Source organism: Saimiri boliviensis, chromosome X, assembly GCF_048565385.1.
Source record: "Saimiri boliviensis isolate mSaiBol1 chromosome X, mSaiBol1.pri, whole genome shotgun sequence".
NCBI classification, from domain to species: Eukaryota; Metazoa; Chordata; class Mammalia; order Primates; family Cebidae; genus Saimiri; species Saimiri boliviensis.
This window is the reverse complement of record NC_133470.1, coordinates 63,483,333-63,555,421: the sequence shown is the minus strand read 5'-3', so window position 1 is coordinate 63,555,421 and position 72,089 is coordinate 63,483,333. Positions and strand designations below refer to the sequence as shown.

Here is a 72,089-nt window from a genome sequence, read left to right as displayed (position 1 = left end):
CCTGCCTGTGGAGTCTGCATATCAGATTCACTCTCTTCCCCGAGTTCTGGCCAGGAGGCCTCTCACCAGGTTCAAGTTGTAACAAATTTTAGCTGGAGACTTCTTTCTTCCTGTGGTGTTTCCCCATGCCTCTTGCCACCCTCTCAAAGGATCCCTGTGGTGCCAGGCAGGCTTGAGGACCCAGCAAGCTTTCAGGGCCTTTCCCACTGCTTCCTCTACCCCCGTATTTCACTTGGCTCTCTAAATAATGTCAGAAACTTCTCAGGCAAAGTAGACCTTCAATTTCCCCAGTGGAGGTGTATGTTCTGGAGTGGAGGATCTCACTTTTTCATTTCTGCAGTCTGGGCACTTACAGTATTTAGGATGTCTCCTGGGTCAGGCAGGAGCAGTGTGCTTCCTTCAGAGGGTCTGTGGGTCCTCTTGGGATTCCTGGCTTGGTCTTAGAGTCATTCTGGAGCTAAAATTTATTATGTGAGCCTCTGCACACTGCTCTGTCCATCCAAGTCCGAGCCGCAATCTAGCCCTGCCTCCTGTCCTCCATGATGATCGAATATTCATTGCAGCACTGTTTACAATAGCAAAGACATGGAACCAACCCAAATGCCCATCAGTGATAGACTGCACAGGGAATATGTGGCACATATACACCATGAAATATTACGAAGCCATAAAAAACGATGAGTTTGTGTCCTTTGTAGGGACATGGATGAACCTGGAAACCATCATTCTCAGCAAACTGACACAAGAGCAGAAAATCAAACATCGCATGTTCTCACTCATAGGTGGGTGTTGAACAATGAGAACACATAAACACAGGGAGGGGAGCACTACACATTGCGGTCTGTTAGGGGGAAATAGGGGAGGGACGGTGGGGGGTGGGGAGTTGAGGAGAGATAGCATGCGGAGAAATGCCAGATACAGGTGAAGGGGAGGAAGGCAGCAAATCACACTGCCATGTGTGTACCTATGCAACAATCTTGCATGTTCTTCACATGTACCCCAAAACCTAAAATGCAATAAAATAAATTTTTTAAAAAAGAAAAACAATATGAGGAAACTTTGGGGTGATGGATATATTTTTTATCTTGATTTAGAGATTTTATGGAAGTATACGTATATCAAAAACTTTTTTCCCCAAAAAGCTCAAATGTAAAAAAAAAAAAGATCCTGGCACAGTGCCTCACACCTGTAATGCCAGCACTTTAGGAGACTGAGGTGGGTGGATCACCTGAGGTCAGGAGTTCAAAACCAGCCTGACCAATATGGTGAAACCCAATCTTTAAAAAAAAAAAAAAAAAAAAGCTCAAACTTAAGCATATGTCAAAACTTATTAAAATTTATACATACATGTAAATATACATATAGTTATATATATATATATATATATGTATTATTTATACCATCTCCTGGGCATATTGCAGCCTAATTAATGCATGTAAAATTGATTTATACAATATGAAAAAACAAAATTGACAAGGGTTTAATACCTGGAATATACGAGAATCTCAACTCTATAGCAAAAAAAAAAAAATACAATTTGAAATGTTCAAAAGATCCGAATAGCTATTTCTCAAAAGAAGACGTGCAAATGGCCAACAGGTATATTTCAAAAAAAGCTTAACGTCTCTAATCATCAGGGAAATGCAAGCCAAAACCACAATGATATATCATCTCATCCCAGTTAAAATGGCTTTTATCAAAAACACATGCAGCAGCAGATGAAGGTCAGGATGTAGAGAAAGAGAAACACTCATACACCATTGCTGGGAATATAAATTGGTGCAGCCACTATGAAGAACAGTATGGATGTTCCTCAAAAAAAACTAAAAATAGAACTGCCATATAATCCAGCAATTCCACTACTGGGTGTATATCCAAAAGAAAGGAAATCGATATGCTGAAGAGATGTCTACACTCCCTTTTTTATTGCAGCACTATTCACAAGAGCTAAAATATGGAATCAAACTAAGTCCCCATAAACAGATGAATGGATAAAGAAAATGTGGCATATGTACACAATGGAATATCCTGTCACTTACAGCAACATGGATGGAACTGGATGTCATTATTTTAAGTGAAATAAGTCAAGCACAGAAAGACAAATATTGCATGCTCTTATTCATATGTGGGGGCTAAAAAAGTGGATCTCATGATGATAGAGAATAGATTGGTGGTTACCAGAGGTAGTTTCAGGTTCCTGGTTAACCTGGTGGTTCCTGGTTCCTGTAGTAACCACAGAGGTGAAGAGAAGTTGATTAACTGATACAAACATGCAGTTAGATAGAAGGAATAAGATCTAGTGTTCAATAGATAAATAGAGTGACTATAGTATACAATAATCTATTGTACATTTCAAAATAGCTGGAAAAGAATAATTCAAATGTTTCTAACATAAAGGAAAGACAAATATTTAAGGTGATGGCTATCCCAAGTACACTGATTTTATGTATACAAATTATATGAATACATTAAATTATCAAATGTACTCTGTACTATTACACATCAATAAAAATATTTTAAAATAAAATCTAAATTCCTAAGAAAAAAATTACATACAAACATGGACAACAGATGGATTAGAAAACTAAAAGTGAAAGGTAACTGCTTTGTGTTGCTGCAACAGAATACCTAAGACTGGGTAATTTATAAAGCACAGAGAATTATTTATTGACATTCTGGAGGCTATGAAGTACAAGTTTAGTGGGCCCCTATCTGGTGGGGGTCTTCTTGCTGCATCATCAAATGTCAGAAAGTGGAAGAGAAAGAGAGCACATTTATGTAAGAGAGGAGGAGAGAGAAAAAGCAGAGGAGGAGGCCAAGGTTGCTTTTTTAGCAAACCCACTCTTGCAATATGAGCCACTCTCATGATAACATGAATCCATTCACAAGGGCAGAGCCTTCATGTCCTAATCACTTCTAAACAGTCCCACCTACCAAAACTGCTGCTCTGGGAATGAAGTTTCCAACACATGAACCTTGGGGACACATTTAAACCATAACAGTAATACTATAACTTTAATGGGAGATGGAGAAAAAAATATTTGTGACCTGGGAGTGGAGAGTGAATTGGGGGAAGAACTTTTTAAACAAGATGGCAAAAGTGAAACCATAAGGCAAATCTTTTATTTATTTGAATATGTTAAAATTGTTCAACTCAAGGATTTCTATTCAGCATAGAACATCACAGAGAACATTAATAGGAAGATGATAAAAGTGAAGAAAATATTTTCAATGTCTAAAGCTGACAAAGAATTGATACCTAAAATATTTAAGAACTCTGGCAGATTACAGCAAAAGCTCAGCAACTCCAGTAGAAAAATGGGCAAATTATATTTATAGGCAATTTACATAAGAGCAAACCTGAAAGACTGGTAAGCATATATAGAGATGCTCAACTCATCTGTAATCATAGAAATGTAAATTTTTAAGAAACAATGAAATATAACTTTATTAAGCTGACAAAAGTATTTATTTATTTATTTTTACAGAACCAAGGTCAGAAAAGATAAATTGGCAAAATTTAGAAAGCAGGGTTATGCCAAGTACTGGTGGAGACTGGAAATATAGGAACTCTCATGCAAGTAAAAGTGTACATTTGTACTATTATTCCAGAGAACTAACTGAAAGCAGGCAGTTATATTTGAATCATGCCCCATGCCCTAGCAATTTTGTTCTTGATTCGGTATCCCAGAGAAATTCGCCTATGAATTCAGGTACAGGTATGTTCACTGCAGCATGGTTTGTGGTAGTGGGAAGCTGGAGATGCTGGGAAAGTGGATGCATATTCTGGATTACCAGGCAGTATAAGAAAGCAATGAGCTAGACTGGACATACGAGCATAGCAACATGGATGAAGCTTTTAAACACAGTGCTGAGGGAGAAATGAGATATAAAACACAATGCCATTTACAGACACTGAAAAATATGCACCCAAGATCATACTTAAATTGCAAGAATACCAAAAAATTAAAATATATGAATCAATGTTTTGAAGACTGTTGGGAAGATGGCTGACTAGGAACAGCTCAGGATTTCAGCTCCCAGTGAAAGTGCAGAGGGTGAGTGGATGCCGCATTTCCAGATGAATTTTTATTGCCCACAGACAAGGAGATTCCCAGGCGGAGGAACCCCACGGGTCGCCAGTGCGGCTGATTTGGCCAGTGCAGCTGTTTCGGCCCCCGCATATGTTTTTGCCCTCACGGCTGCTTTGACCGCACCCTGGCACGGCAGTTCTCCGTACAAAAGACATTAGTCTGGGTGCCCTCTTAGCTGGTGATTGGAGCCCTGAGACAGCAGAGTCGCCCATTCATCTGAAATAGTGAGCCAGGCCAGGAGATTCCTAGGCAAAAAAACCTCCAGGAATCTCAGTGCCGCTGTTTCAGCCGGCTCAGTGAGTTGCAGCACAGGAGATCCCAGTGACTTTTCTTTTTTTTTTTTTTTTTTTTTTTCTGAGAAAGAGTAGCACACATTTATTGGCTTGTCTATAAAATGGCATGTAACAGTGGTTACTATTAAAGTGCCCTTTCCCTTTATTTTTCTTTCTTTTTATTTATTTATTTTTTTATTGCATTTTAGGTTTTGGGGTACATGTGAAGAACATGCAAGATTTTTGCATAGGTACACACATGGCAGCGAGATTCGCTGCCTTCCTCCCCTTCACCTGTATCTGGCATTTCTCCCCATGCTATCTCTCCCCACCTCCCCACCACACCATCCCTCCCCTATTTCCCCACAACAGGCCCCAGTGTGTAGTGCTCCCCTCCCTGTGTCCATGTGTTCTCATTGTTCAACACCCACCTATCAGTGAGAACATGTGGTGTTTGATTTTCTGCTCTTGTGTCACTTTGCTGAGAATGATAGTTTCCAGGTTCATCCATGTCCCTACAAAGGACACGAACTCAACATTTTTGATGGCTGCATAATATTCCATGGTGTATATGTACCACATTTTTCCTGTCCAGTAAGACCTAACACCATAAAAACCCTAGAAGAAAAACTAGGCAAAACCATTCAGGACATAGGCGTAGGCAAGGACTTCATGACCAAAATACCAAAAGCATTGGAAACAAAAGCCAAAATAGACAAATGAGACCTAATCAAACTCCACAGCTTCTGGACAGCAAAAGAAACAGTCGTTAGTGTGAATCGGCAACCAACAGAATGGGAAAAAATTTTTGCAGTCTACCCATCTGACAAAGGGCTGATATCCAGAATTTACAAAGGGCTGATATCCAGAATTTACAAAGAACTAAAACAGATCTACAAGAAAAAAAAAACAAACAAACCCATTCAAAAGTGGGTGAAGGATATGAACAGATAATTTACAAAAGAAGACATACATGAGGCCAACAAACATATGAAAAAATGCTCATTATCCCCGGCACCTTTTCAACAGATGACTGGAACACTAGGTCGTTCAACTAAAAAAAAAAAAAAAAGACTCCGAGTCAGGGAGCCAGGTGATCAGGCTTGGCTGGTCCCACCCCACCCCCACCAACAAAAGCAACAACAAAAAAAAACAGTAATTGAAAACGCTCTGGGTTCAGCGTTTCACAGCAAGCACAGCTGAACCCGGGACAATCCAGCTTTGTGGGGGAGGGGCGTCCAACATTACTGAGACTCTCCACCACTACGGAGGCAGTCTGCCATCGCTGAGGCAGCCCACTGTTGCTGAGGCAACCTGCCACTACAGAGAGAGTCTGCCATAAGAGAGGCAGGTCACCATTGCCAAGGCATTTCTAACTACACCCATATAAACAGGACTGCAGGGAAGATCACATGGCAGCTAGGAGGAGCCCACAGAAGCTCAGCAAAGCCTCTGCAGGCAGACAGTGACTAGGCGGCCTCCTAGCTGGGCAGGGCAGCCCTGAAAGAAAAAAAAAAAGGGCAGCAGCACAACGGAAACTCATAAATAAAGCCCTAACTCCCTGGGACAGAGCACCTGGGGGGGGGGGGGAAGGGAGTTTGTGAGTTCTGCTGCAGCAGACCTAAACGTATCTGCCCAGCAACTCTGAATGAACAACTGAGCTCACAGCTCAGGACTTGAGCTCCTATAAAGAACAGTCAGTCTCCCCAAGCAGCTCCCTGACCCCCATATATCCAAAGAGTTACCTCATAAAGGAGAGAACAGACTGACATTTGGCGGGCATCCTTCTGGGACAAAGATAGCAGAAGAGGAAATGGTAGCAACCCTAACTGCTCTGCAGCTGCTGCAGGTGATCCCCAGGCAAGCAGGGCCTAAAGTGGACCTCAGGAGTCCTACAGCAGAGGGGTCAGACTGTTAGAAGGAAAGCTAAGAAAAAGAAGTAACTTCAGCATCCACAAACTGGAAGCTCACTCAGAGACTCAAACAGAAAATCAGTAACTACAAAGACAACAGATGGAGAAACCCACAAAGATGGGAAGAAACCAGCACAAAAAGGATGAAAACTCCCGAAACCAGAAAACTTCTCCTCCTGAAAGGGATCACAACTCCTCACCAGCAAGGGAACAAGACTGGATGGAAAAGGAGTGTGATGAAATCACAGAATCAGACTTCAGAAGGTGGGTAATAACAAACTACAGTGGGCAAAAAGAACATGTTCTAACCCAATGCAAAGAAACTGAAAACTTGAAAAAAGATTTGATGAAATGCTAATGAGAATGGACAACATAGAGAGGAATATAAGTGAATTGATGGAGCTGAAAAACACAACACGAGAACTTCACGAAGCATGCACAAGTTTCAACAGCCGAATTGACCAAGCAGAAGAAAGGATATCAGACGTCAAAGATCAACTCAATGAAATAAAACAAGAAGGCAAGAATAGAGAAAAAAGGGTAAAAAAGAATGAACAAAGTCTCCAAGAAATGTGGGACTAGGTGAAAAGACCTAATCTACATTTGATAGGTGTACCTGAATGTGATGAAGAGAATGAATCCAAGCTGAAAAAAACTCTTCAGGATATGATCCAGGAAAACTTCCCCAACCTAGCAATACAGGCCAATATTCAAGTCCAGGAAATACAGAGAACATCACAAAGATATTCCTCAAGAAGAGCAACCCCAAAGCACATAATTGTATGATTCACCAGAGTTGAAATGAAGGAGAAAATACTAAGGGCAGCCAGAGAGAAAGGTGGGGTTACCCACAAAGGGAAGCCCATTAGACTCACAGCAGATATCTCAGCAGAAACCCTACAAGCCAGAAGAGAGTGGGGGCCAATATTCAACATCCTTAAAGAAAAGAACTTTCAACCCAGGATCTCCTGTCCAGCCAAACTAAGCTTCATAAGTGAAGGAAAACTAAAAACCTTTGTGAACAAGCAAGTACTCAGAGATTTCATCACCACCAGACCTGCTTTACAAGAGCTCCTGAAAAAGGCTCTACACATATAAAGGAACAACCAGTACCAGACACTTAAAAAACATACCAAATGGTAAAGGCATCAACACAATCAAGAATCAGCATCAACTAACAAACAAAACAGCCAAACAGCCAGCTAGCATCAAAATGGCAGTATCAAACTCACACCTAACAATATTATCCCTAAATGTAAATGGACTAAATGCCCCAATCAAAAGACACAGACTGGAGAACTGGATAAAAAGCCAGAACCCATCAGTGTGCTGTATTCAGGAAACCCATCTTACATGCAAGGATACACAAAGGCTCAAAATAAAGGGATGGAGGAAGATTTACCAAGCAAATGGAGAGCAAAAAAGCAGGAGTTGCAATTCTCATCTCTGACAAAATAGACTTCAAAGCAACAAAAATCAAAAGAGACAAAGAAGGACATTACATCATGGTAAAAGGATCACTGCAACAAGAAGAGCTAACGATCCTAAATATATACGCACCCAATACAGGAGCACCCAGATACATAAGGCAAGTTCTTAAGGACTTACAAAGAGACTTAGACTCCCACACAATAATAGTGGGAGACTTTAACACCCCATTGTCAATACTACACAGATCGACAAGACAGAAAATTAACAAGGATATCCAGGACCTGAACTCAGACCTGGAACAATCAAACCTAATAGACATTTACAGAACTCTCCACCCCAAATCCACAGAATATACATTCTTCTCAGCACTACATCACACCTACTCTACAATTAACCATATAATTGGCAATAAATCACTCAGCAAATGCAAAAGAACGGAAATCATAACAGTCTCTCAGACCACAGTGCAATTGAGTTAGAACTCAGAATGCAGAAACTAACTCAGAAACGCACAGCTTCATGGAAACTGAACAAGTGATTCTTGAATGTTGACTGGATAAACAATGAAACGAAGGGAGAAATAAAGATGTTCTTCGAAACCAACGAGAATGAAGACACAACATACCAGAATCTCTGGGACACATTTAAAGCAGTCTTTAGAGGAAAATATATAGCAATAAGTGCCCACATGAGAAGCAAGGAAAGATCTAAAATTGAAACCATAGGATCAAAATTGAAAGAGCTAGAAGAGCAAGATAAAGAAAACTCAAAGCCTAGCAGAAGACAAGAAATAACTAAGATCAGAGCAGAATGGAAGGAGATAGAGACACACAAAAAAAAAACCTTCAAAAAATCAATAAATCCAGGAGCTGGTTTTTCAAAAAGATCAACAAAACAGACAGACCACTAGCCAGATTAATAAAAAAGAAAAGAGAGAATAACCAAATTGATGCAATAAAAAACGATAAAGGGGATATCACCACAGATACCACAGATATTCAAACCATCGTCAGAGATTATTACAAACAACTCTCTGCACATAAACTAGTAAACCTGGAAGAAATGGATAAATTCCTGGACACTTGCCACCTCCCAAGCCTAAATCAAAAAGAAGTTGAAACACTGAATAGACCAATAACAAGGTCTGAAGGTGAGGCAGCAATTAAGAGCCTGCCACCCAAAAAGCCCAGGTCCAGATGGGTTCACAGCCAAATTCTACCAGACATACAAACAGGAGCTGGTACCATTCTTTCTGAAACTATTCCAAATAATCCAAAAAGAGGGAACCCTTCCCAAATCATTTTATGAGACAAACATCAGGCAATATCCATGATAAACATAGATGCAAAAATCTCCAATAAAATACTGGCAAGCTGATTGCAACAGCACATCAAAAAGCTTATACACCATGATCAAGTAGGCTGCACCCCAGGGATGCAAGGCTGGTTCAACATGCGCAAGTCTATAAACGTAATTCACCACATAAACAGAACCAAAGACAAAAACCACATGATTATCTCAATTGATGCAGAGAAGGCCTTTGACAAAATTCAACAACCCTTTATGCTAAAAACCCTCAATAAACTAGGTATTGACGGAACGTATCTCAAAATAATAAAGGCTATTTACCACAAACCAACAGCCAATATCATACTGAATGGGCAAAAACTGGAAGCATTTCCTTTGAAATCTGGCACTAGACAAAGATGCCCTCTCTCACCACTCCTATTCAATATAGTACTGGAAGTTCTAGCCAGAGCAATCAGGCAAGAAAAAGAAATGAAGGGTATTCAAATAGAAAAGGAGGAAGTCAAATTGTCTCTATTTGCAGACGACATAATTGTATATCTAGAAGACCGCATCGTCTCAGCCCAAAATCTCCTGAAACTGATAAGCAATTTCAGCAAAGTTTCAGGATACAAAATCAATGTGCAAAAATCACAAAAATCACAATCATTCCCATAACAGACTTAAAGAGAGCCAAATCAAGAACGAACTGCCATTCACAATTGCTACGAAGAGAATAAAACACCTAGGAATACAACTAACAAGGAACATAAAGGACCTCTTCAAGGAGAACTACAAGCCACTGCTCAACAAAATAAGACAGGACACAAACAGATGGAGAAACATTCCATATTCATGGTTAGGAAGAATCAATATCGTGAAAATGGCCATACTGCCCAAAGTAATTTACAGATTCAACACTATTCCCATCAAGCTACCAATGACCTTCTTCACATAACTAGAAAAAAAACACCTTAAACTTCATATGGAACCAAAAGAGAGCCCGCATAGCCAAGTCATTTCTAAGCAAAAAGAACAAAGCAGGAGGCATCACACTACTGAACTTCAAACTATACCACAAGGCTACAGTAATCAAAACAGCATGGTATTGGTACCAAAGCAGAGATATAGACCAATGGAACAGAGCAGAGGCCTTGGAGGCAACACAACATATGTACAACCATCTGATCTTTGACAAACCTGAAAAAAAAAACAAGCAATGGGAAAAGGAGTCCCTGTTTAATAGGTGTTGGGAAAACTGGCTAGCCATGTGCAGAAAGCAGAAACTGGACCCCTTCCTGACACCTTACACTAAAATTAACTCCAGATGGATTAAAGACTTAAACATCAGACCTAACACCATAAAAACCCTAGAAGAAAATCTAGGCAAAACCATTCAGGACATAGGCGTAGGCAAGGACTTCATGACCACAACAACAAAAGCATTGGCAACAAAAGCCAAAGTAGACAAATGGGAGCTAATCAAACTCCACAGCTTCTGCACAGGAAAAGAAACAGTCATTAGAGTAAATCAGCAACCAACAGAATGGGAAAAAATTTTTGCAGTCTACCCATCTGACAAGGGGCTGATATCCAGAATTTGCAAAGAACTAAAACAGATCTACAAGAAAAAAACAAATAAGCCCATTCAAAAGCAGGCAAAGGATATGAATAGACACTTTACAAAAGAAGACATACATGAAGCCAACAAACATACGAAAAAATGCTCATCATCCCTGGTCATCAGAGAAACGAATATCAAAACTACATTGAGATACCATCTCATGCCAGTTAGAATGGCGATCATTAAAAAATCTGGAGACAACAGATGCTGGAGAGGATGTGGAGAAATAGGAACACTTTTACACTGTTGGTGGGAGTGTAAATTAGTTCAACCATTGTGGAAGACAGTGTGGCGATTCCTTAAGGACCTAGAAATAGAAATTCCATTTGACCCAGTAATCCCATTACTGGGTATATATCCAAAGGATTATAAATCGTTCTACTATAAGGACACGTGCACACGAATGTTCATTGCAGCACTGTTTACAATAGTAAAGACCTGGAACCAACCCAAATGCCCATCGACGATAGACTGGACAGGGAAAATGTGGTACATATACACCATGGAATATTATGCAGCAATCGGAAACGATGAGTTCATGTCCTTTGTAGGGACATGGATGAACCTGGAAACCATCATTCTCAGCAAACTGACACAGGAGCAGAAAATCAAACACCACATGTTCTCACTCATAGGCAGGTGTTGAACAATGAGAACACATGGACACAGGGAGGGGAGGACTACACACTGGGGTCTGTTGGGGGAAAATGGGGAAGGGAGGGTGGGTGGGGAGGTGGGGAGAGATAACATGGGGAGAAATGCCAGATTTAGGTGAAGGGGAGGAAGGCAGCAAATCTCACTGCCATGTGTGTACCTATGCAACAATCTTGCATGTTCTTCACATGTACCCCAAAACCTAAAATTCAATAAAAAATTAAAATTAAAAAATTAAAATATATCCATTAAACACATTAGAATAGCTGTATATGGAGTGGGAAAAGGAAATGGCTATTCAACATGGGAATGGAAAGGAATAACTAAGCAAGGGATGGGCATAGCTCAGACCAGTAATAATGCAAAAATAAAATACCAGAATATAAAATAATTCATCCAGGAGGCAATAAAAGTATCCAGTGTATAGATTTCAAGAACTACAAAAGCCAGATTTCTAACTCTTCAAAAGTCTGTAGAATAAGGAACAAAGGGTGGCTATGTGAGTGGCTTAGCATAGAAGATGAGCTGCTAAAGAAAATATCTATAACTAATATCCTAGAAAGAGCTAACACTGCCAAATTTCAGAATGAAGATTTCTTTCTTTTTCATGATTTTATCTATCTTTACCACTTCTGTGTTTAGATACAGAAATTATTTTGAGTCTAGAGTCATATACTTTTGGACATGGAACAATAATCCTGTTTCTTGAGCCCCTGAGTTTCGGAACTTAGACGTAAGAAAGAATTTTACACTGGGACAAATGATTGAGGGAGTTTACATCTCTGAAATCTTAAAAAGCAGAAAACACTGTAAGTTTTCCAGGTCATTTAAAAAGCTCTGATCCGTATGACATTTCCATGTCTCTATCAATCCTGACCATCATTTACCTGACTTATTCCTTAAGTGATCATTTTGTGTCTACTCCGCTAAGTGTAATATGCAAAATGAGAAATAATGTAATTTCTTTTACTTTGAAGTTTCATATAGATCAGAAAATAAAAGTAAGAAAGTATTCTTCCTTCATAGGTAATTTATCATTTTTATTTACACTTAAGGAACAATAATAAACATGGCAAGGTGCTTGGGTAGATGCTCAGATGCTCAGTGGTCATTTCTAGACAATCCCTTATTCAGGCTTCTAGTCTCTATAGTTGGCCACACATTTTAAGATGGACTGCATTTGGAAAACTCACTTATATACTACTCAGCTTAACACTAGCATAACAGTAGCAGGCACTGAAAAAGACTATCTTTCTGGATTCAATTATCCATTGATCTAACAAATATATATATATTTAGTGACTGATATGCAAGGGTGAGAATGAGGATAAAGTCAGTAGATTAGAGGCTGTGAGTATATTCCACAAGGGTACATACAGTCTTTGCCTATAGCATAGGAAATTCACAGGAAAAGGGTATGAGTGGGGCCACTAGCTTTTGGACCAGGAAATTAAATTTTTAGTAATTATATTGCTTAGAAATCCTAGAATTCTCAATGACTCTTGTGCTAGTCCCCACATTTTCTTCATAACTAAGGTAGCCCCTGCATCTCCCCACAAAATGCAAAGTATAGGACTTTTAGCAGATAGCATTCCCAATGTAAGATCTGCTGTGGTTGAGTGGCCTCAAAGTAGGTTAGGGTTTTTAAGAGTTTCAATTATTTACAAATAACACTTTTTGGTTAATTTGATAGAGGAATAAATTTGAGTCACAGAAGGCCTCACTAGTGCTCTATGCTATTAAAGCTTTGCTGATACTGGGATCCTGCTGCCAGGATTTTGGTGTGGAAGACTAATAGCGTTTGCTGATGAGCAAAGGGACTATTAAGCCAAGGTTTGCTGCACAGCGCTTTGGATTTTAATGGTGACATTTTTTTACCTCAACAGGCCAATAAATATATAAGAAGATAGTGGCATTAGCATTTCCCCAGATACAGCCTCCAATGGGTTAACATAATGAGGCAGTATAAATTCACAGTTGGTCAGTCTGCCCAGATTTCTAAACTCCCCACTTTATTGTGTGAAAATTTCCTACAGGAGATTTCAGAATCAATAATTCTCTATCAGAGGCTTTGAGGAAGCAAAAGAAGCCCTACCCAGTTTCCTGCTGTGTCTCTGAGGGGAGGCCAGAGTCATGATTAGGCCCCAACCCAGCTCGTCAGCTCAGCTGCAGCTATAATTAAGAATAAGCCATAATCTGCCTTTAAAATATCCTCCACTTTTCATGACTTCCTTGCACAACCATAACTACTTTTAAAAAATCAAATCATCAGGGGCTCAAATTAGGTCTTTATTCTGTCCTCCTATTTCAGTTATCAAATGTGTAAATCCTTGAGCTCTGCTGTCTGATTCTGAAGAGGTTGTTCAAGTGCTTCTTAATAATTTAGTTGTTTGAGGGATTTTAACACTCATTCTCCCTTGGGCACCTGCTGATATTCTGAAGTACAAACTTTGTACTCCGATCTCAGTTTTAATGCAGAGTATAGAGTTCTGAAGTTGACAAATGAAATGTGACTAAAGACCTGTGAACCTGTCCTGCTTGCCAAACTCTCAACAGAACAAGGTTCTTGTTACTTGAGCTGATTTGACACTGACTGCAACAAGGAGCCCAGAGTAGGCAGAGACAGCACATAGCCCAATTGCAGTGGTATGGGACTTTTTATTTTAACATTTTCAGTAGAGTACCCAGACAGGCTAATTAGTAGAACCATTTTAAAAAGTGGACCTAATCTCACCCAAACAGAGATAATCCAAGAAAATAATTGCTTGGGCTGAAATGGACAAACTTTACTAGTATGGCCCCAAATATATAATGATGACTCTGTACCCTTAGCCTTGACAAATACAGAGCACTGTTTCTTTCTCAACATATGGCAAAAGGCCCATGGCACTTTTCAAAGACCTGCCTTTTCCTTTTTTTCTCATTACTGATGAGAAAGCGGTTGGTATATTTAAATATGCATGTCCACATAGGTACATAGGCTTATATGTATGCACATGCACGAATGCAGTTAGTCAACATTTATTGAATGCAGAACACTATGTGGCAGGAAGTACCAGGGGAAATTAAAAAAAAAAAAAACACCTAATCTCTGCCCACATGATAGTTATAGTCTAATGGACAATTTGTGATGCATAGGAAAATGAACAAAAATTGATTACTCTAGAGATAAAAGCCTCTCTGTCTTTTGTAACACTTTTTTTTTCTTGTGAGTACAAAAGTAATGCATGTTTCCTACAAAAACTTTGGAAAATAATTACCTGCAATGCCAGTGCCCAGAAATATACACTGTATTAATGTGTAAATATACATCCTTCAGATTTGTTTTTTTCTATGCTCGTAAAATGTCTTTAAATGCATACCATTTAACAAACTGACTTTTTCATTTGACAATATGTGATAAATATTTTCCATGTCATTAAACTTTCTTCTAAAATAAAGTATTTAATGATAATATGTTTAATCATAAAATATGTGATAATTTATTAACAAATACTCTAATGCACAACTATGTGAATATATTTAACACTACTGAACTGTTCACTTAAAAATGGTTACGATGGTTTTTAAAATTTTTGAAAAACAGGGCCAGGCGCAGCATGGCTCATACTTGTAATCCCAGCACTTTGGGGCGCCAAGGAGGGAGGATAGCTTGAGCCCAGGAGTTCCAGAGCAGCCTGAGCAACAGAGGGAGATTCTGTGTCTACAAAAGATTGAAAAATTAGCCGGTCATGGTTGCACGTGATGGTAGTCCCATCTACTTGGGAGGCTGAGGTGGGAGGATGGCTTGAGCCAGGGAGGTTGAGGCTGCCATGAGCCGGACTCATACTCGCTCCACTGCACTCCAGCCTGGGTGACAGAAAAATACTCCATCTCATATACACACATACACAAAACCCCTAATTACTGAAGAATATTAGGGTGTTATAACATTTTGCTATTATAAATAGCTCCACAATGAAAAAGCCTTGAGTGTTACTTTTGTGCATGTGCATATCCCTGATTCTTTCTTTAGAAAAAATTCCTAAAATTGGAACTGTCAAGCTAAAGGAATGAACAAAAATAGAAGTGTCTTTTTGGCCAGGCACGGTGGCTCACGTCTGTAATCTCAGCACTTTGGGAGGCCGAGGCAGGTGGATCACAAGGTCAGGAGTTCGAGACCAGCCTGGCCAATATAGTGACACCCCGTCTCTACTAAATATACAAAAATTAACCAGGCATGGTGGCATACACCTGTAGTCCCAGCTACTTGGGAGACTGAGGCAGAAGAATCGCTTGAAACCGAGAGGCGGAGGTTGCAGTGAGCCAAGATCGTGCCACTGCACTCCAGCCTGGAAACAGAGTGAGACTCTGTCTCAAAAGAAATGCTTTTTAAATTTTTATTGACCCCTGTACAAACACAAAAAATAAAATGTCTTTATTGTTTATGATTTTAAAAATATTTCATACTTGTAATTTTTTCAGAAAATGGCAAAAAATATTAAAAAGAAAATGAAAGTTACCTTTAACCACACCATTCAGAAATAAACACTATTAATATTTTGGTGAATTACTGTTCAGACTTTTTTCTCTTCATATGTATTCTTATACATACTTAAAATAGGATCATACTATATTTGGTGATCTATATTTTCATATTATAACATAATAAATATCTTTCTATATCAATAAAGGCAGACATAGTAATATTTCATTTCTGTAATACATTTTGATGTACAATTATGTCAGAGGTTATGTAAATAATACTGTATTTTTGAATATTTAGATTGTTTCTAGTTTTGCATTATTACTAACAACAGCGTTTTGATGAAAAGTCTTATCTATACAGCTTTATGCATTTATGTAATTATTTTTCAAGATAATTTCTCAAATGTAGAATTGCTAAGTAAAAGGGCATACACATTTATTTTGTTTCATTTTTATTGATATATGTAATATTTGTAGATTTTGACATGCACATTTTTAAGGCTTTTGGAATATCTTGCCAAATCTTATTTCAAAATGGGTGGACCACTGTGCATTTTTACAAATTGGAGGAGTTTTTTTTTTTTAGAGAGACATGGTCTGGCTCTGTCACTCAGGCTGGAGTGCAGTGGCACAATCATAGCTCACTGCAGCCTTGAACTCCTGGGCTTAAGCAATCCTCCTGCTTCAACCTCTGAAACAGCTGAGACTACAGGCATGCACCTCCATGACTGACAAATTTTAAAAAAAAAAAATTGTAGAGACAGATGGTCTCGCCTTTTTTCCTAGGCTGGTCTGTAACTCCCAGGCTCAAGTGATCCTCCTACCTAGGCCTCCCATAGTGCTGAAATTATAGGTATCAGCCACTACACCCGGGTCATTTTTTATATAACATGGTTTTATCCATATGGATACTATTTTTGGACTTTTCTTGTTCAAAGTTAATTAATTGCCTCAACATCACTGATTAAAAGGCAGTCTTTTATCCAGTTGATTTGAAATGCCATCTTTATCAGATGGGTACTTGGAATATTTGTGTATGATTTGAGTTTCTATTCCCACCCACTATCTATTCATTCCTGTATCTAGCACTACTTCTTTAACATTTTCTTAAAATAATAATATATCACATTTCCTCCCAATTAAGTTATTCTCTAGGCACTCGAGTTCACAGAACTTACTTTGCCTGTAGTAACTGCCTACAGTGTGATTTGATATCAAGCACTCCCACCAGAAAATGTCTTCCCCAGGTTATACAAAAGTTCCCAAACAGGTTGCACATTCAAATTACAAATTACTAATTTTTTTAAAATGCAGATATTTTGACTCTACCCCAGAGCTACTGAATCAAACTCTAAATCACTCTGGTACTAGTGATTTGGAGGTTTGGATATCACTGGTTTCAAGAACAAAAGGCAGCAAGTATCTCAAGCAGGCAAAGTTAAAACACATGTGTATTTCCTGGAGTCTCTTTCAATCTCTTCTCTCCTATACTGGAAATTGGTTTATCCAATTTGTGCTAATGAACACTTTTGACTAGGCCATCAAGGAGGTTTAAACCTTAAAAGGAAAAACTATAGAACTGGCTTACTTTGGAAGGGAAAGAAGAAGCATAATGTAATAACTTCTGGAGAGGAATGAGTTCCAGGCCAGGAAAGTCAATCCAAAAAAAGTTTATTTTTGCTTATTATTCAGCATGTCTTAGGTAATATTCAGATGAACATTCTGTATTTTAATTATTATGTATTGATTTATTTGACTATCATCCGTTTATGGCAAGTGATACTGGTTTTCCATTTGTAATAGTAATATAAAATATCACTTTAATTAACATATTTACATTTTAAAAGGTAAATCCTTTTCTAAAAATCAAGAAGAAGATAAACAAAATTTTAAATATGGTTAAGAATAATTAAAATTGGGTAAACGCTGACAATGAGATTCCTGGGGTAGATGCTTGAAAGTCTAGTTGGGGGAAGGATGCTGAAAAGACAGCCAAAATAAGTTTTGTCTATCTGACAATTTTGTTCAGGGTCAGAGCTCATATTAACTATATTGGGGTCTCTTTGGTCTCCCATTTTGTTTTGTATTGGCTTATAATGCATTTATTCAGTGGACAGCATGTCAAGCAGTGCAATTTCAACTCCACATGAATAGAAAATGACCAATCTATGCTGCTGCCTAAGGCTGTTGTTCTGTTTATGACTCTAGGCTTCTTGCTGAATCAAGTTTTGAACCAAAGAAAAAAGAGTAGGAGATTTAGTTATGTGCCTTACTATGATAATATTATTGTTACTGTCCATCTTTTTGTAGAAAATTTTCTTCAAAAAATGGAACAGTAATCCAGGACTCTGGCATTCTGAGTCAGAGAAACTTCTCACTCTCTGCTCTTTGAAAAATAGATTCAATTCTATCTAAAAAGAATATTTTTTAGGTGTTCAAAATCATGCAAATTCAAGCAGTAGTCCTTCCCTCAAAAGTGCAAGTATGCCTTCCAGTATGGGAGTAACTGAGAGACAACGATGGAGAAGATAGTGCATTGAGTGAAAAGGAGCATGAAGTATTTCCTTTCTCTGTTCAGTGCTCAGACCAGTGCAGGTGAGCCACTATTCAATATGAAAGGGCTATAAGGGAGGTAGGCACTTAACATTTGAGAAACAAATGCTTCTGTTGGCCCAGTGCTCTGTGAGGAAAAAGGATCTAAAATGAAAATGCTCAATTCCACTGCCTATTCTGGGTCATGTGGGTGTGTCTCTTTAATAAGCCACTTGCAGTTCTTTTTCAGTCTAAGGTGTGCTATTTCCTGAGAGGTTGGTTTGTGGAAGTAGATAAGGTACTTAAGCACATGGTCTGAGCTCTAAAGTCAGACAGACTCAGTTTGAATCCCTGTCTCTTCTACTTAATAGCCATATTACATTGCAAGTTACTTTAAACTTTAATTTTCACAGCTGTAATATGGGTATAATAATATTTATGCCAAAGGTTTATCATGAGCCTTATGTAAGATAGTACAGAGCCGACACATTTTTAATGTACAATAAATACTATTTTTATTATCTGTTTATTATTATTTACATAGGTAGCAAGGTGTATTTTTAAATAGCATATTTTCTCCTTAAACTAAGAGTTACAGAAGATTGATAGCCATTTTCTCACAGCTGGATTATCTAGCGTGATTGAAAGTATGTAATGCAGCATTGCCAGTGCTTTCCTGAAGTCAAACACTGCATCCCTTTTCTAAATATTTCCAATTGCTCTTGTTCTGCCAAAAAAGAAAAAAGTAATGAACCCAGCCAAATAAATAGGTGACTTTGGTTGATTTCTGACATAAGGAGAGAGAGAGGAAGAGAGGCAAGAGGTGGAAGGGAGAAAGGAAGAAGGAGAGGGAACTTATATTTGAAAAGACCATGCCAGCCGGGAGCAGTGGCTCACACCTGTAATCCCAGTACTTTGGGAGGCCCAAGTGGGAGGATCACCTGACATCAGGAGTTCGAGAACAGACTGGCCAACATAGTGAAACCTCGTCTCTCCTAAAATACAAAAATTAGCAGGGCGCAATTGTGGGTGCCTGTAACCCTAGCTACTCAGGAGGCTGAGGCAGGAGAATTGCTTGAATCTGGGAGGTGGAGGTTGCAGTGAGCCAAATTGCACTACTGCATTCCAGCCTGGGTGACAGAGGAAGGCTCTGTCTCAAAAAAAAAAAAAAAAAAAAAAAAAAAAAAAAAAAAAAAAAGCAATCAAACAAATAGAGAACCATGCCCATTCAAGATTGTTAGTATAAGGTATACAGATAGAACTTCTGAGGAATGAAATTGCCAGCAGAGCCAGGTTTTTCATCTTTTAAATCATCTTCAAGAAGACATTTTTTAGATTTATGATTCATTTGAGGTCTAGTTTAGGAGCTTGGGTTGTTAGATGCAGCATGCACTTAGAATCCAAACATATCTCCCTTATTTACTAGTCACGCAGTCACAGATAAATTTTGTTTTTCCTGTTGTTTCTCACTGCTTTAGGCTTCATTTTTCTCATCTATAAAATGTTCATAACATCTTATAAGGTTTTTTGGTGAGAAGTAAATGAGATAGTGTGCCTATTTCTGGCACATAGTAGGGACACAATAAATGGTAGCTATTATTGATTTAACTCTATGCATCTTCCAAATACTTCTCTGCAGATAGCCTGCATCTGAATTTTCTGGGGATTTTATTTAAAATAAAAATACCCAAATTCCACCCAAAAATGTCTAAATCAGAATCCTACAATGGAGCCTGGAATCTACATTTTAATTAAGCATCAGATGTGTTCTTGCGGGAAGGAGGTTTTTTGGAAGCTGGAACTTTTCAGTTCAAGTGCTAAGAAGGAGAAGCTCTCTACCAAGGAACTAAGAAAGCTGGGGAATATGTTAGTATTTAATCCACTGTTCCAGAGGGCTCCATGGAAATTGTTGAGAGGGTAAGGAACAGTGTAAGTGGAGATGAAAGCAGAAGCTGACCTCTATGAAAATGGAAGTTTAAGTGGGTGTGGGGCCAGATGGACTTGAGGTTTTTATGTTGACTGAGGAGAATCAAGATAAGAAGCAGGGATGAAGCCATCTTCTTCACCAAAGTGAAGTTGTTTGATGTCAGAGGCAGTGCATAATCAACCTAGTGTACTGCAAACTTTTGTTCTTCACAATTTAAATGTCAGAGAACCTATTTATTAAAATAGATTACTAATCGGAGATAAAATGAGTATATATTATCTAAATCCCAGCCTTTTGTCTTCTCCCTATTATACTCCTCTTAATTTGTTATAGGACAATTACTTTCTAGTTGTTTTTTTTTTTCCCCTCCCCAGAGTCCAGCTCTGTCGCCAGGCTGGAGTGCAGTGCAGTGGCATGATCTCGGCTCACTGCAACCTATGCCTCCCAGGTTCAAGCAATTCTCCTGCTTCAGCCTCCCAAGTAGCTGGGACTACAGGTGCATATCACCACGCTCAGCTAATTTTTGTATTTTTAGTAGAGACGGGGTTTCAGCATGTTAGCCAGGATGGTCTTGATCTTTTGACCTTGTGATCCACCTGCCTCAGCCTCCCAAAGTGCTGGGATTATAGGCATGAGCCACTGTACCCGGCCACCACCTTGTGCTTTCTAAACCAGCGCATCTGAAACATTTATGTTTGGATATGTAAGGCACTTAATATTGCTTCACTGGCAGGTTATTTTTATATTCCCAGAAAGCATAGAATATAAAGAGAAGCCTTTCACTCCTGCTTTAATAGCTGGAGTAAAAAAAGACATGACAGTAAATCTGCTTCCAGTTCTCCTGATAATAACGTAATTAAACAGGCATGGGTACATATTTTATTTCTACTATATTTGAATATTTGCAGTAACATTTCCTATTTCTAGAATATATTTTAATGGGAGATGACAACCCCAGTTAATTAAATTACAGGGCATTTGTGGGAGGAATAATATGCCTCACAATATACCTTTTCAAAGAGATACATTGAGTTCTAGAGAAACTGGAAGGTTTTCAATAACAATGCCAATATAAACAAGACATTGTGCTGCTAGAAACAAAGGTAACTGTAATCTTTTCTACTACCGTAAAATGAATATATAAGATGCTGTTTTAAGGCTTTTGGGTTAAAAATATCTTTTATAGGTGTTAAGGAATAAAAGAGCTTTACTCTTGTGATTTGTGTGCTATACTCTAATCTTTCATTAATTTTAAGATCTCTGACATTCATCAAGTACAAACTTCCCAAAGTGACTTCCTAAAGTGATACCTGGGCCCCTGCAATGAAAGCAACACATCAACTTTAGCTTTTACATACGTTTGTTTACAAAATAACTAGACAAAATTACATCCTACTGGGCACAAAGTAAGTATCTGTTAAGTATTTGTTGAATGGGTGACTTAACTGAATGAATAAATTAAGAAATCACTGATTATCTTTCACTTGTCTCTTTCCATCTTGCTATTCCACTCCTCAGGGCAAACTGAAGCAAACATTTAGAATTCCTTCATATATTGAATTTTACTGTGAATTCCTAAAGGTACAAACTTTGGCAAAATGGTAGCACTAAGAGAGAGACGTTGGTTTTCTGGTTAAATTGATTTTGGCCAGTGATTTTTATTCAAAAGATTTTAAATGCTCCCTAGACATTAGAGGCAATACTTAAACTAAATAAATATTTTGCGGTGTCTTAAAAAAAAAAGTCGAGTTTCTTAAAGAAGTATTGTAATCTTAAAACAGTGGGTGTATCCACTATAATGAAAAACACAGTTTCAAACACATGGCAGCCAAGAAGTTTTTTTTTTTTTTATTTTAAAAAACAATTTAATCAGATCATATGGGTTTTCTTTCAAAAAAACTCTTCAACAACTTCTCATTGTTCCTAGGATAAGATCCAAAATGTCTAACATGAACTGCAAGCTAATTTGTTGATTCATTGAAGAAATATTGATTGAGTGCCTTTTAGGTATTTTAGGCTGGGAAAATATCACTGAGAAGGGGGTGGGGCAAAGCCTCAGTTCTCACTGAGCTTCCACTGCCAGAAGTAGGGGTAGGCCAGCAGAAACACTGACAGACTATAAACATATAAATAAAATGAACAAACAAAATCAACAAATAACAAGACAAATTCCTTTCTGACAAGTGCTATGGAGAAAATAAAATAGAATATTTGCTAGAGAAAAATAAGCTATTATTTCAGTTCCCCAGGTTCCCGTCTCTCATCCTATGGAATTTGTACAGGTTATTCCCTCTCCCAGGGTTCCTCTTTCAACTTCTCATCCAGAACCATCATTCTGTCTTCAGTTCTCAGCTAAAAATGGCAGCTTTTTTGAGTTAAATGTTCCTTTTATATACTCGCCATTGTACTCTTATGTCTCCTTTGCAATGTTCATTACATTTAAAAAGTATGTGTTCAATGTCTGTCTTGCCATAGGGAAGAGTCTTCTAGTGTATGGTCTACTGATATGGCTAGTGGTATGTCCCCAGCGACAAGAAGGTGGTAGATTATCAATACATTTTGTTAAAATGAACAGAAGGAAGATTGGGATGTTCTAACCAAATATGTATTTAGTAGTTGCTTTGGTAGGTTCTAGAGTGGCACTGAATGCCACTATGGGATAAATTGTTTTGAGAAGAACTTTCCTTGATATTGTAAGTAAAGTAGCTCCATGCTTATAAAAGAACACGGATGAATATGTAGAAAAGGAAAAGAAAGTATATTTGAAGCATGAAAAGAATAAGTGGCAAGCAAGGTACATTTTTTCAAATTCAGACAGATTTTTCTTTCAAAAAAAAAATGGCTCTACCCCTTTCCAATACCAAGTAACAATGTACATTATAAAATGTTGAAGACAATACTAAAAGGGGCAAAGAACATAAAAATAGGCCCAGTGCAATGGCTCATGCCTGTAATCCCAGCACGTTGGGAGGTTGAGGCAGGTGGATCACCTGAGGTCAGGAGTTTGAGACCAGCCTGGCCAACATGGTGAGATCCTTTCTCTACTAAAAATATAAAAATTAGTCAGGCATGGTGGTGGACACCTGTAATCCCAGCTACTCGGGAAGCTGAGGCATGAGAATCACTTGAACCTGGGAGACAGAGGTTGCAGTGAACTGAGATCACACCATTGCACTGCAGCCTGGGCGACAGTGCTATTCTGTCTCTAAATAAATAAATAAGACTGATAACTCCATCACATTTTATTTTCATGTATGCTTATCTAGACTTTCTTCTAGGCATATTTATACATATCTTTTAAATAAAAATGGAGTCACAGGCCAGGTGCAGGAGCTCATGCCTGTAATTCCAGCACTTTGGGAGGCCGAGGCAGGTGGATCACGAGGTCAAGAGATCGAGAGTATCCTGGCCATGGTGAAACCCCGTCTCTACTAAAAATACAAAAATTAGCTAGGCGTGGTGGCACACACCTGTGGTCCCAGCTACTCAGGAGGCTGAGACAGAAGAATCACTTAAACCCAGGAAGCAGAGGTTGCAGTGAGCTGAGATTGCACCACTATACTCCAGCCTGGCGACGGAGCAAGACTCCATCTCAAAAGAAAAATGGAGTCACACACGCTGTATTGTAAATCACTTTTTTCATTAAAAACGTTAACCTGAGGCTGAGTGTGGTGGCTCACGCCTGTAATCCCAGCATTTTGGGAGGCTGAGTCGGGTGGATCACTTGAGGTCAGGAGTTTGAGACCAGCCCGGCCAATATGGTGAAACTTCATCTCTACTCAAAATACAAAAATTAGCTGGGCATGGTGGCACACACCTGTATTCCCAGCTACTAAGGAGGCTGAGGCAGGAAAATCACTTGAAACCAGAAGGCAGAGGTTGCAGTGAGCCGAGACCATGCCACTGCACTCCAGGCTGGGTGACAGAGTTAGACTGCATCTCAAAAAAAAAAGTAACCTGAACCTATTTCCAGCTCTAGGTACTCATCATTTCTAATGGCTACATAGTAGTCCATTACGTGGTTATATTATAACTAATTATTGTTGAATGGTTATTTTTTCTGATTTGTCACTATTTCAATGTTATAAACCACACTGTAATTAGCATCTTTGTACATTCATTACATACATCTTTGTAAATCTGTCCACTTCTTTCCTTAAAATAAATTTCTGTACATTGACTTGGTCAAATAGTATGAATATGAGTCTTCTGAAACACGTTACCAAATTTCTTTAAGAAACCTGATATCGGTCAGGCACGGGTCTCATGTCTGTAATCCCAGCACTTAGGGAGGCAGAGGCAGGCGGATCACGAGGTCAAGAGATGGAGACCATCCTGGTCAACATGGTGAAACCCCATCTCTACTAAAAATACAGAAATTAGCTGGGCATGATGGCACACGCGTGTGGCCCCAGCTACTCGGGAGGCTGAGGCAGGAGAATCGCTTGAACTTGGTAGACAGAAGTTGCAGTGAGCCGAGATCGCACCACTGCACTGCAGCCTGGGCGACAGAGCAAGACTCCATCAAAAAAAAGAAAAAGAAAGAAGAAAAGAAAGAGAGAGAAAGAAAGAGGGAGAAACAAAGAGAAAGAAACAAAGAAAGAGAGAAAAGAAAGAAAGAAAAGAAAAAGTAACCTATGTTTTCTTCCACATATTTTGTGATTTTATATTTTACATTAAGCCACATAAGCTTCAAGAATACGTTAAGGAGTGGCTAATGTTACTGCCATAATCAGAATATCAGGTTTAATGGCAATTGCAGGCTATTGAATAATTCATTTCACATGTTCTAGGTAAACGTTTTAGTACATGATTATGTAAAATAAGACAAAAACCTGAGTAGAGACACAGCACCTAAATCATGTATACCTCTGCCAAAAATGACAGTATCAATGGGTCTGCTAGGAAGTTGGGCAGGTAAGTATGAAGGGATTTTTTTTTTTTAACTGCTTGGAGTGAAATACTTATATTCCAGGCTGATATAAAATCCGTCGTGCTGAAGGGGTAATTCTCTCAAGGTATATTTGAGGGGTTACTATGTGGTCGCTGGGGACGCAACAGTCAACAAAACAGAGAGCTTTACTGCTCAGAAAGGGTTAAGTAAACAAACAACATACTTTCAGATTAAGTACTTTACAGAAAAGTAAGCAGGTAAGGGGATGGGGGAAGTCGTTATTACTTTTTTCTTTTTTTTTCTTAGACCCTTTTCCACCTTCAGGAGGAAGTCCTTGTTGTAGGTAGGGTGGTCAGGGAAGGCTTCTCTAGGAAGGTAATAATTGTGAGGCTTGGATGATGAAAGCAAAGATATGAAAAGAAAATATTCCAACAAAGGTAAAGTAGTTGAGGTAGGTAGAAGTTAGCTTTGTTGGAAAACCAGTAAGAAAGCCAGCATAACTGGCATGTTATTGGAAAACAGAAAAACGGGAAAGGAAACAGAACCTAAAAACTTGGGTAAGGTTTTCCTTTAACTGTGACAATGGGAGTGGCAGGCTGTGTGGCCCATTCCCTCAATTCTTTCAGGCATTACTACCTAAGAAAGGCCTTCTTTAACTGCCCTTTTACAAATTCCAACGTTATCAGATTTTCCCACCCTTTCGCAATCACCCGCCCTTTTCGCATACTTTAGAATTACCTGCCTCAAAGTTATCAGTCTTTTAAACATTGCGAATCCGTTTGCCCCTATCGGGAACTCTTCTGTCTCCTTGCCTTGATTTTTCTTCTTGACATTTATCACTAACATACATATATATATACACATATTATCACTAACATATATATATCACTAACATATTATTGTCCCCTGCCCCCAGTAAATTATAAAGATTATGAGAACTGGGATTTTGATCTGTTTTCTTTTTATTTTTTTTCTTTTTAATAGAGTCTTGCTCTGTTACCCAGGCTGGAGTGCAGTGCCGCGATCTCGGCTCACCGAAACATCTGCCTCCTGGGTTCAGCTATTCTGCCTCAGCCTCCCAAGTAGCTGGGATTACATGCACCCGCCACCACACCCAGCTAATTGTCGTATTTTTTAGTAGAGACTGGGTATTGCCATGTTGGGCAGGCTGGTCCGCCTGTCTTGGCCTCTCAAAGTGCTGGGATTACAGTCGTGAGCCACCGCGCCCGGCCTATTTGATTTCTTAATTTTGGTCTATTTTAATTTCCTAAGCATTTACAATGGCGCTTGACATACAGTTGCCACTCAGTAAATATATGTTGAATAAAACGCGGGCTACTGTATGAACTGGACTGATTGTGTGAACTGATGTTCATACAGGTTACACTAGTATCACATTTCTCGCTCTGTGAAAGTCTTCAGGCAGTCAGACCGTGACGTCCTTCAGTTTTCAAAATGGGAAAGCAAAGGTTCCCACAATTCTCACAACGTAAATTTCTCGCCACAATTCAAAATGGCGGAGGAGGGTGGGGCCTGTCATATGCTGGGCGTCATAACAGCTTTCCTTTTCCAAACCGCCTTCCGCCTTGCCGCGTCGTCTGCCGTCCCCCTCCTCCCGCGGAGCCTTTTCGAGTAATCGACTGGGATTGGCTAACACGCTGGGAGTGGGGCTGCGATGCCGGGACGCGGCATCATCACTTCCTGTTGTGGGCAGTCGTTTCCTGTCGCTGCTTGGTAACAATGGGGAAGATAATGGCTGCCTGAGCAACGTCTCGGAGCAGGCGCTGGGCTAGAGGCGGGTCTCAACCAGCGACTCATTGGAGGCGGGCTTGAGAGCGGCGGCCAGGGAGGTGCAGAGCAGCCTCGGACGCAGCAGACGAACCAACCGAGTCGGATCCTGACCCTAAAACCTAGTAAGTGAAGACTTGGGAATCCTGTGAGAAATGGATGTAGAGCGAGAGGAAGACAGCGGAGCCGCGGCTGCCGTGTTCTCTCAAAATGGCCCGAGTGACGCGTCGTGGCAGAGGCTCAGCGCCGCCTCCGGACCCCAGGCCCGTTACTGCGGGGGGCTCCGTGGCGTAGTCGCAGCTGCCATTTTAGTTGAGTGGTATAGTCGACAGGCTCTTTGAAGGGAAAGGAGGTGGGGAGTACTTCCTTTCCGTGGCCGCGCGAGCGGCAGCCCAGGCCCTCCGGAGCCTTAGAATATCGGGGGAGGCGGTTTTCGAGTTTTGGCCTCAGGCGTCGGAATCTTAAGAGCGTCTCAGGTTTTTCTTTCTCTGTTCTCAGGAAGCTTCCTGGCCTCCCCGCGTTTCTCCTGTCGGACTTGGGTTTGGGAAAAGGGAAGTAAAAAAATCAGTCTGCCCTAAGATGCTGGGAACTCTCCGGCCTGTAGATTTCCCCAGATTTGCAAAACCTCATTTTGAGCCTGTCTGCAGGGTATTACCAATTAGGCGCCCCTTGGGGCCGCGATGACATCTTCCCTGAGGATCTGAGGCAAATGTGGTTTACTCCCTTGCTCGAATAACCCTGGCATATCCTTTGCCAGGTATCACTGGAAGGATCCCCCCAAAAGAGAGGGAAAAGTCGTTACTTGTTTGTTGTTTTCTCCTGGGTAAGGGATGGAATTGGACCAAATTATTTTCAAGTAATATCCGTTTAATCCACTAACAACCCTCCCTCATTTAAAAAAAAAAGCCTAAGGGGTCTCGACTTCTGCAGGCAGTACCTGCCACGCATGCCTTAGCTTAGTAACTAGTATTAACCGGTTGGGCTTCTGCTTCCTGAATACTCGGCCCCTTTTTCCCTTATGCTGATTAATTTCAAGATGGAGGAGACAGCCACGTTCCTTCCCTGGACAGTTTCACCATACTTATTCCACAGGTTAGTCTGGGAATCTGAGGCCTAGCAGTCTTATTATTGAGGTCATTTTTTTTTTCATTTTGGAGCAAGAGGAAGCAGTTATATCAGATTGTCATCTACCATTTGCAAGGTCCCACAATGATTTTTTGCTAGAAGTAAGGAGCCCGCATTTCCTGAATCGGAATTAACCGCAGTGCTTTGGGCTGACTGAAAGGGGGAAGAAATAACAAACATACTGCTACTAATCATTTCCTTCATTCGTCGTGATTATAGACAAAGTAACTACTTAACCACTCTATTAGGTACATTGTATTTTCTCTGGAGAACTGGAGAGCAGACAGGCACAATTATAGCACCTCCCACCACCACATGAGTTTTCTAAACTGTAAAAATACAGCTTAGGTAGCCAGAAAGACCAATCCACTTTTTAAAATACGATTTTAGGACACTCTCCACTTACTGAAAAATTGTTATAAAGATTTTGTAGCCTATGATGTTATGATGAATGTTAATACTTTAGTTCCTGCCTTAGGCTAGTGTAATGTGCCAAATAAGTCCTTGAAAGTGACTATCAGAATCTGAAAATAATTACTGGTCTGATAAGGAAAAGCCTATTTTAAACAAGCTTAAAATAAAACGTAAATTGCCTCTCAGCCTTAAAAGACATCTTTTATCTAACTCCTGGTCCCCTCAGACCTTCTTGCTCTCCCCAAATACCCTAATACTAATACTGAATTCGATTGGGTTGTCGTGTGTCTGTGTGTGTTTTTTTAAGGATGTGTCTAATTCAAAGAAAATGTGTATCTTTTAAAAGAGGAAGAATAATGGATTCTTTTTTTTTCTAGAGCAGAGAGTGAAGAAAATTAAATCCAGTTTATTGTATTTCAATACTATGTCATAACAGTCAGGTAATTTATTTTTTGTTGCGTCTCCTGGTGATTTATATGTAGAATGCATGTTTACAAATATTTATTGTTCTGTTTGGCAGACCCTGTAATTGGATGGGCTCATTGATAGATGTTAGATGGTATTGGGTATTCTTCATAAGAATGGGTACTTTTCTCAGATCTCATGAGACTTATTTAAAAAAAAAAAAAAAAAAAAGGTACTTTTCACTGAGAATTAAAAGGGTAATGTTTCTGGATACCTGGAACTCACCAGTGCTTTATCTGTGAATTTGACTCTTTAAAATAATGTCTGCAGTTTACCAATACCTGTATAGAACAAAAAAAAAAGAAAAGAAATTTGTTGCCTTCTATCATTGTTGAAATGGCATGGATATAAGTAAAATAACATTTAAATGTTCATTGGATAACTAAATGAAACATCAGTAGAATAGCTTTCAAGAGTATAACCTTACATTATTTTGTGTGTGGTGGTTGATTTTTACTTTTAAGAATCAAAAATTCATAATTGATATGTGATACTTTTAATTGGTATTAACTGCTTTTATTATTATCATCAGTAGGGTAACCACATAATTTATTGCCCTAACCAAGACACTTTTAAGGACAAAAGGAACATTAATAATTCCTGGATAACAGGTATACACCTTGATTGTCCCAGACAAACTGGGATGGATACTTAGCCTAAATTCATAACCAACTTCTGCTGAAGGCCTGTGGTGCTAGGCCATGTGCTTTACATGCATTATTTTACAATCCTCACAGCAAAGCCTTATGAGAATGTTAACTGTTTTATAGAGGAAACAGAAAACCCATCATCAGTTAAATAGGTGTAACTGATGGAGCCCTCATTTTATCTCGGGCCTGTCTGAAGCTGAAGTCACTGAACTTTATGCTTCTAGGTTTGATTGCTGTCTAATTAGATAGGAAATGCAATGAAAATGAAAGGTCGTAGTAAAAAGTCTGTAGGTTATGTTGCATCAAAAACTTGTTAACACTTAAAAGTGTCCAACAATCCTATTTTCATCTGTTATGTTCCTGTTTCAGCTATTAGTGCTCTTTGTATATAATTTGATAAACTAAATTTAAAATCAGAAATGATTTTAAGAAATAGCTTAATAATGAAGTGATCTGGAAATATTAGGCTGGTTGGATATCTTTGAGGTTAGTAAACATATAGTGAGCCTTAAATAATACAGTAGGTCAAATGAGGCATCTGCATTTATGGAATTATATTATGTGTACATTAATTTTTCCATGGCCATGGTGGATTGGAAATAGAGCAAATCACCAACCAGCCTCCTCCTGTTCTCTTCATTTACTATAGAGTGGATGACAAATTAGAAAATGAAAAGTCTTCTGTCAAACCCCAAACCAATGAGGTGCTGGAATTTTCTGCCAATGCCTAGGACTGGACAAGGTTTTTTTTTTTTTTTTAAGCTTTGTTCCTTAATGTTTTTCTTTAACACAAAGATTTCCAAAACCTATGGCCCATTAATTTCAGAAAGTATCTAGTTTACATAATAAATTGAAGTTCCGATGTCCAATATAAAAAAGCAGTAACACTTCGGTGTCCATTTTTGTTTCATTATTTTTTTCTCAACCTCAAACATGAACGTTTCCCAGATAATCGAGCAGTTCATTTCTCTTTTTATCAATTGAAATGTTTTTAAAATACACCTCAATTGGGGGAATATATTTATGAACTTGAGATTTTTCTCCTGAAATATTTGGTTGGTATTTTTGCTCTAGATTTCCTTATATTTTAATGCTCAAACCCAAGATTTTTTTTATTTTGTTTTTGAGATGGAGTTTTACTCTGTCGCTCAGGGTGGAGTACAGTGTCGCGCGATCTTGGCTAACTGCACCCACCACCTCCCAGGTTCAAGCAAGTCTCCTGTCTCAGCCTCTTGAGTACCTAGGATTACAGGCACGTGACACCATGCCTAGCTAATTTTTGTATTTTTAGTAGAGACAGCGTTTTCACCATGTTGGCCAGGCTGGTCTTGAACTCCTGACCTCAGGTGGTCCGCCCACCTTGGCCTTCCAAAGTGCTGGGATTACAGGCATGAGCCACCACGCCCAGCCCCCAACCCAAGAGTTTTAATTTCATTAGTTATAATAGTACCCACGTATTTGTGAAACAGTCTGTAGGCAGAGAGCACTTGGTGCATTATATAGATTCGTGGATTTCTTGTAGTAATTTCGCAAGGACAGGTTGGGTCGCTTATAACACTTTACAGTCTAATGGTGTTTGCATCATGATGAACATGTTACTTCCTGGAAGAAAGATATTTGTGTTTGATGTTTTAAAATTTTTCTGGAATGACAACAGGTCCCTTCTGATCTCTTGACTGTAAGAAGAAAGATGTTAACTACAATTTTCGTGTCTTGTTGACCAATGTTCTCTTTAGTGCTGTTTATAACTAAGGAGACCATATAAATTATCTAAACTGGGACACTTTTGAGAGTGAAAAGGGGAGCCATATTACTAATTACTTTAGCACAAGTGTAAACCATTACTCTTCTGGACAAATCAAAGATATATGGTCACCCTCTTCATGTTATTTTTATGTAAGCATTTTATGTAGATTCAGGAAGGTCAGTTGTTAGCATATTGGTCTTAAATACAAAATTATTTCCTCAAATAATATAACTGATTGGTATAGATAATATTTTCTTTTTTGGTTAAATGATTTTAGTTTTAAAAATTAGCTTCACTCTTTAAAAACCTGATGTTTTGATGGAAAAATTTTAGGTCTTTAAAATAGTGCCTTATTTTAAGGGGGAAATATGTTGGAAAAATGTTGTTGTTAATTTGTGAGCACCAAGATTGTCAGTTATCAGTGATTTTTACATTAACTTTTAAAATAAACACATGGACTCTGGATTTTTTGAGTCTTTTTCTTTTTGACTTCTTAGGAATAATGAGCGAAGCAAGTCAAAATGAGTTTATAGGTAAGACCAAATTCTAATTTAGTGTCATAGCTCGATAATAAAAGAACATAAAATGGGTAATTGAAGATTAAATTCGATGTCTAGATTAAGGTATTTGACTGAGATGAAATGTCATAATGGTTTCCTTTTTTAACTAAGTTGATCCTATAGATAAACAGCATTTGGCATGGTCTTCAGAGTTTTGATTGAAGTTCTTAACACTCTCAGTTTAACTGTTTTAGAAAGTTATAGTAAAAATTGTTTGAGCTGCAAGTCGTTGGGACATTACTGAGTCCTTTTATTTTTTCTCTGCTGTCTTTTTCAAGTGGTAACTATAGAAGAATGTAGTAAAAATTGTTGGAGCTGCAAGTTGGTGGGACATTCCTGAGTCCTTTTAGTTTTTCTCTGCTGTCTTTTTCAAGTGGTAAAGATAGAAGAATGTAAGTGGAAGCTAAGCTAACTGCCATTCAGATAATATTTTATAATCTCTTATTGCTGTATAGTAGCATGAGCAGTGGTGGGTGCCTTGGTAGCATTTTCTGATAGGCCACTGTTGGAAATTATCAACAAATTTTTTAGTTGGTGAAAGGTATGATGTAATAAGGAGAGTCAGTGAGACATTAACCCTGCCCTTTTTTTTTTTTTAAGAATGCTTTATATTTCTTTTCAAAAAGATAAGAGGCCGAGGCAGGAGGATCGTGAGGTCAGAAGATCAAGACCATCCTTGCTAACATGCTAAAACCCCATTTCTATTAAAAATATAAAAAATTAGTCAGGTGTGGTGGCACGAGCCTGTAGTCCCAGCTACTTGAGAGGGTGAGGCAGGAGAATCACTTGAACCTGGGAGGTGGAGTTTGCAGTGAGCTGAGATCGCACCACTGCACTCCAGCCTGGGCGACAGAGCGAAACTCCATCTCAAAGAAAAAAAAAGAAAGGTAAGATGACCGCATAAGTTTAGGTAGAACTACTTTGAGTGAAATAGTAGTGAGAAAAAAAGTGCTTATAAGCTTACATCTTAGTTATTTGTGCTGTTTCCTAAACTTAATTTTTCTTAATACCGTAACATGGCCTAGGTTATGTCTTATTTACAGTCACAGATTCATAGGACTGGATGGTACCTTGCAGATGGTTTAATCCAGTACTCTAATATTGATGGAGATTCTCAGACACAAGAGGTTAAATGAATTGGCCAAATCCACATAACCAAATTACAGCCAACACTGGATTTCAGTATCTCTTTTTTTCCTTTCACAGAGCTGAATTTCACCCTGCTACCCATGCGTAGAATAAAAAAAGATATCTGTTTGTTATCAAGTATTTCTATGTTACAAAGCCATAAAATTTTAATTAAACATTCTGTGTATGAAGAATCCCCAACACTTTTGGTGTCTACATACATGATGGTACTTTTGCTGTCTGATGTTAAATTCAGCAGTTCTTTGTGATTTAACTTTTAAAAAACTGAATGAAGTATTTTTCATTTTGGGATGGTATTTAACATTTTCTCAACACAGATCACATGTTATTAGTTCTTAATTTCCTTTATGAGGTTCTTTTTGGGTTTGGTTCATTGCTTTTTTTTTTTTTTGTACGGAGTCTCACTCTGTCACCCAGCCTGGAGTGTAGTGGTGCTATCTCTGCTCACTGCAACCTCTACCTCCCATGTTCAAGTGATTCTTCCGCCGTAGCCCCCTGAGTAGCTGGGATTACAGGTACCCGCCATCATGCCCAGCAGATTTTTGTATTTTTGTAGAGATGAAGTTTCACCATGTTGGCCAGGAAGGTCTTGAACTCCTGACCTCGTATGATCTGCTCGCCTCAGCCTCCCAAAGTGCTAGGATTACAGGCTTGAGCCACTGTGCTCGGCCTCTTTTATGAGGAGGTTCTTAATGAAGCTCTATTGCAAACAAAATGGATTGCCCTTCTCTTGTCAGTATGACACATTTTTGTGTTGATATCCATGATTTTTTAAAAATTAGCATGTCCTGCTTTAGAGCTTTGTTAATAGAATTTGGAGCTTGATTGAACACGTATGCACAAGATGAAAGTATTCAACGTGATTTAGTTAGATGATGTTATGTTACCTTAATTCCTCCCTCCCACCCACTCTACTTTTGTTTTTAAAAAGAAGTAATTTCTTCCAGATGACTTTTTTCATTTTGATACAGTCATCACTCTGTCACCCAGGTTGGAATGCTATGGCACGATCTCGGCTCACTGCAACCTCTGCCCCCAGACTTAAGCGATCCTCCCACCTCACCCATCTCAGGTCCCAAGTAGCTGGGACCACAGATGGGCATCACCATCTGCGATGGTGCTAAGTTTTTGCATCTTTGGTAGAGACAGGGTTTCACTATGTTGCCCAGGCTGGTCTCGAACTCCTGGGCTCAAGCAATCCACTGACCTTGACCTCCTAGAGTGCTGAGATTACAGGTGTGGGCTGCCACACTCAACCAACACCTTGCCCAGCCAAGATGACTTACTTTTTAAAATTGGTTTTTACACAAGCATTTCACTTGATGTTTCATAATTAAGTTTTGTAAGGTCTGTTTTATTAACAGTATTTTTGGATGCCTCATGTTTCCTTAAATGAGTACTATAATGTAATGTTTCCATCAAATATAACGTGCCTGTGTTTATACTTAGCACCGGGTCTCCTGACCTGTTAGTACTGAAGAGTATGTTTTAAATGACTTTCTGCCTGAATGTTATAACATTTTTTTTTAAGATTGGTGTGCATGAATTAGAAGAATTAAATGAGATACTACATTTGGCAGTAGTCAGAAAGTCATTTGCATAATTTATATTAATATATAATAATGACTAGTAAGAAGCCTTATTAACAACACTTTAAAATTCTCAAGGTGAATAAAACTGTTTTAAATACATCTCAGGTTTGGTATTCTTGCTGGCCTTTCCTCCCCAGAATTAAATTTATCTGATACAGTCCCATTCATTGACCAGATGGATGAGTAGCTCTTTGAAACGATTGGGCAAAATTTCTAATTTGGTTTCTTGTTTACAGGAATGGATTTGGAGATATTGGCACACAGTACTCTAAAAGAAATAAGGTTAATAAAATATGCTGTTTATCTAAGGAACAACTATTTTTTTAAAATTGCTAAAAGTTGACTTATTTAAAAATAAGTTCATCTGAGTTTGTGCTGCTTATAAAAGGCGTTTTGTCATTTTGGAATTTTTCATACAGGGAGTGAACATGCTATAAAAAGCTCATAGATTGAATAGTTTAGTCATGCCTATTGGCGTTGAAGGAGTATAGAATCTTGGGATACATTGGGATGCAGTTGTCTTAGTGAAAAATTGAGTGGATTTGGAATGCAGAACTTGGATTTAATTACCTGCTCTTTCCATGTCCTAGGTACATGGTTTTGGTAAATGTCTTTGTGCTTCTGTTTCTCACCTGCAGAGGTGGTAATTCCTACTTCATGGAATTATTGTGAGGATTAAATGAAATACAGGTGAAAGGGCTATGTAAATACATGGTGATGAGTATTGCTAATAGCCAGAGACCTAAGTGACTTCAAAACAATTGTATTTCATTGTGTACCTCACTGTGTTTTTCACTGGTAATCTCTTCATAGAAAAATGGCTGATGCTAATTATATGCTGAAGTCAAAATTTCTGACTTACGTAAGATAGCTAAAGAAACAATTTTATGACCTTCTGTTATGATGTTGAAGGATCCTAGGGGTGTATAAGGATTCTTTTTTTCCTCTTACTACTTAAACTAGAAGTATACCACAATGTTACTCACTGTAAAGTAGAATCTGGAGACCTATTTTGTTAATACGTTATTCTTTACTAATATTTTCATCCCCCAATGGAGATAGAGCTGTGTTTGATCATTTGGACTGTGGTTCCCTGACATTTTTGACATGCCTAAAGTTTAAAATGTTTGTTTGCACTTACTAAACAATGGGGGAGTTACGTCTACGTGGGACAGAACTTATGGTTTAGATTTATTCCGTTTCTTTCTTTTATGGCACTTAGATAGTGAAGGACTGCTTAAAATGAGACCAGGCTCATTGGGTATGTGAGAGTGAGATTAGTTTACAAGGCATTTGAGAGCATTGCTTGAATTCAGGATTTCCGTTTTCTTTGCAAATGTAATTACCTCTGGTCCAGGGGGCCTCTGCAGGTATTGTAGCCATAGCTTACTCCTTAAATTCCCCTATAAGGGAGGGAGTGCCTTGCCAGTGCTGAAATCTCTTGACCCCCAATTCCAGTCCATGGGAAATGCAAAGTTAAGGCAGAAAGGATGGAGGCTTTGAAATAAGTGTATTACAGGAATATCATGGGAAAAATATTTTCCTTGACTGTCTTTGATGTATATATGGGAGGGTAGAGGGAAAGGAGGAGACAGAGCAGTATATTGCTATCAAAGAGGTAGTGATTTGGATTTGTTCACATGTTACTTTGTGTCTCCTTAAAATTTTGAATTAAATACAATTTAGAAATCCTTCTTTCATGGAATGGAATCCAAGTTTATCAAGCAGGAGCTGTTTCGGATTGAAAAATCTCTGAAATCACTGTGTCGGGAAAATTTTGAATGAAGGTATAATGTTTTGTCTCTAGTTTCCATATAGGAAATGGTAGAAATTCTAAAAGGGCAAAAATGAATCTTGAAGATTCATGAACATAGGAAAGAATTATCTATCCCATGAGTATTGAACATTGTAGAGTATTGAATCTTATAGTTTTATTTTTGGAAAACATAAAGGGAATGCAAATATTGGGTTTGTAGAGCATGAACAATATATTGGGGATATTTGAAACTCTCCATATGTGAGATTTCTCTGTCTTACAAAGAAATACTTTATGCTGCCCAGTATGGTAGCCACTAAACATGTGTGACTGTTAGGCATTTGAAATAAGACTAGTGAACCTGAAATTTTAAGTTTTTTTAAGTTTAAAAAACTGATGTAGTGTAAAACGTTTTTCCGCTAAACACAACTTTATTGTTTTGGGAGAACTACATTCCATTATATCTGTTGAAAATTTATCATCCAACTTGTGGCGGTCTCTAAATGTAAAACACACACCAGGTTTCAAAGACTTAGTATTTTTTAATGTAAAACTTATAAGTGATTTTTTTTTATATTGATATGTTGAAATGATGGTATTTTGGTTATGTTGCATCAGTAAGATACATTACTAAGATGAATTTCATGTGTTTTTACTTTTAAAAATTACATATATGGTTCAAATTGTATTTCTTTTGGACAGTGCTGTTTCAGACAGACTACTAAGGGAAATGAGCTCAGTGTTCACATTGGATTTCATTCAGTCATTTAAATATCCACAATGTGCAAGGCATTGTGCTAGTGGCATTTGGCAGAGTTTTAAAGGGACTGTAATTCTGGTTCATTCCCTAAAAGAAAGTACTTGGGAAGAGAAGACGCATACAAAATATAAAACATCAAAAACATCATGGAGGCAGGAGGTGCCACTCTAGTAGCATAGACAAGTGCTATATGCGGAGACGGATGGAAAAATGGCTAGCTGAGATAGTAATCGCTTCTTAAGACAGAAGATCTCATTGACTCTCGGAGGGTAGGTGAAGTAGGAAGAGGCTAAGAGGGGGCTGAGGGAGAATAGCAGTGAATTGTGACAGTAGTAAAGCACTAGGTATGTTGAAGGAGGAGAGTACAGGGTGGGGGCAACCTAAGTGGATTGGTGTTGCCAAGAAAATGTTATGATTTTGAGTCACTGGGGCATGTAGCTTACTATGACCCTAAGCCCAGAATAGAAGACCAAGAGACTTCACTACCCTTAATAGCATTTTAGTCCAAATGGTCTTTTGGAATCAGTCTCTTCCAGCTCTCACCTAATAAGGAAACCTCTTTTTAATATGCAACTTCTGCTTGAGTATCTCCAGAGAAAGGTAGTTTGCTTTAAGAGACTGGTTGCATTTCAATTTTTTTGACAATTTTGCTAGATTGTTTTATTTAAAGGAAGAATTATTTGCTTCTGCATGTCTTTATTGACTCTAACCCTATGGTTGTGTTCCCTTTCATGTTATTCCTCTCTAAATATTTGAAGATGGTAGTTGTGTCCAATTTTAGTCTTCTCCAGACTAAGTACCTCCAGGTAATTCATCCATTTCTTTTGTGATGTTCCCAGGCTTCTCACTAGTGTTTCACATACTCTACATGTAGTCTGTTTTTGTTTTTGTGATGGGGTCTCACTCTGTTGCCCAGGCTGGAGTGCAGTGATGCAGTCTTGGCTCACAGCAATCTATGCCTCCCAGGTTCAAGCAATTCTCCTGCCTCAGCCTCCGTAGTAGCTGGGACTACAGGCATGTACCACCATGCCCAGCTAATTTTTTTTGTATTTTTTAAATAGAGACAAGGTTTCGCCATGTTGGTCAGGCTGGTCTCAAACTCCTGACTTCAAATGATCCGCCCACCTCAGCCTCCAAAAGTGCTAGGATTACAGGTGTGAGCCACCACGTCCAGCCAACTACACGTACTCTGAACAGCAGGTTTCAGTGGGGCTGTTAACCTGCTTTTATTTGAACACCATGGTCTATGAAAGCAACTTCTTATTCTCTTAGGTTTTGTACCCAGGTCAAAACAGACTTTTTAATTGAGCTTGTGTTGGCTAAAAACTTGAGGTCTCTTTCATGTGAACTGCCAAGTCAGGTTCTTTCCCTACTGTGAACTTTTAGTATGGGTTATTTTAGCTTGATAGCCCTTCATAAAGTGTCCAAGATAGGATATTTACCATCGTTTTTATTTCAGCCTATCCTCAGAATCTATTGAGAATGCAGAATATTATTTATCATATGCATCTTCTATGCTAACTCACAGCTTCGAGTTGTTTATGGATTTATTTACCATGTCTTGGGCAGATTCATCCAACTGGTTCATTTAAAAATGCTAAAGTTTACAGGGCTTTTTGCAAGTTAACATTGCTTCATAATCTTTGAGGGTGGTATTCAACAACTGTGAATCTCTTTAACTGTATTGTCATCAAGCTCCTTACTACTCAAGAGTATGGTTCTAGGTTCAGCATTAACATCACCTGGAGGCTTAAAAAAATGCAGAATCTCAGGCCCTACTCCAACCTACTGAATCAGAATCTGTATTTTAACAAGATTTTCAGATGATTCCTATTATACTGATCTATATCTCTTCATAATGATAGGAAGAAAAACCACAGATCCTGTGCAGAAATCTAGTCAGCAGTGTTACCTTGATGTCCCTATCAAAGAGGTTCTCGACCCTGGCTTTGAAAATAGAATTACCTGTGAAATTTAAAAAATACCCATTTCTGGCCAACCCCAGAGAAAACCCCCAAGTAATTCAAATGTGCAAGCCAAGGTTTAGAACCATCCCTATGTAAAGCAAATAAGGTTAAATAAAGTTAATCTTCTCAGGGGTTTCTTTGTATTTTTTTAAGTTAACCAGCAGTGAACTTCACTTCTTGTGAACATATTTTCTTCTGCATGTTTATAGTTTATCCGATAATGTATTTGCAGCACTTTTCCCTAGGTTTATTGTCAGATTTTACTGCTCTGTACTTTGTAGATCTCACTTTTTTTTGAAGATTGGATCATTTAGCATCTCTCTCCTATTCTCTATGACATCTCAAAAGTATTGTCATTAGAAATTATGCAGTCTTGGCTTTTGGTTTTCTTTGAAAAGTTGTTTTTTTCCATTCTTTCCAGTTAGAAGATGATTCTCATTGTTAAATAGAATAGAAACAAAATGGAAGTTGAGTGACACTCCTTCAGTCTCCTGTTAATATACCTGATACACCCCCCTCCATCCTCAGTACAACATCCCTTTCTTGCTTCACATTCAGTGTTTTACATCTTTCCCGTATTTTTGCAGATTTCTGTTCCTTCTGGGCTTTTTACCTCCCTGATACTTTTTTCTTTCTTTGAGATGGAGTTGTATTCTTGTCGCCCAGGCTGGAGTGCATGGCATGATCTCAGCTTACTGCAGTCCCTGTCTCCCAGGTTCAAGGATTCTCCTGCTTCAGCCTCCCTAGTAGCTGGGATTACAGATGTGTGCCACCACGCCCAGCTTATTATTATTATTATTATTATTTTAATAGAGACAGGGTTTCACTATGTTGACCAGGCTGGTCCCAAACTCCTGACCTCACATGATCCACCTGCCTCGGCCTCCCAAAGTGCTGGGATTATAGGCGTGAGCCACCGCACCCAGCCCCTGATACTATTGTTAAGTCTGTGTGCCACTGCTGTAACTGTCCTTGGCATGTGAGTTTTCTTTTTTCTTTGGTTCATGTTCTTCGAATGTCAGAACTTACCAGATGTCTTTGTCTTCTTTGGAAGATTTATATTTTTCAAGCCTTTTAACCCTGCAGTTATTTTCAGAACTGTACTGCTCCTTCACAAGTGAATTTTGTCTTAACTTTCGTATATTAGTGTTCAAACTGCTAACTGCTTTGTTAAGAACATTGGCTAAATGTGTTCTTAGCAAATTTGAGAAATTATGGCTTTTTTTTCCTTTGTGCTTTTCTGTATTTTTAAAAATCGGCTGTCTTTACCATTTCCAATGCCAGTTGTGCTATTTGAGATAACATGTGGGAAAATTTGGCTTCCTTTTTGGTGTTTTTGTTTTCTTGTAATTTTTAGTACCTGTTTTTTTTAATGCATGTTTTATTTAAGCTGCTGATTTCTAGTCTCAAATTTTCAGGTATTATAAAATAAGCATTTGTCAGAAATTTCTATAGTATAATCATATTATGATTAAGCAATCTCAGTTACGAGATTAAGAAACTCCAAAAATACTATGATTTCACCCCCACACACACACATTTCTGGACATTCTCATCTTAATTAAATAAGGATAGGATAGTTCTAAGAATAATGATCTAAGGAAAACAATGGAGATCTAGGTATGCCCATGTCTAGACTAAAATTTATTTAGGCTTAGCAAGCAGGCAGGGTTTGACAAGACAGCTTCTTCGTGTTTTTATATCTGGAGGAAGACTTGTCTTATTTTTCTCTTTAGGATTGATATGTGAACGTTCCAGCACTTCAGGTGTTAACATGTGGGTATATGTGTAGTTAAGTCATAGTACCAATATAGACTATCATTTTTCCATAAATCAAATTTTCATATTGTCCTAGGCTGTTCAGGCTGCTGTAATAGAGTATTATAAACTGGGTGGCTTATAAACAACAAAAATATATCTTTCACATTTCTAGAGACTAGAAAATCCAAGATCAAGGTGCCAGCAGGTTTGACATCTGTTGAGGGCCCACTTCCTTGTAGACAGCTGTCTTCTCACTGTAACTTCAAATGGCAGAAGGACAAAGAAACTCTCTGTGGACTGTTTTATAAAGGTGTTAACCTCTTGAGGGCCCCATCCTTATGACCTAATATCTTTCCAAAAGCCCTACCTTCTAATACTTTCACCTTGGGGGTTAGGATTTCAATGTGAATTTGAGGGGAACAGACATTTGGTCAGTAGCACATAAGTTCATGGAATTTAGTTGTGTCTGTGGGGAACATACGGTGAATCTGGGGTTGTAAGGGAAAGAATCAGAGGATGAACGTTTTTGTTTGGAGTCTCACTGTATTTTAGATTGTTGACTACCATCGTTTTTTTATTAGTGTGCAGTTAATTGATGAGTATGTGTGGAATGTCTGCCAATATTCTGGTTTCCTTAAACTCATACAAGTCGTGAATGACAAATAACAAGTTTTGACTAAGTTTGTGTATTACCTAGAACAAGAGTTGGCATACTTTTTCTGTAAAAGGCCAGATGGTATATTTTAGGCTTTGCAGGTCAAAAAGCAAAATTCAGCATGTTGTTACTTACACAAAAAAGAAACCAAATTCTCACAGTTTTTCCCGATAAAACTCAAAATGTAATAACAGTAATTGAATACAGTCTTTTGTGAGATAGGTGAGGGTAACATTTTGCTTACTTGGGATTCATAGCTAGTCTTCCTTATTAGTCATTTGCAAATGTCCATCTATTATTGCTGACTTAAATATTTCATCTTTGAAAATGTTTTTTCATACATATAGGTATTGCTATCATAATCCACAAGTGTATGATTTTAGTAAAGCATACTCATCTTTTAGAAGGTATCTATAGAATTTTGTTAGATTTTTGTCTTTTAATTTAACTTTTAATGAAGATAGGGTCTCACTGTGTTGCCCAAGCTGGTTTGAACTTCTGGACTCAAGTGATCCTCCCACCTTGGCCTCCCAAAGTGCTGAGATAATAGGTTTGAGCCACCACACCCAGCCAGATTATTTTCATATTTACTTTTTGGCATATTACCACTGCAGAGGTATCAGTTCCAGAGGGTTAGATGGGAGCTCCTCAGTTGCACAGTTAAACGGATTTTGAAATCAGGAAATGTATTTTATGCTTACATTGGGGTCTGCAAAACACTTTTGGAATTGTAGTTTGTGCTCAGAAAATGTATATGCTACAAATTTGTGTGGGAATGGAGCTCTCACTACTTTGACAGCACAAGAAGTATATAAAACAGCTTGAGGCTGGGCATGGTGACCCACGCCTGTAATCTCAACACTTTGGGAGGCCAAGGCGGGCGGATCACCTGAGGTCAGGAGTTTGAGACCAGCCTGGCCAACATGATAAAACCCTGTCTCTACTAAAAATACAAAAAATCAGCCAGGCATGGTGGCACACACCTGTAATCCCAGCTACTCAGGTCAGGAGGCTGAAGCAGGAGAATCGCCTGAACCCAGGAGGCGGATGTTGCAGTGAGCCAAGATCATGCTATTGCACTCCAGCCTGGGCAACAAGAGTGAAACTCCATCTCAAAAAAAAAAAAAAGCAAAAAATAGCTTGACATTACATGTGATACCAATGTTATTGTTGAAATGGCTTTGCTACAGTATAAGTTGTACATATAAGCATTTTTTGCTTTGCTGTTTTAGGATGGATTCTTGAGGAAACATTATAAACTCTGCAGCAAACACTAATTTTCCAAGCAATTTATTGTTTGATAAGAGTAATTGAGAGCAGTTGTCACCCAGAAAAATATTCCACCTTTGCCTTGAGTAGAACAAATCACAATAAAACTTTACCAATGTTAGCCCATCAAAATGCTGTGTAGTAGAGCAAGACAAGATTTCTGACAAAAATTCATGGAACTTGGCCAGGTGCGGTGGCTCATGCCTGTAATCCCAGCTACTTGGGAAGTTGCAGCAGGAGAGTCTCTTGAACTCGGGAGACGGAGGTTGCAGTGATCCGAGATCACGCCATTGCACTCCAGCCTGGGCAACAAGAGCAAAACTCTGTCTCAAACAAAAAAAAAAAAAAGAAAAAGAAAAAAATTCATGGAGCTTGAACTTAAACCAGAGTTCATAAGAGGAAAATTCATCATTAGTGCTACTGATTCAGTAATATGATAGACTGAAATATTTTCTTCAGAGCACCTGCTGATGAGTAATACAATAAATAACCATAAATGTTAAATACCTTATGTTTTCACAAACTTCATAAATTTGTCTAACTAGGTATTTTTCCATTCCATATATATTTTTATCATTCCAGTAGTAGCATGAGATTCTGCTTCAGGTTGTGCTGATTTAGAGTTTTCTCAACTTTGAAAATATTCTCACCTATGACTATTTCATGTAGACTACACAAAGAGGCTACTTCTGCGGTTCAGACTCCTTGAATAATCAATACTTGGCTCTTTCAATAAACAATAACTAAGTAGTATCAGTTACATTTGTTAACAAATCAAGAGCCAAAGTGAAAACCATTCCATCATTTGCCTTATTTTTTCAGTTGATTAGTGACGTTGCTTTCAGTATTCCCAACTTTTTGGATCACTATACTCACCAAAAGTCCAATATTACATTTGTTTTCTCTGGACACGTTTCTTTAGCTTCTGCACCCAAACATAATTTCATGAACTCACCATCAATAAACAGCTTTCTTTGCTTAGCCAATAAATGAGCCACTTGGAAATTTACTTTATTGAAGCCTCATTTTTATTTTTGTGAAGAAATATTTTGTGATGATATTTCACTTTACATTTTCTAACTTTTTAAACTGTAGCTTTCCTGTGAATTGGGAATATTGTCACTGGTGTTTTGTATAGTAGTGTTCAGTATATGTTATATTTAGTATGTAGTGTCTTTTTTGCATAATCATGCGTTATTTGCCACCTAATCTGATTTTTGAAAAATCCATCCTCTCCTGCACCTTTAAGTGTGACATTCAGAATCCACTTTTCTCTTCATTTGAGATGATGAGTGTGTACTCAGTTTTAATGTTACAGTATGATGGCGCTTGAAATGCTGTTATAAATTAGAACTATATCACTGCAACTTAGAGTGCACAGAGCAGCAGTGCAAAGTAAGGAGAGTGCCACATACAGTCTGTCACAACTGCTCAACTCTACCAGTATAGCACAAAAGCAGCCATAGATAGCATATAAATGAATGTGTATGGCTGTGTTCCAATAAAACTTTATTAAAATATGAATTTCATTATTTTTTCGTATGTCACAAAATAGTCTCTGAAAACCATTCTTAGTTTGCAAGGAGAATAAAAATATGCAGCACGTGGCTGGGCGCAGTTGCTCACACCTGTAAAGCACTTTGGAAGGTTGAGGTACGACACTTGAGATGAGGAGTTTGAGACCAGACTGGCCAACATGGTGAAACCCTGTCTTTACTAAAAATACAAAAATTAGCTGGGCATGGTGGCAGGTGCCTGTAATCCCAGCTACTCGGGAGGCTGAGGCAGGAGAATCACTTGAACCCAGAAGGCAGAGGTTTCAGTGAGCCTTGATCACAGCACTGCACTCTAGCCTGGGTGACAGAGCAAGACTCCGTCTCAAAAAAAAAAAAAAAAAAAAAAAAAGGCTGAATTTGGCCCAACGGCTTTAGTGTGCCAGCCTTGTCTGGCTCAAAGGCTATAGTTTGCCAACCTTTGACTTACTTTTTTTTTTTTTTTTTTTTTTGGAGACAGTGTTTTGCTCTGTCTTTAGTCTGGAGTGCAGTGGCACAATCTCGGCTCACTGCAGCCTCTGCCTCAGCCTCCCGTGTAGCTGGGACTACAGGCGTGCACCACCATACCCAGCTGTTTTTTTGTATTTTAGTAGAGACAGGGTTTCACCGTGTTGCCCAGGATGGTCTCGATCTCCTGACCTCGTGATCTGCCCGCCTTGGCCTCCCAAAGTGCTGGGATTACAGACATGAGCCACTGTGCCTGGCCTGACCTACTCTTAATGTAACAGAGCTTTTCAAGAGTTTTTGTTAGGAAATCCATTTGTTTGAGGTCTGAAAATCCATGTCTAGACCTACATTCTGGATTTTCACATAATTAAAACTGTCGTATAGAACAAATAGTGACTTCTATTTTCAAGATTAGTCTCCTTTCTGTTTTTAGATAATTTTCCACTTGTTCATCAATATGGAAAACTCAGATTCTAACGACAAAGGAAGTGGTGATCAGTCTGCAGCACAGCGCAGAAGTCAGATGGACCGATTGGATCGGGAAGAAGCTTTCTATCAGTTTGTAAATAACCTAAGTGAAGAAGATTATAGGCTTATGAGAGATAACAATTTGCTAGGCACCCCAGGTATGCTTACATATATTTAAGAATTTGTAAATGTAAATTGCCAATTTAAAAAATAATACTTGAACCTGTTTTAAAAATCTGTTTCTTTAGCCATTATGAAATAGGATTATTTAGTATCAGGGATATGGAATGACATTTATTGCTGTGTCTACTACCTGATTGTATTTACTCATCTTTGGAATTACACTATATCAGAGAGATTTTTTTTTTTTTTTTTGAGACGGAGTTTCGCCCTTGTTACCCAGGCTGGAGTGCAATGGCGTGATCTCGGCTCACCGCAACCTCCGCCTCCTGGGGTCAGGCAATTCTCCTGCCTCAGCCTCCTGAGTAGCTGGGATTACAGGCACGCGCCACCATGCCCAGCTAATTTTTTGCACTTTTAGTAGAGACGGGGTTTCACCATGTTGACCAGGATGGTCTCGATTTCTCGACCTCGTGATCCACCCGCCTCGGCCTCCCAAAGTGCTGGGATTACAGGCTTGAGCCACCGCGCCCGGCGCGAGATTTTTAACTTATGCATTATAATATGAATTTTTAGTGAACTGAATTGAAAGGAATGGAGCTGAATATTTTTGTTCTTAGTTGGCTTTATATATTTAACTTAACTAGATATGAATCCAAGTGTGAAATAGCTAATAGGAGCTTAGTTTTTAGGAAAGACTTACTATATTTTATCTCTGATTTTCTGAATATGTCCCAATTGTAATCCTCCAGAGCTAGCCTTGGATAACATAGCAATTAGAAGTTTCTGCTTAATTATTATCTTTTACCCCACTAAGTCCCATTTGATTCTACTTAAAACTCAGTATCTGTCTTCCTCTTCATTTCTCTTTAATTCTACTTACCTTTGAGTAATTACTTAGGTTTTAGAAGGTAAGATTTTAGCATTACTTTTAAGAAAAGTGGTGTGTTTTGAGCCAACAGTACCAGACTCGAATCAGAATGCCTTAGTTGGAGTTCTGGCTCTGCTGTTGGTGTGGCTTCTGGCAAGCCAGTCTGTCACTCAGTCTGTTTCTTCATTTTAAAATGCAAACAATATCTACCTCTCAAAGCTACAATTCTTAAAAATTGTTTATTTATTTTTGAGACAGGGTCTCATTATGTTGCCCAGGCTAGACTCAGGGATTCTTCTGCTTCAGTCTCCCGAGTAGCTGGGACTACAGATGCAGTACCACTGTATACCCAGCTTAGAATTGCCTTTTTTTTTTTTTTTTTTTTTGAGGCGGAGTCTCACTCTGTCACCCAGGCTGGAGTGCAGTGGTGCAATCTCAGCTCACTGCAACCTTCGCCTCCCAGGCTCAAGCGATTTTCCTGCCTCAGCCTCCCAAGCAGCTGGGATTATAGGCGCCCACCACCATGCCTGGCTAATTTTTGTATTTTTAGTAGAGATGGGATTTCACTATGTTGGCCAGGCTGGTCTCGAACTCCTGGCCTCCAGCGATCCACCCACCTTGCCCTCCAAAGTGGTGGAATTACAGGCATAAGCCACTGCGCCCAGCCTAGAGTTGCAGGTTTTTTTTTTTTTTCTTTTTTACTGTCTTGATCGAGTTATAAGAGTTGTAATTTTTAAAAGTTAGATGTTATATGCAAAAAAACTTTGTAAATTGCTTGTAATATATTTCCAAAGAAGTGAATTTTTCCCGGGTTCTACTCATTTCTGTTTTTCTCTCAGAGCTGGGAGCTACTGGGTTTTGGGGTTTTGTTGTTGTTGTTGTTTTGTTTTGTTTTGAAAAAGTTTTCTCTTAACTTTTAAAAATATTTTTAAAATAATCATCTTGTGTCAGATTACTGTGAGTCATTGATAAAGTATATGATTGTCATACCCCTAATGTCATCTTTGCCCTGTGGTATTAAATTTCAGGTGAAAGTACTGAGGAAGAGTTGCTGAGAAGACTACAGCAAATTAAAGAAGGCCCACCACCACAAAACTCAGATGAAAATAGAGGTATATTTTGGTTTTGGTGGGGAGGTGGATAGACAATGGAATGATAGGAACTTTGTAGTAATGTCAGCCAGAGTCATCCAGATTTGACACAAACTAATTTGATGCTAAGTAACTGCTCATAAAAAGAAAACTGGCATTTTCTTGGAATTTAGTGATAATATCAGCATTTTTTTTTGGCGTTACCTTTGTGATGTTTGTGTTAATTGGGACACTGAGAAATGGCCTATTTAAATGTGGTTTTCTTTGTTTGTTTTCGACCTCCGTTGAAATTTATTCCTACTTGATTCCTTCTTTATAAACATGTGGACTTTTTCACCAGCAAAAAAAAAAAAAAAAAAGTTGTCTAAACCCAGTGGTTCCTAATGAGATGTAATTTTGCCCCATATGGGACATTAGCAACGTCCAGAGACACTTCTGGTTGACACAACTAGGAATCTGCCACAGGCATCTAGTGTGTAGAGGGCAGGAATGCTGCCAAATATCCTGACATGCCTTAATGCACAACGTAGTCCCATGACAAAGAATTAACTGGCTTGAAATGTCAGTAGTACCACTGTCGAGAAGTCCTGCTCTAACCTCAGGTCTGGTGTTTCCCTCCCAGTGTCAAGTAGGGATTTTGATTGTGTAACCTGAGAGGCTACAATAATAATTGGGTTCTTGAACATGCCATTATATGTGCTATCCAAGGTGCAGACTACTTATTTGATCTGATATTTAATATCGTGTCCATTGAAAATCTTGGTAATATTAAGAAATATTCAGGTGCTTTTAAACCTATAAACTTTGTTTATATTTTTGCTATGGCTACAATAAATAGTCCTGTATTTTGAAACAACCTCAAGTGTTATCAAAGGCACATAAGTCAAAAGCCTAAAAGTAATGAAAACTTGACAAAAATGTAGCTTGAACTAAATATGACTGTTCGTTAACCACTGTTTCCTTACCTAGTTTGATTACATTAGTGTTTTGGCAGAGGGCTGAAAAAATGTCTTCTGATCATCCCACATTGGTATGCTTAGCTCTGTATATGATAAAATACTGAAAATAGACTTCCTCCAGATTCCCTTTAAAAATCAAATAATTCTCTAAATTTCTCTACTATAGTTTGCTTTTTTCAAATGGAATTAGAATTTTCCTGCCTTATAAATTTAAGCAGTGTAGTTTGTAAAAATCCGTAATTGTGAAATATGTTCAGAATTTTTAAGGTCTTTAATGCAGAGTTTCAGAGCACTTATTATATGATTGTCCTCATTTTAGTAGTTCCTTTTTCTCCCTCTCCCCCTCCTTTCTTTTGAACAGGAGGAGACTCTTCAGATGATGTGTCTAATGGTGACTCTATAATAGACTGGCTTAACTCTGTCAGACAAACTGGAAATACAACAAGAAGTGGGCAAAGAGGAAACCAATCGTGGAGAGCAGTGAGCCGGACTAATCCAAACAGTGGTGATTTCAGATTCAGTTTAGAGATAAACGTTAACCGTAATAATGGGAGCCAAAATTCAGAGAATGAAAATGAGCCATCTGCAAGACGTTCTAGTGGAGAAAATGTGGAAAACAACAGCCAAAGGCAAGTGGAAAACCCACGATCTGAATCAACATCTGCAAGGCCATCTAGATCAGAACGAAATTCAACTGAAACATTAATAGAAGTCCCACCTACCAGAGGTCAGAGGAGGGCAAGAAGCAGGAGCCCAGACCATCGGAGAACCAGAGCAAGAGCTGAGAGAAGTAGGTCACCTCTGCATCCAATGAGTGAAATTCCACGAAGATCTCATCATAGTATCTCATCTCAGACTTTTGAACATCCTTTGGTAAATGAGACGGAGGGAAGTTCTAGAACCCGGCACCATGTGACATTGAGACAGCAAATATCTGGGCCTGAGTTGCTAAGTAGAGGTCTTTTTGCAGCTTCTGGAACAAGAAATCCCTCTCAAGGAGCAGGTTCTTCAGACACAGCTGCCAGTGGTGAATCTACAGGATCAGGACAGAGACCGCCAACCATAGTCCTTGATCTTCAAGTAAGAAGAGTTCGTCCTGGAGAATATCGGCAGAGAGATAGCATAGCCAGCAGAACTCGGTCTAGGTCTCAGACGCCAAACAATACTGTCACTTATGAAAGTGAACGAGGAGGTTTTAGGCGTACGTTTTCACGTTCTGAGCGGGCAGGTGTAAGAACCTATGTCAGTACCATCAGAATTCCCATCCGTAGAATCTTAAATACTGGTTTAAGTGAGACTACATCTGTTGCAATTCAGACCATGTTAAGGCAGATAATGACAGGTTTTGGTGAGTTAAGCTATTTTATGTACAGTGATAGTGACTCAGAGCCTAGTGGCTCAGTCCCAAATCGAAATACAGAAAGGTCAGAGTCACGGAGTGGGAGAGGGGGTTCTGGTGGTGGTAGTAGTTCTGGTTCCAGTTCAAGTTCCAGTTCCAGTTCCAGTTCCAGTTCCAGTCCTAGTTCCAGTTCCGGTGGTGCAAGTTCAGAAGCTAGCTCAGATTTATTTGAAGGCAGTAATGAAGGAAGCTCATCATCAGGCTCATCAGGTGCCAGGCGAGAAGGTCGACATAGGGCCCCAGTCACATTTGATGAAAGTGGCTCTTTGCCCTTCCTTAGCCTGGCTCAGTTTTTCCTCTTAAATGAGGATGATGATGACCAACCTAGAGGACTCACCAAAGAACAGATTGACAACTTGGCAATGAGAAGTTTTGGTGAAAATGATGCATTAAAAACCTGTAGTGTTTGCATTACAGAATATACAGAAGGCAACAAACTTCGTAAACTACCTTGTTCCCATGAGTACCATGTCCACTGCATCGATCGCTGGTTATCTGAGAATTCTACCTGTCCTATTTGTCGCAGAGCAGTCTTAGCTTCTGGTAACAGAGAAAGTGTTGTGTAATTAAGATCTGAACTCTCAGCTATGTAGCTGATATAGTGATGGGCAAACAGGAATCACTTGCTTTTATGTCCACTTTTTGAGTGGTACTTAAATGTAAAGTAACAACCTGAATTGAGTCATTGCTTTCTGAAGGAATCGTCCTTTCTCCAGTTTTTGTTCCAGAATAAAAGGAATATTTAAAAGAAATATTTTAAAAGCCATGTTTTAGGACCTGAAAATCTGATTTCCATACCAGTTAAATTGGTAACATCACTGTTACTGATACTGATATAATTTATCATTATACTTGTTAATTTTTCCTTTGTTATCTAAAAAGATCTGCCTTAGCAATGGCTCCTGTCTGTTTCATGTTGATCTTTAAATTTTTCCACGCCATAGTAGAGAAGGGTGAAGGAAATTACCAGTTTAGACTAAGTTACAGTATGTGTTTCATAAGTAACTAAAACTATACCATTCCTGGTTATTAGTTGACACAAATTCAGCCACATTCTGAATATTGTTTGTTCACCTTTCAGACTTGGTGATACTGGATATGTCAGTGTAAATAACACTAAGGTTAGAATCTAAGTGTATAACTGTCTCCTAAGCCCATCACTGTGGCACACTGTAGAGTGAGCTTATAGTTTAATTGAAATATTTATCTTGTGGAAATATTAAAAAGCCTATGCTTGTGTAAGTGAAAAAAATCACATTCATTTGTTTAAAAATGTAAAGCTATTTTGTAGAGGCTCAGTACTTTTTTCCAATGCACTGTTGTATGAATGCATTAAAAACTGTAAAGTACCATGCTTAGAACTGAGAAAACTGCTTTTTGTGAGCCAACATAGTAACAAACACACCAAACAAAGTACAAAGCTGCTTTTGTAAGTGTGTAGATGTCAAGAGCAGAACATATCTATAATATTTAATGTATGCGAACAGCTACTGTGACATGCAAAGGATAGAACAGTGCAGAATCAAACTGCGTGGAAGACCAGTGGAAACTGTGTAATTTAGCTTGGATTTAGGCAAGAAGTGAAAGATGGAAGGAGTAAAGAAAACTGCTCTGAAGAATTTAAAGTTTCCTGAAGACAGTAATAATGTAGACACAAACTGGTTTCATATGGCGAGAGCAGCCTCAGCAGCTTGACCTGGTATTCTACCTGAGTAGATGAAGCAAAAGATCAGCAAGTTTGGCAGAGTTTTGGTTTAAGAAAAACAAACCACTACCACCTAGCACAAGGTAAATTGATGTTTTTACAAGTCTGCTCCTCAAAAATAAAAAGATGGAGTAAAGAGACTATAAAACCACTTTTAGCATAGGAATTGCAGTTGGTACACATGTGTGTGCTAATAGGAAAGTCTCGAATTTGTGTTGTTTTCGAGATTTATCATTTAAGGTACCAGTGCACACTTGATAGTGTTTCATTGCTATCTCTAACACAGACCTAACACCTCAAATTTAAAGAACAGTTAAAGATTAAGTGATCTTTATCCTTTTTTGAAAGTGAGTCATGTTGGTTTTTTTTTAAATTCAGATTTTAATTGTGCTGCCCATATTTGAAAATGAGACTGCTGGCTTGCTATCTATGGACATGCACTTTATGTTGGTTTCTTGGTAAGAGTAACTTCATTATAACCCCAGCACTCTTGCCTAATTTCTTCTTTGAGACTGGTTGGGGTTAGGATTTGAATGACTACAAAGCAGGTAATTGTTCTTCTGGGAAAAGCTAACAGGCCAAAATAGGGATTGAACATGTCCTGGCCTTTAACAGAGCAAACTAGCTACCCAGATGTAGTCAGATACTCTACAAAATAAACAAGTCTGCTTTAGGAATTGTCTGGCTACCTTCACTGTTAACAACTTAGCTGTAAAGATTATTTCAAAGCTTACTCTTTCGTGATTTCTTCTGGCTTTCCATCCTACCTAAGTATCAAGGAAATTAACTTGTAAATATGGTAGTTGTTTACTAAGGATATGTACTGCTCTTGCAAGGAAATAATGTCCAAACAAAGCTTCACTTATTTTTTTTAATATAAGCAGATTTCACTGTTTATGGCGCTTATGTAATACATTTTATCTTTTTAAAAAAAATTGTCCATGTAAAAGTCAGGATTCCTTTATATTTGTGAGCCTCCTTTTCTCCTTTCCCAAGGATGTAATCTACAGTTTTCAATTCTGCAGGGTAGTCCTGATTGTCTAAAAAAATCAATATTCTTCTTGGCTTAAAGTGTTCCATTAATTATAGGGGTGTTCATTTTAAATAGTTTAAAAACAATTGCAGCACATTATAAGCATAAGAGAAAGTTATTGACAACAGGTACCTTCCTAACCTCCCAAGATGTACTACTCATTTGTGAAGTATTAAAGTAAGAGGTAATACAAGCAGAATGCTGGTTATGAATGTAGATATTAAAGCTATTCATAAACACTGGAAATAGAATTTTAAGTTTTTAGCTTTCAGTGGAATGCACATATTGGACATGTGCATGTGAACACCTTTTTCAATAGCACTCATTAATTTCCATTCAATTGTATAGAATGAATACAAGTATTTTCATGGAATTTGCTACTTAATTTTTATTTTGCGATGTCCATGATACTAGTGTTGTGGACATAGAAGACAAGGTCATTCGTAGGTGTCGGATTACAATGGAGAACAAAAATCGTTTTCCCCCACCAACATCCAAACACCTATTCTCGAGGGAGCGTTTCTTGCAAAACACTTTACATTTCATTTTCTATCTTTGCACTTTTTCTTAAATACAGAAAACTGTCTTTAAGACCTACTTTGAACTTCATGCAGTAATAGGTACAAAGATAAACAATGTTGGGAGTTTACGTCATTCAAAGCATAGGGAAAAGTACCAAAACCTGAATTTTCTTGAATATTTCGGTGTTTTTAAAAATTCACTTACTAGTCTGAAACGTTTGAAATGTTTTAACTCTGAGCAGCTGACAAAGTTAAGGTTTTTTGTTTGTTTATTTGGTTTTTTTGAGACAGAGTCTCACTTGGTTACCCAGGCTGAAGTGCAATGGAGCAATTTCAGCTCACTGCAACCCCTACCTCCTGGGTTCAGGCAATTCTCCTGCCTCAGCCTCCCGAGTAGCTGGGACTACAGGCACATACCACCACACCTGGCTAATTTTTATTTTTAGTAGAGTCGAGGGTTTCACCATATTGGCCAGGCTGGTCTTGAACTTTTGACCTCAAGTGATCTGCCTGCCTCAGCCTCCCAAAGTGCTGGGATTACAGGCATGAGCCACCACACCTGGCCAAAGTTGAGGTTTATTACTATTAGAAAGAAAATTGAGCAAGTTAAGTTAAAAGTTGGCAGACTGTATCAACAGTATAGAAGATGAGCCACCTTGTTAACTTGGAATATTTGCTCTAAACATGTTAGTTATACCTCAATGGTGTTAATGGAGGTGGAGATTGAGAAAAGTGTTCACATTAGTGTTGGAATGTAGTTAATTGTATAGTTCATAAGAAAACCTTTAGTACCAGGAAATAAAGTATGTGTGTGTACACACACACTTTTTAAAAACATGATTTTTGGAATTCATCCAAACCTTAAGATTAGGAAACTGGCTGGCTGTGTTGCCTCAACTAATGTGTCCTCCTCCCCTGGAATAACATGTCTTTTCTGTGCCAAGTGTTCTCTCCTAGTGTCAGTGTCTCAAATTATATTTATGAAAGTTTATTACATAATATGCTTTGTATTTAACTCCCTGCTTCCCAAGTGTCCATGACATGCAATGGGTCAAGCATCAGCCATGATTTTCAGTTATTTCCCAAAATACCCATATAACTGGGAGGTAAAGATTGCAAAATTTCTCTTAAATGGCCAGTTTTACAGCTTGCTAAAATACGGTGGCACCTTGTGGTTAATATTTTTTCTTCTAAAGATTGAGAATGTTTTTATTTTCCCCTTTTTTTCTTTGTTCTTTTGTGAACAAAAAAATATATAATCTGCCTTATTTGATTTTTTTTTTTTAAGTTGTACCTTACAGGCTTCCCTGTCACATGTTTTACCATATTAAGTACATAGAAGCCATGTTTGCAGGGCACTTTTATTCTCCTAGTCTTACAAGACTATGCTGATTGTTACTTTCTGAAGTATTCTATACCTTAGTATGCAAGATTGTTAAGGCACATGTTAAAGTGTCAGGTGTGTTTTTTTTTCCTTTAATTCTTCAGTGTGTTTGTCATAACAGTATTGTAATTCATTGAGTTAACTAGTAAATTGTGTGCTTTTAAAAAACATGAAAAATGTAAATTGACAACAAACTTCGTTTGGAAAAATGCAAGATCCGAGGAACTAGTATGTCACTTATTTATTTTTATTTTATTTTTTACTTTTTTGAGACAGGGTCTTGCTCTGTCACCCAGGCTGGAGTGCAGTGGCATGGTCACAGCTCACTGCAGCCTGGACTTCCTATGCTCAGGTGATTCTCCCACCTCAGCCTTCCAAGTAGCTGGGACTACAGGCATGTGCCACATTGGCTAATTTTTTGTGGAGATGGGGTTTCGCCATGTTGTCCAGGCTGGTCTTGAACTCCTGGGCTCAAGCAATCCACCTGCCTCAGCCTCCCAAAGTCCTGGGATTATGGGCATGAGCCACTGGGCCCAGCCTCACTTATTAAATCAGATTTTTTAATCAACTAAAACAGCTATTGAGTTAAGTACCTGCCCTGCAAAAATTTTTAGCATTATGAGATTGAGAATTTTTTTCCTTAACTGGAACAGTTCTAAGATACCTGATACTCCTCTAACAAGTGAGTGATCTCATTTAAGTAGCCCCAGTTTGTATCTTAAAGGCTAGAGCATAGAATTGAGCTGTTTAACAGTGTTAGAACTGTCAATTGATGATCACAGAACAGTTTGTATTGGTTTTGTAGTTCTCATGTCTTGATCAAATCTGAAGGAAATAGGCATATCCTCCAACACTATAAAAGTTAGATACTTATTTTTTTATTAGGATTTATTAAAGTTCCACAAGCTGCATTATGGTTAGTTGGGTTGAGTAGTAGATATCTTAAAGACATACAGTGAAGGTGAACCCTGTCATACCACAGTGCCTCTTTATTTCAAGGTTCCTCTAGAAGTTCTTCATCTTGCAGAATTATTTCAATACCAAGGTATGGTTGAACCAGCTGCCCAGCCTTAACTCTATTTAGTGCCCCGTTACTAATGTTCTTTTAATTGGTTTGTATGTGTTTTAACTGTCCAGTGTTTGAATTTTACCTCTTGATAGATCCATTTGTCCTTGGTGCTGCTTTTAAGGATATAGGGCCACGTGATCAGGTATCAAGTTGAGTAGGTACGCAGTTGGCCTGGTGATGTATCTGTGCCTGTTTTATCTTCTCCCAGGAAGAGCTGCTTTGGTATAGTTGTTTACTTGGATTCAAAGAACAGGGCATCAATCTTGGAAAGCTTTCTGAAGCTTATAAGAACCTGAAGGGATTTGGAGGGGGGAACAGTAACAAAGGCTGCCTTTATGTCTTTGGACACAAAGCACATAAATGTATGTTCTGTAAAAACGAAAGTGATTGTTACGCCAGGGCTTCCTGACCTCTGGGAGTCTCAGAAAAAAGCAGAGAGGAGCACAAAGTGAAGTTAATTTGGTTGGCTTGCTTTATCTGGTTTCTCATTTTCTTTCAATTTAAACCTGAATATAACACCCTTCTCCAATATCTATCCAGCAGACTCCTGGTTGGGAAGCCCTGTATTAAATTTTGAGAATGTACACAGTTTTCTTTTGTACAGTGCTTTACACCTGCTAAAAGTTAACTTGTTTAATGCAAAACAAGACCTTGAAAGGTCAATCATATTAAAGCTGGTTTGATTATTAATAGTTATCTTTTAGGAAGAAGCTTTTTCCCTATGTAAGATGTCATACTGCAGATTTAAAATATAGACTATCAATAAAATGCATGAAGTGGTCATTTGTGCTTGATCATCTCTCCTTGGGTTTTTTTTTAAAAAAGGGGAATCTGCTATAAAGGGTCTGTTGCTTCAAACCAATGTCAAATAGACTATTTTTAGAATCAAATTGAATTACAGTGCAACCTTGATTTTTAATCCCCTCACTGCTATGAGTATGGGCAGGTACTGATTTATGTGTTATAACTTCCATTTTATCTGTGTTGTGTAGTTGAATGGCTTAATCGTTGAGTGGTAAAACAAAAGATTAAAGTATATTCTGATACAAGAATCCTGGAAAGATTTATGTGAGTGACATTTCAAGTAGGCATATCTTTGCTGTTTCTTGTATTCTCACCATTGCTCTGCCCACTCCCTTGCTTGCCCTCTATATACACAAAAACTTGTAGGTATGTCCATGTGCTTGTACTTTTGTCTTCCGTTTCTATCTCTAACCTCTTAAACTTATTGCTTAAGCCACTAATATGTCCTTGTTTCAAGTAAATTATCACATTGTGATACCTGGTGAATTTTATTATACTTTCATTTCCTCTGGTGCCTGCAGAGCTCTCTTGTCATTGGCATCATAACTCAGTTTCTCAATATAGTTTTGATGTGGTCAGCTCTTTACCTCATGGCCTTCCCAGGGTTTTAAGTTTAGTGTCATTCATGATTTTATTATTTGAAACTCAATACCACCACCAAAAAGTTTGTGCTCTAGACAGTGAAGCCGAAGCACAGGCATCTTAGGCCAGTGAAAAAGATCCAGACAAATTAGTCAAGGTTGGTGGTGCACAGCTGTAGTCCCAGCTACTCAGGAGATTGAGGTGGTAGAATCACTTGAGCCCGGGAGGTCAAGGCTGCAGTGAGCTGTGATCACGGTGTTGCACTCCAGCCTGGGTGACAAAGGGAAACCCTGTCTTAAAAAAAAAAGGACCCAGATACTAGAAGAGAGGATTCGATAAATCTGGGTGGATTATAAACTACTCTTAATGGTTATTTTATAAATTAAGAAAGCGAGGGTCCAGTTTCTTTGAGATCTTTTAATTTAGACAAGATTTAACTATAAGGCCTTGCGTGGATTACTAATAAGTGTATTTAAATTAACTAAACTTCTGGTTGCTGTCAGGTATTAAGTACTCTATGTAAATTATTTAATCATCACAGTGACTGTCAGGTGAAAGTATGCCACCCATTTTATAGGTAATACAACTGAGATACAGATGTTTGGTAATTTGCCCAGGTCACATATAAGTAGCAGATTACTTGTACTCATCTTTGATGCAGTTTATCTTCCCTGTGCTATAAACTTCCCTGTGCTCTTAATCCCACTACTATAGGACTTCTAATTTCTTAATATTGGGATAACCAAGCCCTAGACTAGATTGCTTATGAGGTATGATTTCTTAGAGTAAACATCAAGTTTGGCTGATTTGCCAAGAAAAACTTAAAAGGCCAAATCTTTTTTTTTTTTTCTTTTTGAAATGGAGTCTCGCCCTGTTGCCCAGGCTGGAGTACAATGGCGCAATCTCGGCTCACTGCAACCTCCACCTCCCGGGTTCAAACGATTCTCTTGCCTCAGCTTCCCAAATAGCTGGGTTTATAGGTACCCACCACCATGCTCAGCTAATTTTTGTATTTTTACTGGAGACAGGGTTTCAGCATATTGGCCAGGCTGGTTTGAACTCTTGACCTCATGCCCCGCCGCAAATCTTTATTTTCTTTGGAGGATTAATGGTAATATACTGTAAATTCAATGTAACTCTGGGCATTACCAGATAGGCCTTAGCACTATGAACAACATGAACTGTCATTTTAGCAGGTTAAGTGTACTGTGTAATCAGCCCTAGGGCAAATTGTATCAAGGTGTTTTATTTCCAAAAGTCTGAAAATAGGCTGGAATAAAAATTTGGGGAATTGTTAAATGGTCATCTCAGCCCCTGATTACATGTGCTCTCGGTTAGCTCCAATTATGATAATTTGAGACATGAGTAGAAAGATTCAAGTTGCAGCTTTTAAAAAATATGCCCAGCCAGGTGTGGTGGGTCACTCCTGTAATCCCAACAATTTGGGAGGCCGAGGCAGGCAGATGATGAGGTCAGGAGACAGAGACCATCTTAGCCAACAAGATGAAACCCTGCCTCTACTAAAAGTACAAAAAGTAGCTGAGTGTGGTGGTGTGCGCCTGTAGTCCCAGCTACTTGGGAGATTGAGGCAAAAGAATTGCTTGAACCCAGGAGGCAGAGGTTGCAGTGAGCCGAGATCATGCCACTACACTCCAGCCTGGCAACAAAGCAAGACTCTGTCTCAAAAAAAATATAAAAAATATTTATACATATATATGTTATATATATACACACACATATATATCTGTATACACACACACATGCATATATATGCCAGCCAGCTTATTGGCATGCAAGTAAATGCCCTTTAAAGTTAGTTGCCTTGGCCAGCCATCAGTATTCCAAGAATGTTATTGCTGAGAAGATATTTGGAACTCATTTAAATAGCTTTTAGAAACTTTATGAACCATTGCAAAAAGCAACCCTATTGGGTTTGTTCACTTTATTTGCTACCCTATGAATTTGCTGTTTCTAAGAATTACCTTTTTTTCAGATGAATGGAGATTTGCCATCCTTAAGCATATTCAGGAATGTACTATGCACTCTAAAAGCAATAGCAAACAAGGCATTTCCAAATAATAGATTTAATAGTATTTAGAGTAAGTAAATGGCTGCTGAGGGTAGTACTTTGAAAAGATTATTACGGCACATTCAACATATGAAGCACAGGGAGAAAGGCAATCCCCACCCACAAGGAAACAGCATTTAACGAGATGTGTAAATAGTAGGCTGGGCATGGTGGTTTAGGACTGTAATCTCACTTTGGGAGGCTGAGGTGAGTGGATCACGTGAGGTCAGGAGTTTGAGACCAGCCTGGCTAACATGGTAAAACTCCGTCTCTTACTAGAAATTCAAAAAAATTAGGCCAGGCGCAGTGGCTCACGCGTAATCCCAGCACTTTGGGAGGCAGAGGCGGGTGGATCACGAGGTCAAGAGATGGAGACCATCGTGGTCAACATGGTGAAACCTCGTCTCTACTAAAAATACAAAAATTAGCTGGGCATGGTGGTGCACACCTGTAGTCCCAGCTACTCAGGAGGCTGAGGCAGAAGAATTGCTTGAACCCAGGAGGCGGAGGTTGCGGTGAGCCAAGATGGATCCATTGCACTCCAGCCTGGGTAACAAGAGCGAAACTCTGTCTTAAAAAAAAAAAGAAAGAAAGAAAGAAAATAGCCAGGTGAGGTGACCTGTGCCTGTAGTCCCCTCTACTTGGGAGGCTGAGGCAGGAGAATCGCCTGAATCCAGGAGGCTGAGGTTGCAATGAATTGAGATCATGCCACTGCACTCCAGCCTAGGAAACAGCGAGACCATCTCAAAAACAAGAAATAGGTAAAATAGTACCAAAATCTTAAGAAATATATATATACTAGAATTATCCACCTCCATTCAAATATGTTGTAACTGCTAGATCTAGTAGGTATTTGAGGAGTAAAAGTTCATGGTTGAATAAGGGCTCATCTGAATCTCGTTTGTTTCCTCAGCTAATAGAAGATAAATGTGTATTGTGCTCCTACTATTACTACCTCCTAGGCATTCTGCTGGTCTGAGGTTTCTCTTCCGTGTCTTAGGTAGGATGTGGACCTGAAGCCTAAAATATTGCTGAGTTTCTCAGTGGACAGTGTTGGTCACTGTGGTGTACCTACTTTTTTAAATTCACGGTTTGTCTTCTACATGCACCAATGCTCTAGAATAGCACTGTCCAGTAGAAATGTAATGCATGTGGGTGGATCATCTGAAGTCAAGAGTTCAAGACCAGCCTGGCCCACATGGTGAAACCAGTCTCTACTAAAAATACAACAACAAAAAAAAAATTAGCCGAGCATGGTGGCTTGCACTTGTAATCCCAACTACTTGGGAGGCTGAGGCAGGAGAATTGCTTGAACCCAGGAGGTGGAGGGTGCAGTGAGACAAGACTATGCCACTGCCCTCTAGCCTGGGCAACAGAGTGAGACTGACTCAAAAAAACAACAACAACAACAACAACAAAAAAACCCTCCCTACCAAAGTTTGAAATCTGTTAAGAATTAGCAAAAGCAAAAGATCTTAGCTGGCTAAAGATCCTGTGATTAGAAGTTAGGAAAACTCACCTCAGCTGCAGCATCATATAGCAGCCAATAAATAGCAGTTGTGATATTTATTGCAGGAATGAGCACCCAAACTTTTACAGAGAGCTGCTCTTAATTCAGTTCCTAATATATGTTAAAATAATACAAATAAATAACTTGAAATAGTTGTATTTGAATGTTCCTGGCATTTGTTAGAAACAGCTAACCTGGATTTACCATCTGTTTTCACTTTGTAGTTAAGTACCAAGTGATACCATATGTTTAAGTGAGTTTTCCTGGGGTGGAAGGAGAAAAGTTGACAATATGAGAATAAAGGCTACCAGATCAGAATGAAAGCAAGTATTTTCCAACACCAAGTCTCTAATGCCATTCTTGAAAGTTTGTTTTGTTTTGTTTTGTTTGGCAACATGGGGTGAAATATTAACAGTCCTCTGAAGAGCCTTTGGAATTGAGGTTTTGGAGAAAACGGATTCGTTTGACTTGGTTTATACTTTCTGTGTGAGTATAACATAACACTTTCTGTGGCCTTTTTATTTAAGAATCTGAAAAACAGCCAGGCATGGTGGCTCATGCCTATAATCCCAGCACTTTGGGAGGCCAAGGCGGGAGGATCACTTGAGGCCAGGAGTTTGAGACCAGGTTGGGCAACATAGTGATACCCTGTCTCTATATAAAACAAACAAAATAATCTGAAAACCTACTTAGTAGTAGAGGCCAGATGTTGGTTTCTAGCCTGGGTGACTCCAACCTATGCCCAGTACACAAATCCAACTGTTTACTTGGAAGATACCAGAGAAGCATATCACTCAGCGTTTTTTTTGTTTGTTTGTTTATTTGTTTTTAGAATCTTGGGTGTAGCCCCATCTAGATTAAAGGCAAAAATTCAGGTAAATTCATTCATTCTGTTTTGCCTTGGCCCTGCCCTTTCCTGGAAGAAAGAAAAGAATGGAACAGTGTTTGAGGCTCTGTTAGCATGAAGGTACAGGATTGTTCCTAAAATGAGAGACCAACTCAGCAACTAAGCCCAAATTCTACCCAATTGCTCTGATGGAAAAGAAACCTTCCCCTAATAATGAAGTTGTCTTTTTTCCTTTCTTGCTGCAGTAGGCACTGAGAAGTTATCTTCTTCAGTGTCTGAATTAATCTCTTTTCCCTGCTTTTGAGGGCCAGAAGCATCTATATAATAAAACAGGAAAATCAGTCTAATCTGCTAGATAGAAATTATATTCCAAGCTTCGTTTTAGTATAGGTGCTGTTTAGTAGCTTCTGTACAGACATGGGCCCTGACTGAACCCCTTCTCTGTCTTTTTTTGTTTGTTTGAGATGGTGTTTCATTCTTGTTGCCCAGGCTGGAGTGCAGTGGTGCAATCGGCTCACCGCAACCTCTGCCTCCCAGGTTCAAGTGGTTCTCCTGCCTTGGCCTCCCAAGTAGCTGGAATTACAAGTGCCCACCACGACACCTGGCTAATTTTTGTATTTTTAGTAGAGACAGCATTTTGCTATGTTGGCCAGGCTTGTCTCAAACTCCTGACCTTAGGTGATCTGCCTGCCTCAGCCTTCCAAAGTGTTGGAATTATAGGAGTGAGCCACAGCGCCTGACCCTCTATCTTTTAAAGACAGGTCAAAACTACCCACCGGGCAAAAAAGCTGCAGAGGGCATTTTGTTCTTTCCTTCCATCTCACCCCAAGGTATTCCCTTCAGTATTATTATTGTTATGTTTGATTTTTGTTTGTTTCTGTTTTTTGAGAGAGTCTCGCTCTGCCGTCTAGGCTGGAGTGCAGTGGTGCGATCTTTGGCTCACTGCAGCCTCCACCTCTTTGGTTCAAGCGATTCTTCTACCTCAGCCTCCCAGGTTGCTGGGATTACAGGCCCACGCCACCACACCCAGCTAATTTTTGTATTTTTAGTAGAGATGGGGTTTCGCCATGTTGGCCAGGCTTGTCTTGAGCTCCTGACATCAGGTGGTCCACCTGCTTCAGCCTCCCAAAGTGCTGGGATTACAGGCATAAGCCACCATACCCGGCCGGTATGTTTGATTTTGAATACCTTATAGGTTATCTGCCCAGCACTTAACCTATAAGATATTGGTTCATACCTGTTCAAAAATGCCAGTTTATAAACCAAAGCATAGAAATGAGTGGGCTAGGTTCCTGACTCTGACATCTTTGTGGATGACTCAAATATCTACCCATAACTGTTCCAAAGAGGTACCATAAGACACAAGAAAGTATGCTGCAATTTATACCACCCACCCTCTCCAGTACTACAAACTCTTTGTTCCCACTGAAAGGTTAACATGAACTGCCAGCATGTCCTTGAAAGGCAAGGGAGGTAGAGAGATGGTTACAGATTGATGAGTAGGTCATATACCAAAATGTGTTGACTACTTATTAGCTTCCAGGCTTTTTACATTTGTCCTCTTATGTTCTATTCATAACAATTTGGGGGCAGTTGGATATTTGCATTTTATCACAGAATCAGAGGTTAAGTGACATGTTTCAGGTCCCACTGCCAGTATTGATCATTCAAGAAAATATTTTAGCTGGGCTCAGAGGCTCACGCCTGTAATCCCAACACTCTGGGGGAGTGAAGTGGGAGGATTGCTTGAGGCCAGGAGTTCAAGACCAGCCTGCACAATACAGTGTCTTTACCACCCCCCCCCCGCCAAAAAAAATGCTTGGAATCTATGTCTCAAGCACTGTTCTAAGTACAAGGGGTACTGTGGTCAACAAGACCAAAACCCCTGCCATCATGAAGGTTACATTCTAATAGGGAGACACAGATAATTTTGTAAATACAAATTCAGATAATGCTTTAATGCTGGGGAAAAAAGAAAATGGGGTGATGTGATTGTGATTGAGATGGGATAGGGTGGTTGGAGAAGACCTGAGGAAGTGATCACAAGCTGAGGCCTGAATAAATAGATCAAGGCAGAAACTTCCAACCCCAGGGAATGAGCTCAGCTCATTATTTGGAAGGAAGAAAGGGGGCAGTGTTGAAGTGGGGAACCAGTACAAGATAAGGCAGAGGCCAGTTCATAAGGGTTATGTAGTCCAAGAAAGGGAGATGGAATTTTATTCTGAGATGAGAAGCTGTTGGAGAGTCTTAATTGTAGGAGTGAAGTGCTCTTACTAATTACTACTAAGCGGCAAAATCAGGGCTAGAAGATAGATCTGACTCTAGAGCTAGTGCATGACACCACAGCAGAAGACTTTCCCATACCTATCCTCTCTTTCCCCGAGTGGAAGTGCAGGGAAGCTGGGCACACAGTACCCTGGAGATGGCTCTGCCTTGCTGTAGGCTTGTGACTTCTCTTTCCAGGTTTTCTTCCTTTCCTAAGAAACTCAGTTTGTGAGATTCATGTAAACCGTGATGTGGCTCTTTGTGTTATTTTAGTCTAATCTGGTTTGAATAATGTTTTTTATGTAAGACAGGGTCTTGCCCTTTTGCCCAGGCTGCTCTCAAACTCCTGGGCGCAAGTAGTCCTTCCACCTTGGCATCCCAAAGTGCTAGGATTATAGGCATGAGCCACCGTGGTCGACCTGTATGATCTTTTTTTGCCATCACTGAGAAAATTCTCAGATAGGACCCAATATCACAAATGACACAAAACAAGCTTCTCCCTGATAACTGGTCCAGCATTGTTGTTTTGTTTCTTTGCTAATAACTGTAGGGGTCAGGGTTGCCCACATAATGAAGAAAAGGGACACCTGACTTCTTAATTTTTTAAAGCGTTGATTATACAAATCATTTTCATTAGATGCCTCTTGGTGATTTATTTACTTGTTAGTGATTTTACTGATGGGTAACCTAAATTCAACAAGTAAATTTAACATATATATTGGAACAGTTAATATGTCCAATCACCCATTCCAGATGCCTATATCCAGGCAGGTCTGCATTGCAAAACATCCTGAGAGAAAAGTGGGAGATTGGATTAGCTATTTCCAGTTATTGTGAGGATTTGGGGTCCCAATCTTGGTGATTAGGTTCTTAGTTCTAGACTTCAAACATAGGTGCACAAGTTCTGAGAAAGCTGTGGGAGCTAAAGGAAAGACAATTACTGACTACAGCATAGGTCAAGCTACATGGAAATTAGCTCCTTTTCTGCTTGTTAGGATAGTATACATTGCTTCTCTAGTCTAGATAAGTAGGTCCATCTTACAGTCTTACCTCATCTCTCTTTCATGCCACTACTAATTGTTGGGGTGGATCTGATGGTGATTTCATAGCCACATTCCCTCTGGATCCCAGGGATTTTTTTTTTAAGAGATGGGGGTTTCTCCCTGTTGGTCAGGCTGGTCTTGAACTCCTGACCTCAGGTGATCTGCCTGCCTCGGCCTCCCAAAGTGCTGGGATTACAGGTGTGAGCCACCACACCTGACCTAAGTCTAGGGATTTTTAGTGCTGCAGGTGAGTGCCCATGGAGCCTCACTCATCTGCAGAGGTGTCTTCTCAGGCTAAGTAACAAAGAGGCCCTAGTTCAATTGGTGTGAAAAGAGCTACCTGGCCTCCTGAGTTGCTATGATATGGACCTTAGTTTTATGTAGGACACTAACCTACGAAAGTTAACTCCTGGGGGCTTCCCTGCCCACCCCCCTCAAACGTCCCTCTATCTTTGCTCCTTCAAAAAATCTATTCACCTGGAAATCCAACTTAATTATTCGAATGTGTCTGGATAAGGACACATGGCCCCAGGAACTTTGCTTAAGAGGCAATATAAGGGTCCAGGACCTTTACAGAAATGAGCAATAATCAACTGAGCAAATGGTCCATAAAAAGTTGAAATGGGAACCTACATTTGTAGTGAAAAGAACAAAGGTTTAGGAGCCAGTCAGACTTAGATTCATAGTCCTTTTACAAGCTGTATGGTTTTAGATAACACACTTTCTCTTGAGTCTCCCACTTACCAATTCTGCAAAGTGGGAGTAATGATGCCTACTTTGTTGGGATGCTTAGAGACCACACATGTAAATTTCCTAACACTTTCATGTTAGAGACATTTTATTGAACTATAAGTAGTAAGGTAGAAAATCGGTACTACCCAGCATGGGAGGAGGTGGCTGGGCCAACCTCCAGTGGCTGTGAGGTCTGTACATCTGATTTTCAGACATTTTTCAGACTGAGTGTGTGAACTGGGACACCAGCTTTAATAAGATGAAAACAAGCTGGACACAGTGGCTCACACCTGTAATATCAGTGCTTTAGGACGCCAAGGAGGAAGGATCACTTGAGGCTGGGAGTTCAAGACTAGCCTGGGTAGCATAAAAAGACCTCATCTTTACAAAGAAATAAATAGCTGAGTGTGATGGCGAGGCATGAATGGCCATGAGAAACAGACCTTTCGGACACCAAACCAGGAAGGAAGGGGTGATTTATTTGGCCGGGCGCAAGGCGACATAGTTGTCTTAACAGCCAAGCTCTTCTAACAAAGAGAAGCTCTGCCTTTATATAGGCTTAGAACTCTAGATACTACATGTGAAAAGGTCTTGTGTTTACAGCCTTAGAAATTACACATAAAGGATCTTGGGTTTACAGTTTTACAAATTACATGTGAAAGGGTCTTGGTCCATGGAGTAGGCATGGGGTAGGGGTTTGATCTTGTTTAGGTAAAAATGCCTTCTGGAAAGATTCCCCCATACCATTCCTGCTATCTATAGAAAGGCGATTAAGGAGGTGCCGGTCGACCAGCCTTTACTTCTATTGAAATACAGCGTGGAAGTCAAGAGTAGGTGATCTTAGATGCTTGGGTCTCTTTCAGTGGCACATGTCTGTGATCGCAGCTACCTGGGAAGCTGAGGTGGAGGATCACTTGAGCCCAGAAGTTTGAGGCTGTAGTGAGCTATGATCACACCACTATACTCCAGCCTGGGCAACAGAGCAAGACCCTGTCTCTTAAGAAAAAAAAAAAAAAAAAGATGAATACATCTAGCCAATGGTCTTTGGATACCCAAGAAATTCTACCAGGTTTATGTGAAGAAGACAGGCAAGGAGACAGACATATTTGCTCTAGAATAATACTTGTCCATTGTGAGACAGTAGGAAGTAAACAAGTCCATATAACAGGTCCTTGCTTTACTAGGTAAGTATACTAGAATTACACCTAATTGTCTGCGAAGCAACAAATCAATGGCTGAACATTTGTTGCTATGGCAACCTTTTTTGCTCAACATCTAGCTGCTTTTTAGACACTACAACAGGAACTAGATAGACAAATAATTAGATGTATCAGGCATAAAACCAAACAAAAAAAATATGCTGGTGAAATAGGATAATTGGCGCACACACACAAAAATCTTAAAATGGTTCTTTTAAAATGTGCGTGTGTCTCATTTTTGGATTCTCTCTTTCAGTTCTAATAGTAGTGTCTGGTCCTAATATCTATTATTTCTATATTTTTTAGAGTTTTCTTTGCTTCTTATGGGCCAATCTCTCTCATTATTCCAAACTCCATGACAGTTAATATTGTTTTACATTAAAGGTTTCCTGTTCAGCTGGGCGTGGTGGCTCACGCCTGTAATCCCAGCACTTTGGGAGGCCGAGGCAGGTGGATCACAATGTCAAGAGATTGAGACCATCCTGGTCAACATGGTGAAACCCAGTCTCTACTAAAAATACAAAAAATTAGCTGGGCATGGTGGCGCATGCCTGTAATCCCAGCTACTCAGGAGGCTGAGGCAGGAGAATCGCCTGAACCCAGGAGGCGGAGGTTGCGGTGAGCCGAGATTGCGCCATTGCACTCTAGCCTGGGTAACGAGAGAAACTCCATCTCAAAAAAAGAAAAAAAAAAAAGGTTTCCTGTTCAAATCACACACACACACACACACACACACACACAATGTGCACGTGTCTCAACAAAGGTTCCATACATGCTGAGTGACACCAAAAAAAAGAAAGCTTGGATACAGCTAGTAAAAATTGAGAAAGGAAAAAAATATGAAAAGTATAGATTTTAGGTCCGTGGAAAGCTCTTGTCAGAAATCAGGAACTCTCAGAATCTTACCTAGAATTTCTCCTGTAATTGGGGGGTCTATAATTTGGAGGTCCTCTTTACTAGGAACGGCAGCCTCCAGGTATCCTTTATGAACCTTCAGAAAATTTTTTATTGAGGTAGTGTCGTGCTCTGTTGCTCAAGCTGGAGTGCAATGATGAGATCATAGCTCACTGCAGACTTGACCTCCTGCGCTCAAGCAGTCCTCCTGCCTCAGCCTTCCAAAGTGTTGGGATTGAAGGCATGAGCCACCATGCCCAGACTACCAACCTTTCAGACACTGTTTCTAGGAACCTTCCATTTTTAATCAGCATGTTAAGGTCTAAGTTAAACTGAGATTTTCCTTTGTTCTTCTAAAATGAGTGAAGCTACTCCTAGGTCAGAGATACCCTGCAAAAAAAAAAAAAAAACTACTAAGGCAATTCATCCAAAGGGAATGCCTCCTCATACTACCTCATCCACCACATAGAGCCCTGCTAATTTTTCCTCAACATGTGTGGGATGTTTCAAGACTTTACCCATCAGAGATCATAGCTGAGAAAAAAAAGCACTATTTGACCCTTTATTCTTCTCCAACACTGTTCAACTTTACCAACCCCATAGTATTGTTCCTTTAAGTAAAATTGTTTTTCTTTTGATTACAGAAGAAATTTCCCCATGGTTTACACCAATGACTCATAAATCTATATCTTTAGGTGTGATCCCTCTCTGGAGCTTTAGTTTTTCCTAGTTGTTTGTTAAATATCTCAACCAGAATATTCTGCAGGCACTTTAGATACATGGAGTATCTTCTGCCTATCTCAATAGGTGGTACTGTGTAGTGTTCAACAGTGGACTTGAAGTGCTAGGCCTAGCTAATGAGTGGGCCATTTCTCAACAGAGATCATGAAATAGGCAAGAAGCTTCTATGATATCTTGAACATGACTGAGCCAGAATTGAGTTAGGGAGTGGAGGCCCAGCATGGTGGCTCATGCCTGTAATCCTAACACTTTGGGAGGCCCAGGGGGCAGATCACTTGAGGTCAGGAGTTCGAGATCAGTAGAGATGGTGAAACCCCATCTCTACTAAAAATATAAAAATTAGCCAGGCATGGTGGCAGGTGCCTGTAATCCCAGCTACACGGGAGGCTGAGGCAGAAGAATCACTTGAACCTGGGAGGTGGGGGTTGTAGTGAGCAGAGATTGGGCCATTGTACTCCAGCCTAGGGGACAGAGTGAGACTCCATCTCAAAAAATAAAATAAGTTAGGAGGCAGGTTAGAAGATCTACCCTAGGGCCGTGCACAGTGGCTCATGCCTGTAATCCCAGAACTTTGGAAGGTCGAGGTGGGGCCATCACCTGAGGTCAGGAGTTCAAGATCAGCCTGGTTAACATGGTGGAACCCCATCTCTACAAAAATACAAAAATTAGCTGGCCATGAGTCTGGGTGACAGAGTGAGAGTGAGAGAAGGAAGGAAGGAAGGAGGGATGGAGGGAGGTAAGGAAGGAAGGGGAAGGAAGGGAGGGAGAGAGGGAGGAAGAGAAAAAAGAAAAGAGAAGGAGGGAGGGAAGGAAGAAGGAAGAAAGGGAGGGAGGGAGGAGAAAGAAAGAAAAAGAAAATCTTAAAGTTGCCAGGAAATCTGAAAAAAAAAGAAGAAGAAGAAAATCTACCCTAGTAATATATATTACTGCCCCCTGGGCCTCCCAAAGTGTTAAGATTACAGGCATGAGCCACCATGCTGGACCTCCACTCCCTAACTCAGTTCTGGCTCAATCATGTTCAAGATATCATAGGAGCTTCTTGCCTATTTCATGATCTCTGTTGAGAAATGGCCCACTCATTAGCTAGGCCTAGCACTTCAAGTCCACTGCTGAACACTGCATAGTACCACCTATTGAGATAGAAGGAAGATACTCCATGTATGTAGCCATATTAAGTGTATGGCTATTAAAAAAAAAAAAAAAAAAAAAAAGTTGAGCTATCAGAGTGAGACAGGAAAGAAAGAGAAAGAGTGGGGATGGCGGGAGCCGGAGCTGGAGCCGGAGCTCACCGCGGAGCGGCAGCGGGGGTCCAGGCCCGAGCTCGCGATCCACCGCCCGCGCGCCCGCGCACCACGCACATCTGCTCCACCCTCCACCTGCGGCTCAGCCCTCGGCCCGCAGGATGGACAGCGGATCGGGGGGCCTGGGGTCTGAGGACAATGCCCCGACCACTGAGGCTCTTTTTGTGGCACTGGGCACGGGCGTGATGGCACTTAGCCATCGGCTGCTCTACGTGAAGCTGCTCATCCAGGTGGGTCATGAGCCGATGCCCCCCACCCTTGGGACCAATGTGCTGGGGAGGAAGGTCCTCTGTCTGCCAAGCTTCTTCACCTACACCAAGTACATTGTGCAAGTGGATAGTAAGATAGGGCTGTTCCGAGACCTGAGCCCCCGGCTGATGTCCAACGCCCTCTCCACTGTGACCCAGGGTAGCATGAAGGTTTTCCCTCCAGATGAGATCGAGCAGGTTTCCAACAAGGATAACATGAAGACTTCCCTGAAGAAAGTTGTGAAGGAGACCTCCTATGAGATGATGACGCAGTGCGTGTCCCGCATGTTGGCCCACCCCCTGCATGTCATCTCAATGCGCTGCATGGTCCAATTTGTGGGACGGGAGGCCAAGTACAGTGGTGTGCTGACCTCCATTGGGAAGATTTTCAAAGAGGAAGAGCTGCTGGGATTCTTTGTTGGATTAATCCCTCACCTCCTGGGCGCTGTGGTTTTCTTGTGGGGCTGTAACCTGCTGGCCCACTTCATCAATGCCTACCTGGTGGATGACAGCTTCAGCCAGGCCCTGGCTATCCGGAGCTATACCAAGTTCATGATGGGGATTGCAGTGAGCATGCTGACCTACCCCTTCCTGCTAGTTGGCGACCTCATGGCTGTGAACAACTGCAGGCTGCAGACTGGGCTCCCACCTTACTCCCCGGTGTTCAAATCCTGGATTCACTGTTGGAAGTACCTGAGCGTGCAGGGCCAGCTCTTCGGAGGCTCCAGCCTGCTTTTCTGCCGGGTGTCATCAGGATCATGCTTTGCCCTGGAGTAACCTGAATCATCTAAAAAACACGGTCTCAACCTGGCCGCGGTAGGTGAGGCCTGACCATCTTAGGACACCTGCAAGACGACTCCAACCCAGCAACAACCAGATATGCTCCAGCCCAGTCGGGCTTCAGTTTTCATATTTGCCATGTGACTGTCCAGATGTGGGATTGGACGGGGGTGGGGCTGCACCCAGCGGATTTGGTCATTTGCCAGACCTGGGGAAGGTGGGGCGAGGTGGGGAGTTGGCAGACTCCCCACACCTCCCAGATTTGCTGAGTCTGTCTTATGCAGAGGGCCAGAGAATGGCCCGTGGGGGCCCAGGTTGGATGGGGAAAGGCTAATGGGGTCAGACCCCACCCTGTCTACCCCTCCAGTCAGCCCAGAGCCCATCCTGCAGCTCAGCTGGGAGCGTCATTCCACTGCTTTGTGAATAGGGTGGATCCCCTGGCACATGGCCACCATCATGTCTAGGCCTATGCTAGGAGGCGAATGCCAGGCTCTGCCTGCGTTTTTCTCAACACTAATGATATGAGGGCAGCACCTGCCTCTGAATGGGAAATCATGTGACTACTCAGAATGTGTCCTTCTCATCTAATGCTCATTTGTTGAATGGTGATACCTTGCATGCACGATCTGGTTACCTGTGCAGTTGTGAATACCCAGAGGTTGGGCAGATAAGTGTCTCTAGTCCTATCCAGTTTTAAAGTTCAAAGTAAGATTTGACCCCGTCTCCCACAAATAAATGTATTGGTGGTGGGGAAAAAAAAAAGACAAAGACAAAGAAAGAAAGGAAAGAAAAAGAAAGAGAAAGAAAGAAGAAAGAAAAAGGAAGAAAGAAGAAAGAAAGAAAAGGTCTATCCTAGTAATATATATTTAAGTGTATTGCCACTAAAAAAATATTGAGCTATCTAGAAGTGGGAAATCCAGCAGGAAAGTGGAACTCTCAAGGAAATCTGACCAGCAAGAAGAGCTAGAATAATTTTGGTGTAAGGGAATGTGGTGGAAGTATAGGCAAGTTGATGCTGGAAAGTACACTGGTGAAAGGTGTTGAGTTTTGAGAGCCCCAAAGAAGAAGGCTACATCTTAGGACAGTAACAAAAGTTGCAAAGTCTAAGTGCTGCCCTAATAGTGTAACATTGGGCCAGTCATCTGCCCTTTTGGCATCACAGCAAACTTGTTTGTGAAATAAGGGATTTGGCCTAATGTTTTTAGCTAATTCAATTGTTTAATTTTTTTTTTTTTACTATGAAATAATTATAAATTCACAGGAATTTGGAGAGATAGTAGAGAGACACCGTATGCCCTCCCCCCAGATTCCCCCAATGGCTACATCTTATGTAACTACAATACAATATCATAACCAGGAAATTGCTATTGGTACAATGTGTGTGTGGTAGTTCTATGCTGTTTTATCATGCTTAAATCCATATAGCCACCATAGCTATGAAGATACAGAACTATTCCATCATCCCCAAAGATCCCCCTATTTATATTCATACTCACACTGGCTTCACTCCCACCAATTCCCAACCCCTGGCAATCACTAATTCCTTTTCCATCTCTATCATTTAGTCATTCTGAGAATGTTATATAAAGGAAATCATACACTCTGTGACTTGTTAAGACTGGCTTTTTGTCATTAGCTTAATGCCCTTGAGACCTATCCAAGTTGTTGCATGTATCAATAATCTGTTCCTTTTTATTGCTGA

At 39.5% G+C, this 72,089-nt stretch overlaps 1 protein-coding gene and 1 pseudogene across 2 annotated transcripts; both read left to right on the top strand.

Moving 5' to 3' along the window:
- Window positions 1-26,816: 26,816 nt before the first annotated feature.
- RLIM (ring finger protein, LIM domain interacting) lies at window positions 26,817-56,156 on the top strand. Of its 2 annotated transcripts, XM_074391641.1 has the most exons (5): window positions 26,817-27,008; window positions 28,800-28,862; window positions 45,187-45,379; window positions 47,241-47,324; window positions 48,624-56,156. In XM_074391641.1, the coding sequence occupies exons 3-5, from the start codon at window positions 45,211-45,213 to the stop codon at window positions 50,225-50,227; spliced, it is 1,857 nt and encodes a 618-aa protein (XP_074247742.1). In that variant the 5' UTR covers window positions 26,817-27,008; window positions 28,800-28,862; window positions 45,187-45,210; the 3' UTR covers window positions 50,228-56,156. The 2 variants fall into 2 exon arrangements, with proteins under 2 accessions (XP_074247742.1, XP_039331511.1); XM_039475577.2 differs by lacking the exon at window positions 28,800-28,862.
- Window positions 56,157-68,856: 12,700 nt separating this feature from the next.
- On the top strand, window positions 68,857-71,233 carry LOC101053998 (mitochondrial carrier homolog 1 pseudogene; annotated as a pseudogene).
- The last annotated feature ends 856 nt before the right edge of the window (window positions 71,234-72,089 follow it).

Coding starts and splice junctions, on each gene's coding strand:
- RLIM (XM_039475577.2), top strand. CDS start 45,211: ATGGAAAACTCAGATTCTAACGACAAAGGAAGTGGTGATCAGTCTGCA. Junction 45,380..47,240: donor CAATTTGCTAGGCACCCCAG/GTATGCTTACAT, acceptor ATTAAATTTCAG/GTGAAAGTACTGAGGAAGAG. Junction 47,325..48,623: donor AAACTCAGATGAAAATAGAG/GTATATTTTGGT, acceptor TCTTTTGAACAG/GAGGAGACTCTTCAGATGAT.